The sequence below is a fragment of the Lycium ferocissimum genome, chromosome 4 (assembly GCF_029784015.1).
Source record: "Lycium ferocissimum isolate CSIRO_LF1 chromosome 4, AGI_CSIRO_Lferr_CH_V1, whole genome shotgun sequence".
Classification (NCBI taxonomy): domain Eukaryota; kingdom Viridiplantae; phylum Streptophyta; class Magnoliopsida; order Solanales; family Solanaceae; genus Lycium; species Lycium ferocissimum.
The window spans coordinates 41,885,343-41,950,241 of NC_081345.1; the positions used below are offsets into that span (position 1 = coordinate 41,885,343).

Consider the following 64,899-nt stretch of genomic DNA (forward strand, 5'->3'; position numbering starts at 1 on the left):
TTTATTATTATTATCATTCTTGTTCTAACAATTTGAAGATAGTTGTCTCTATGGCTACTACATCAACGTTAAATGGTGTTCCATCTCTGCCTAATCCTAATTTTGAAATATTCGATGGCAAAGACTTTCCCAGATGGCGTGGAAAGATGGAATTCTTTTAAGAAGATTGAAGTTGGTATATGTTCTTGAACAACCTTGTCCTAATGCTCCTGGTTCTGAGGTAGAAGAATCGACGAGGCTACTTTGATTAAAGAACAAATTGCCAAGTGGAAAGATGATGATTATTTATGTAAGAATTATATTCTTGGAGGAATGTCTAACAAATTTTATGATCAATATTATACCAAGTGCAAATTTGCTAAGGATATTTGGGACACTCTCCAAAATATCTATTTGGCGGAAGAGGCGAGTTCAAAGAAATTTCTTGTTTCAAACTATATGGAGTTCAAAATGGTTGATGATAAGTCAATCATCGAACAAGTGCAAGAATTCCAACTTATAGCTAATAAAATTGCTATCTCCGGAATTGTTCTTGATGAAAATTTTTCATGTTGGTGCTATTGTCTCAAACTTCCTTCCTCGGAAAGAATACGACAAACTCTTACACAAGAAAGAAGATTTGACTCGAAAGCAATTGTTAAACATTTGCAAATTGAACAAGAGACTCGATATCGTGAGACAATATTTTGAAGGAACCCGCTAAAAAGCTCATGTGGTTGAAGAAAAAATCAACCAAGAAGGAATCGTTAACAAGAAAATTTAGAAGGAAGCAAAAGAGAAGTACGAATTTAAGCGCACTAGTACCAATTCTAAGTCGAATGTGTTACCAATCGTCTACAAATTTGGTCACTATCATACACATTGTAAAATTCTTAAAGGAAAAGAAGAAAGAAAGGCAAATAACCAGAAAAGATGAATTTGTAGCAATGGTTATGAAGCCTTTAGAGCAGAAAATCAAGTGGAATGGTGGATAGACACGGGCGCAACTCGTCATCCATCAACATCGAAATACTTTCAAGACCTATGAATTAGTGACGATAAAGTTTTGTATATGGGAAACTCATCCTCTCGCTAAGGTTGTGGGAAAAGGAACCGTTGAATTGAAGTTTACTTCCGAAAGATATCACGATCGATGGATCGTATTGCATGTTCCAAATTGTGAAGAACTTAAGGTTGTGTACGCTTCTTTGAAGCATGGTTTTAGAATGATTTTTAGGCGATAAATTTATCTTTTGTCTAAAAATGGCATATTTGTTGGAAAAGGGCTATGCCACAAATGGAATGTTCAAACTCAATATTGATAATGAAAATATTTCTCGCTTATATCGCGGAGTCTCTAGATTTATGGTACGAACGTCTCGAAGGTGGAATTTTAGATCCATACAACTTATGGTGAAAAAATGGATTAATTAAGGATTTATGAAAAGATCATACTACTAAGTGTCTTACTTGTAAGAATGCAAGATAACAAAGAAACCTTTTAAGACGGTTGAAAGAACATCCACACTTTTGGAATTAATTCACACCGATATCCGAGATGGATTGTTTGTCACGTCATGGTAAGAGATATTTTATCACTTTCATCGACAATTACTCAAGATATACATATGTCTTTCCATTAAGAACAAAAGATGAGGCATTTGAGTCTTTCAAAACATATAAAGCAGAAGTTGAAAATAAATTGAGTTTGAAGATTAAATCAATTAGATCTGATAGAGGTGGAGAATATTTAAAATCAGATTTTATTGATTTTTGTGAAAAAGAAGGCATTGAAAAACAATTGACTACATCTTATACACCACAACAAAATGGTACAGGAAAGGAAAAAATAGGACTTTACACAGAAATGGTTAATTCTATGCTTTATGGATCCGGTATACCCGGAAATTTGTGGTACCGAAGCCTTATTTTCAGCCCTCGTCATATTTTGAATCGAATACCTTCCAAGAAACTCGAGGCATCCCCTTATGAACTTTGGAAATAACCGAAAGCCAAATATAAATTATTTTTAAAGTATGGGGTTGTTTGGCTCATGTTAGATTACCAGATCAACATTTGGCTAAGGTTGGCTATAGAGAGTAGATTGTGTGTTTATTGGTTATTCTCGAGACAAGAAGGCTTATAGATTCTTAAATCTTGAGACTTCAAGTCCTCACACAATTATTGAATCCTTACATGCTAACTTTTTAGAATATATTTCCTAAGCAAAAAGAATCTTTAGAACAAGATGCAAGTTCTTTTACATCTCATCTTAAAAGGAAAACGACAGTCCGTAAGAAAGCCATCCGAGAGAAGATAAGATCAGCCCAGCCAAAGAACTTTGGACCTCGATTTTCAAGTCTATTTGGTTGAAAAAGATCTAAAGTTATCTTTGACGATCTTCCCATGATGCTCCTTTCCGGCGTGAAGCATTGATGATGAAATGCATTATCATGTCAAATGATACATGGATTTTGTCGATCTTCCTCTGGGTGTAAACCTATTGGTTGTAGATGGATTTTTAGGAAGAAATTAAAATACGATGGTACTATAGATAAGTACAAAGCTCGCTTGGTAGCAAAAGGTTTTACTCAAATGAAAGATATTGATTATTTTGATACCTTTTGCACCGTAGCTCGGATGACATCTATTCGGCTCTTAATTGCTTTAGCAAATTCATAATATGATAATTCATCAAATGGATGTGAAGACCGCGTTTTGAATGGAGATCTAGATGAAGAAGTTTACATGAAACAACCGTAGGGTTCATCATTCCTATCGAACATAAAGTTTGTAAGCTTCGTAAATCTCTTTATGGATTAAAACAAGCTCCAAAGCAATGGCATGAGAAATTTAGAAAGGTCATGATTTCTAATGGCTACTCAATCAATGGTGGCGATATATGCATATTCGGAAATTTCAAGAAAACTCGAGTTATAATCATTTCTATGTGGATGACATGTTGATCTTTGGAACTCGATATTGAAAGAGTTAAAGAAACAAAATCATTTCTTGCTTCTCGGTTGAAATGAAGGATCTTGGAGAAGGCGATGTAATTTTGGGCATTAAAATTGTGAGATCGGCTAATGCTTTGACTCTTACTCAAGCAAGTTATATTGAGAAAGTTACGAAGGTTTGGTCATTTTGATGACAAAGCTCGTTCCACACCATTTGATCCCAAAGATCAAACTAGTGCGAAACTCTAGTGGACGTTCTTGATCAATTGACGTATTCTCGATTGTTGGGAGTCTTATGTATGCCACGTACGTTGTACCGGGCCGTATATCGTTATGCGGTAAAAGAGAACTTTGAGCAAGTTTACTAGTAACCTCTGAGTTGAACATTGGAATGCCTTAATTCGTGTTTTAAGGTATCTAAAGGGCACGATTAATAATGGCACATTATTCTACCTTTCCAGCGCTATTGAAGGCTATAGTGATGCTACTTGGAATTTCGATCCAAATGACTCTAAATTTATTCTCGCTGATTTTCACTTTGGCGAGCAAAGAATCTCTTGGAAATCAAAGAAGACATGTGTATTACTCACTCAACCATGGAGTCGAATTTATAGCTATGTCTTCATTGGAGAAGAAGGCCGATCGTTCGAAGTATCTTTGATAGATATTCTGCGGGAGTAAGCCAGTGCCACCTTTGACCATCTATTGTGATAATAATGGTGCTATATTCTAGGCTTCAAGTGATTGTTACAATGGCAAATCGAGACAAGTTAGTCTCAAGCACAATCATGTGAGAAGATTATTGGAGGATGGCATAATATCGCTTCAATATGTGAAGTCTAGATTTAATCTAGTTGTATCCTTTGTCTAAAGGATTAAAGAAGTTAGTAATGGAAACTTGTAAAGGGATGGGAATAAAGCACATTGTAAACTAATGGTACTTTATGGTAACCCTACCTAATGATGTAATCTTAGGTTCAAAGGGGAAAACAAGTAAAGTTACAATTGTGGAGCACATCAATAAAAATTCCATTTCTTGAAAGAGCCGAGTAAATGTGCATAGGTTGAGATTCTATTCTCTTAATAAATCTATAAGACCGATCTCGGTTGGAGTTAGTATGACGACTCTTGATAGATTTACCAATATTCCTATTGTAGAGGAGGATGAGATTATATTCTCTTAATAAGTCTATAAACCGGTATCGGTTGAGTGTGTAGGAACCCTCTTGATAGATTTACCGACACTTTGTCGTAAAGGAGGATGAGATTAAATTCTCTTAATGAATTCGCGACTATTTGGTCGGGAGTATGCAAAGTTACTCTTGATGAATTCACCGCGCTAAGTGCGAAGTGGAGGCCGCTTCAATAAGATTTTTAACGGGAAATCTTAAAGCACTTAGTTTAAAGGATTCGGGACACATGGCCGTAAGGTGTCGAAGGATTACGATTTTCACAGAACATAGTAATGTGCGTGGAAATTTTCTACTTCATTTAATGATCTACTCGCAAGATTCGTTTACTAAGTAGTCAATGATTTAGAATGTATTCACTAGCTGTAGGTTCAAGTCCAAAAGACACCATTATTGATGCATATTACTAGATTAATGTCTCAAAAATATTTTCAAAATTTCTTGAAACAAGTGGGGGATTGTTAAGTTAATGTTTTAATTAATTTTGAAACATTTCATATGACAAAAGTTTTTCAAACTAAATGAATGTGAATTTGAAGATACATTCTTCATTTAGTATTTTACGTTTTAGGTTCTTGAAAGTTACATGAAAGTTGCATGTATTTTAAGAAAAATTCATGAACCTATTTTAAATCCTATTTAAAGAAAACTTTTATGTTATGTAATTTTTTATCCTATAAATAGTGTTTCATTCTTTTGGAAAAGGCAAGCACTTGAAGAAAACAATTTCCTCTTAAAACTTTAGAGAGACATTGATCAAAAGGTGAAATCACCAATTCAAGAATAGAAGAGCAACTTTCTTGAATGCTACTTGTTGTTAGTTGAATCGAAATAGAGTTGTTATTTATTCTTCCGTTTGCTCGTGGGAGGGACTCCAACTATCTTCAAGAAACGTCTTAACGTGCCTCTAAGCCAAGCAAGTTTATTTTGGATTTCTTTTATTATTATCATTCTTGTTCTAACAATTCTTCCAACTCTGCTCTGGCCAGTGGCCAAATCTCAAAAAGCCAAAATGGTCACAAGTAATAAAAACAAAAGCCTATATATATAAGGAATATCAGAGATTGAAAACAAGATAGTGTATATATATAGATAAACTTATATTGATATCCATATGCATGATTTGATGGGGTTGTGTGTTATTTTATTATCCCGATTTTTCCCCACCAGCTTTGGCCAGCTTGTGAGCTGATGATCTAAGGGCCAGCTTACTGCTTTTAGGATTACAACTATTGTTTTACTTTTCCTAGAGAAGGTTTTGAAAACATTTGGCTGTTTATTTTTCTCCATCTATTTTTCAGTAGAAATTTCGGGTGGATCTAGCGAGTGCGTCTGCTTCCATATTTTAATTTAAACTGTATAAATGTAGTTCAGATACTTATAAGAAAGTACTAAGTATCTAGCTAGAATGCATCACACATATATGTGCACTTACGATAACAAGCACACATTGGAGCAGTGATGGAGCCAAAGATTCTAATAAAAAGAATCTAAAATGCAAGAATGAAACACTTGAAGTATTCAAAGTTATGATATAAAATAACTTTTGTCACCGTGCTATGCCGTTACGTACACTAGAGTTTCTTTTGTGAATTACATTCAATAGTTTATTTATATATACATAAATTTTATTTTTATCTATGTACAAATAGGACCCTGTGAAAGGGGAGAAATTAATGAGGTAAGTAATAAAGTTGCTGCCATATATGTGATCAGGAGGTCACGCATTCGAGCTATGAAAACACTGTTAGAAAAATAATATTTTCTATTTAATATCTCAAAAATAATATATTCTTTATTTTCTTAATATTTATTTTGTTTTAATGTCGACCAAATATTTTATTGTTCAAAACGTTTCTCGACTACATTTAATTAGCCTTAATAGCTTAGCTTTTATTATGAGAAATGTTTACATGTTGTCATATGTTAGTATTTTGACAAAGGCATATGATCATATTGAATAGGCCTTCAATGGCTTTTATTTTTTGATACGTTTTAAGTCTTCAAACGTTCAGATTTTTGCTATTCATTTGACCAATTGCCTTTATGATCTTTTATGGCATTTACTATTCTTAAATCTTTGTACAGTAGATGATTAGAAGTTAGCTATATAATAATATATAATATAACATTATGGGTTGATCTTTTGGAGCGGAAAAACGGAGAAAAATATACTCCTCATTTTGTAGTCTTGGGTTTTCTATGAGAGACATAAACATATTTTCCTTGTAGAAAAGAGATACATCAAGAAAAGTTCTTACTCCCATATTTTTGTGTCTTTGATTTTATTTTGAGATAAATCTTTGTTAGATTCCCGCTCCTAGTTTTGTACTAGAAGAGCTTGTTGAATCACGGGATACACCCATACCTGCGAAATATCCTTAAGGACGGTGTCTTAATTGACATGCCTCAAGCTATCAAGAGTTTCTCTCAAGGGTTCGCGACAGCATTTTCCCAAGCCAAAAGAAGTTCCCACAAGTGTTCGTGATGAAGAAAAGTCCCTACACATGTTCGTGATGAAGAAAAGTCCCTACACGTGTTCGTGATGAAGTATTTTCCGTAAGATTTCCAACAAACACTCTCTTGTAGAAATGCAGGGTAAGGCTGCGCACAATAGACCGGTCTTGTGTCCGGCCTTCCCCAAACCTGATGCATAACAGGAGCTTAATGCATCGGGCTACCCTTATGTTTTGACAAAAAAGATTCAATTAAACCCCTCCGAACCATATTGCTCCACACCATGCTTTTGAGGCTTTGACCATCGTTTGACCCCATAACTTTCTTTCTGTGGGCTGGCACTACGAATCAAATAGGATGAATATCTTTCGTGGAAATTGGTAACTAATAAAAAAACAATACTCCAATAAAAGGGACTAGTAATTATACAATGCAAAAGTTTGATTTGATAAATAATTCTATAATTGGTGATTTTCAAGCACGCGTAAAGTTGGAGAAAAAGATAAAACTCATGATTAGCATATCCCTGGCAAATTAAAGTAGCAAGCGACTGTTTGGCTTTTCTTTCTATATAGAGTATATTTTAGTGCACAACATGTACTTCTTGGAAGCTTAGCTGCTAACTTTCTTATTCTTCATTTTCGCAGAAAGTTGAATAAAATTCATTAACAAATTATTATACCTAAGAATCACAGATTTTTGCAGTCTGCCACTTGATTATAGTACTAATAAAGTAAAACCCTTTATAATTTAAAAAGCAGTAATTTGGAATTTTGCACAAAATAACATTCCCTCCCTAATTAACTACATATATTAATCATATAGCCTCTTGTATTTGAAGGTTCCACGTAAAAGCTACCACTCGGTATGTAGATAAGAATGCGGCTAAAGCTATTAGTTAGAAAAAGAAATTAATTAATGGTAGTTTGTACATCTGGCTTCTTTGTGTGTATAATGATACTTTCAGAAAGATATAATTAACAAGTTGGGTATTTTTGGTGTCATCATTGGTGCACTCCAGCGAGAGGTTAAATAAATAGTAAATTTAAATAATAACAATATTTTCGAAACAATACTTTCTACTTATGAACCACCAAAAAATAAGTTTGAAAGGCCACTTATTTTCGAAGTGGAAATTATATAAATGGAGCTGAATATGTATATTCTGTACGTGATTATCTCGGTTTAAGCCAGATTATATATTAATAAACTCTCTGTGATCCCCTTATTCCACCCTAATAATATCATTGTTTTAGCGAATGATTTATTATCCTACTTGATCATTGCAAAAATGATATTTCCAGAATAATTCAGCGCCGAACTTATCATAATATAGTTATGTCAACTACATTAGGTATTTCAATCATAAGGGAATAAAAAATACTGCTTTTTATGTGTATGAAGTGAATATATTTAGAAATTAAACCATCACGAATAGGGATGTACAAAAAACCGAGAAACCACACTAAACCCATAAGCTGATAAATCAAATCCGAAAAGTAAAATTGATCAGTAGTTTGGTTTGGTATTTGAAAAAAAAATCGATCATAATTGGTTTATTTGGTTTAGAGAGAGTGAACAAACTCTTATTTTTTGTTTTAACACAAATTAACTGAAGAATTGGTCGTTAATTTAACCAAAGCAATCGCATATGAAGCATCCACAACATGAAACCTTTTAATCGTCTCAAATTTCTATGCATATGCAAAAACTCAACTTAATATCAATATAAATAACCAAAGTTAGTATTCCCTCCATCCCATATTACTTGTCGACTTTCTCTTTTACACGCCCTTTAAGACCTTGCAAATAAAAGTATATTTTTACTACACAACCCTTAACTCACTCCAATTAATTGCACTCTAATCAATATTGGTTACTTTAAAAAATAATTAATGTTAAGGGCAAAGTAGGAAAAACTTAATTAATTCTATCTTGATTTTGTAAATGGACAAGTACATTTGAGACTGATATTTTATAGTAATGTGGACAACTAATACGACGAGGGAGTATAAGAGTAATATTGAAGAGACTATGTGAAATGCTGTTTAAAGAATTCGAATTAATTAAGTAAATCTGATAGGTAAATATAATTAATAGACATATGTTATACACTACTCCCTCCGGTCCGTATTATATGATGTTTTTAGTTTTTATATTTTGTTCAAAATAAATGATTTTTTACATATATATAATTAAGAAGGTATTAATATTTTTCTCCAAATTTACTCTTATTTAAATTAGTGTGGTTTTACATAACCAAGAAACCATATTAAATATGTACTATGTAATCAAACGATAATTAGTGAATGTACCTCTTACTTTAAACTTCAAGAGGTGAGTAAATTTCTTAAGAGTTGTGCTTAATATGGACCGTGAAAATATGCTACTCGGTCATTAATTAGTAAATATTTATTAGGTAGAAGAAATGGAATAGTTAGCGGAGAAGTGATCAAAGAATATTGAGATTCACTTCCTTCATTTAAAATTGTGTTCGTTTCCAAGGAAAAAGGTAGATCACATGGCCCCATAAGAATTGAGAACCTTTTGAAGAATAAGGGAAAATTAAAAAAACCCAATTGATAATAAAACAAAAGAGAAAAAAACAGAAAATAAAATTGAAGAAATCTGGAGAAAATCTAGATGGGCACATTATAGGTTTGAAAGATTCAGAGAATCCACATCTATAGAAACGTTTATTGTGGCATGATCTAGTTTGACTCACTAAATCCTTCATCAATGGTTTAATTAATATATTATGATGATGGAATATTTGCTTGCATGTGTGTTTGGATTTTTGAGAATATGACTTGTGAACACGATAAACATATATCTCAGTAACAATAATTACTCAGAATTTTTGGTTATCATCGTCTATTAATATAGCTGGCCACAATAGTTTTTCTACTGTTCTTGCACAGGCTTGTAGGTCTGCCCCTCTACAATATTGATTTTTCCTACTACGACTCTTCTTTTGTAATCATAGACCTTCAATTCTACATATCGCGCGTTCATGAAAAATACTTTGTGGATGTTTTTAAAATCTTTCTGTAAAGGAATATAGTTTACCTAAATATGAATGTATTTTCGTGTACTGATATATGATAATGATGACACTTTTGAAGATTTCAGTTGTTTGTGAAATCACATGTTAGAGAACGTGAACTAGTCCGCAAATTAGTGATTAATATGATATGAGGTGGGTAACTGACTAAGTGAGTACTATTTTCTTTTGGGTAGATCAATAAGTCGGTCAATTAATAAAATTAACGGAGGACAGTAGTATTAATTCATAGAAGTTAAATGTGGAGACCTCATTTAATTCCATTCTTCATTTCCATCGCTCCTCTTCAAATTATTTCGTCGTGGTTTTTTAGGAATAGTTGGCTTAATTTATTTTCATTTTAGAAATTAAAGACAAAATTATTTTCTTTCCCATTTCACCCTTAGTAGTTATTACTCCATCCGTTCACTTTTACTTGTCCACTATTTCAAAAACAGATTTTTACTTTTACTTATCCACTTTCGCATATGAAGAGAAAAATAATTCGTTTTTCCTGTTTTACCCTTAGCATTAATTACTCATTCTAAATCATTTTCCAAATCCAATACAATTATACACCAATTAATATGGGTATTACAGAAATATACATTTATTTATTATTTGTAAAGGAGAGAAAGTTCATGGTTTGTGCAAGAAAAGTCAGAGACATTTTGAAAACTACTCCCAATTGATGTTTTTCAAGGGTATATACAAGAGAATCACAATATATAATTTAAGAGGGAGGAGTACATAATAAGAACTTAACTTATATTTACCAATAGTGTAACAAAAATTGTAAATTACATATTATAGATAATTATCTATAATTACGTTTTAAATAATAATGTGACAGCAGAAAATATCTTACAATATTTGTGTATAGAAATAAAACTCGTAGAGTAATATTTCCGTTGTTGAAATGTGTAATACCGTTATAATGATGTCTATTTTATCGAGTTATATTTTCTTTAAGTTTGATTAACGAATAATTATTGTCGAGCCATGTCTCGAAGCAATATTGCACCATGGCAGAATCCAAGCCTTACATATATAGCACTAAACTACTCTTTAATCAATGTAATACTACTTGATGAATAATTAGGTGATCGATCATATCAACCAACTACCTCATTAATTTACCACGGATTCTTTAACCTAGGTGTCACTGTCACCCCTTTATCCACTCATTAAAAGTTTGTCGAAGACTTAATTAGTTGGATGCGAGACTATTTAATACTTCCTCGCCATAATAATGTTGCTTTTAACTCATGATACCTTTAAAATCGCTTTACAATTAAAAATTAAGAGTGTTTTTACTAACTTGCCCCTAATCAAATTTTACCTCTCTCTAAGTTGACATTGGGTATTGGATTAAATGCTTAGAAAAAGCAAAACTAAATAATTTTTGAAAATGTAAATAAGGGCAATTTTGGAAAAATAAGATCGCGGCTCTTCTCAAAATCCTAAAGCACCACTTATTTTTTTAGAAAAATGAAAAGGCTAAAACATCATTTATTTAAAAACCGAGGGAGTATATATCAATTGTTAAGTCGTACTTTAACTATTTCACATGGAGCTAAAGAAATCCTCCACTTCAATTGGTAATTTTTTTCACCAGAAGCATAGATATGAAACAAAAAATCCAGTATTTCACTAAGATTTCGAATATCCGGCAAATTTAAATTAATATTATTTTGACTCTTTCTCGTAGAAAGACGATCAAACAATTCCCATGAATCGCTATTCTAGCCTAGATCACGGATAAATTAAAATTTTATCTGTAAGACCTCTTCAATTGTAGCCGTATAAAAACTAGTTTTCATAAAGCAATTGTCGTTATTTATGTACCCGAACCATGGGAAGACGATCAAACAATTCCTTGTGAGTCAATTATTCGTGTCTGCTTCATCCTTTGATTTTTCATTTCTAAGTTAAACAACACAAAATCCCAAAATTTTAGGTTCGTGCTAGTGATTTACCAAGCAAATATAAATTCGTATAAGGGAGAATTAATGGGGTTTAGATCAAGTCAGATTACTTGCTGACCACATGGCATGCATTTGCCGGTCGCAACGTTACGTTGGTCATTTAATTAATTATTTCTAATTTAAATACAATTGATCATGTTCTTTTCTTGCTTAATTATGATTAATATTTGGACCGTCCGTAAGTTGTTATTTCAATTGATGGGTTTTAAAATTATTATTCTCATAATAAGTAAGCTCACTGTCCATGTGAATTAAGTGTGAAAGGTGATAACCCTTTTAAACTGGTCTTGCTCAGATATTCGTCTAGTTTCCATTTATAGAACTAGTAGTAACTCGATATAGTCAATCCACCAAGTAAATAAGTCAACCCCACGCTAAAAAATAGGGATTTATTTCACCCAAAAAAGAGAAAAAACACTAGATATCTCCGCCCCATTCATACGCATGTATATCATGCATTTTCTCCAGTCAGTCTTATTAACAGCACATAATCTCGGTCAATCATCAAAAGTATTTAAATTTTTTAAAATATTTATTTTACTCAAGTTGAAGTATTTGGATGTCAATTCGACTATTTAGCTGTAGGCTAATAAATTCAAGTTAAGCTGTAGGTATAATAGCATTTTTGGTCCCTATATTATAGATATACTATAATTTTGGTCCTTTTGTGATATCTGACCTTCCACTAATCGAAATGTGTGTTTTTAGTCCTTCTATGTAAGAAGTATGTAGCATTTGAACTACTATTGAAATTATCGTATTGTCAAAATTGATTAACATTACAAGCTTAATATGACATATAAGTAATTAAGTGGTGGAACGATTAATTGCTAAATTTGTGAATATTCACAAGCAAAGGGATCAAAAGTGCACTTTTCAATTAATAGGTTTAATTATGATTATCCAGATATTACAAGGATCAGAATTAAAATTTAATAATAATCGAGGGACCAAAAGTTCTATTAACCCTAATTATATCAACTTATCTAAAGGGGAAACTTGTTTCCTTCTTGAGGAATTGCTATAAACTTAAGTGAAACAATAAATTAAGCATGAGTAGAATAATTATATAGATATTTAAACCGACTACAAAGATCTTCATAGGTTCCAAAATCTTCATTTGATTTGACCATTTTTTTTTTTTAAGACAGGAGATTCCTAAATGTAGTATTAAAATTTGGCTCGATCCGTTATTGTGGATAAGAAGCAAGCTTTTATAATATATACTAATTAACTACCTCATAATCACGTTTGCTTACATGCATTATTCCACAATAAGTGGATTCAAAGTAGTTAAACACAGTCAAGCCTCCATTAATTAGCAACCCTAATTTGTTTTTGGCAGTTAGCAAATGGGATAACTGAACCTTCACTTGATAACAGTAAGTGATTCGGCTTATAATAGACATCGACATAAGTGAATCCATAAGATTTCTACATAGTAATTTATTTGAGTCTCGATAAATCATTTGCACAAATACGGTAGTTTACTAATGCAGGATTTTGGCCAAATTAAGTTATTGGGTTCAGTAAAACTGTTGCCAAAACTCTAGCTCCTCCTCTGTACACTATTAATGTAAATATTTTTAGAGTCATGCAAGTTAACATGTTGTAGCCCTTTTATTTCTCCTGTTGGATTTTATTTTTGGGTTGGGTCGTGGGTCGCCCATGTGAACCCGACTGCGGCCCATTTAAAAGAGATAACCCTTCGCAAGCTTACTGTGCTTAACCCACAATATAACTCCTACACTATCCGTACGTGTACGGGTTTGTTCAAGAAAACTTCCCGTAACTTCTTCTTTTAAAAGGAAAAGAACGCTTTTTCTCAAGAATCGTGTTCCGTAAAATATTCTCCTCTTCTAAAATTCTCCTAAAGAACACACAAAAAAGGATATCTAGTTTGTGGTAATTAAACATTGTTTTCTAGTGAATCAAAGTTCGACTTGGGGTAATTTTTTGGTGGCGATTTCAACAATTTCCGCTGCAATTGAAAGGTACACAATTCGTTGTTCTTGCCCCGTTATTATTTTCTTATAATGGTATCAGAGCCAAGATTGTGTATTCTAATCACTACAAAAAAAAAAAAAGGGTAATTCTTTGAGGCCGAAAGTTGCACCGCGAGGTTTTAGCTTCTGTTAGTTGCTAGAAGAGGCTAAAACCTCCGCGAATTGCAACTTTCAACCTCCACAAATTACCCCTTTTTTTGTAGTGAATTTGAGTACACGATTGTATCGGTTCTTTCCATTGTTTGTGTGTCAGCACTGCATCTTTGCTATATTTTTTGGAAGAATTTGAAATTCGTTTCGGTGTTGTTTGGAGTAAAATCCAGTTTGAAAACGAAGTCGTTTTCGAAAGTTGAATATCAAATAGCATATTACTGTAGGTAAATTGAGAAACACGATTCTCTAAATAAATTTTCTCCACTTGTGTTGAAGCACGTTGACAAGTGTATGGTACAATAATTATAGTAATATACTTTGAAAAGAATGGAGATAATTTCAATTTTGTCGGACTCCATTTTTTCTCCTTTTGTGTTGAAAACTTACAGAGAGACCAACAAAAAAAAAAATTTAAGGGAAAAGTATACATGATTTGACAGCAAGTCTCAATAGTAAAGGGAATTGGTTGTTTTTTGTCATGTTCCTTGTGTGTTTTTCTCATTATTATCATGATAAATTTTTTTTATGAGAATTGTGATAAACACAAACCTTTTACAAGAGAGGACAAAGGAATGTCAGTTCAAGAATCTGTACTTCAATTCTTTTAGAAGTGCCCCTTTCCAACGTGAGTTTGTATACTTTCCTTCCAACGTGAATTGGCTGGTGCTGCATCATTATTTTTTTTTTTGTTTGAACTCAAAATAAAATATGATCCAGTTTACTTAAATAAATTAGAAAATGTCCGTCAGATTTTTTTTTTTTGTCTTCTATGAGTAATTGTGGCATGTGTGGTCACATTGAATGGTATGTCCATTATTATTGTTTCCTTGTTCCCATTTCAGACATGATTAGACGGGGACATACTCGAAATGCTCAATGGGAATGGTGGTAAAAGTCGAGCAAAAGGACAACGTAGAAGAATCCATCGTCGAAGGGCAATTTTTAGTAATGATTCAGACTCTGAGCCTGAAGTCATCAAGAATGTCCCAAGGATGATACAAAATATCTTTAGGGATGATAGAGTTGTCCGAAGGGAAGGAGAAAGAAAATTTGTAGAATTTAAAAAAATCAAAATGGACCCATCTGCATCTATTCCAAGCTAACTTCGTCTTTTTGGGAGGAAATTGTCGGAAATAATTTTTCAACATTTTAAAATTGTTTCGAGTTGGGATGCCTTGGGAATTTGGAGTAATCTTTATTGGAGTATTGGAAGGATCAGTTGGCTAATATTTATCACAAATTTGGTCCAAATGAACCTCTTTGGGTATACACTATGGAACTTGAATCCAAGTGGGAGGAAAAGGAAATAGCAACTAAGATTAAGAAATCTTGGCTACTAAAGACTTGTTCTAGACCCAAATTGAGTCTGATAGTTCCTAAATCTCAGCTTTCTAGACTTTCTCCCATAGATAAATTGGCTAAATATGTGGCTGAAAGTGTTGTAGATCCTCGTCACTCACGTAATGAGATAGCCATAGACGAGTAGTATATGACTTGTAATTGTGTAAATTCCTTTTATGAACCTATGTTTGTTTATCTTTTCTGTTCATATATGCATATGAATATTTATTTATTTATTGTTAATTGATATGCATTAACAGAATATTGTAAAGGGATAAGACTAAAAGAATCTGTGTGATTCTAGTCACGAATATAATTAAATACACATTAAGAAATGATTTTAATTTTGGTTAAACATTTGGTTCTTAGATGATGACCTTTTGATTTTACACTAGATGTGAAACCTTTATGAAAATTGGTTTGCTTGAATGTGTATATCACATGCTTTTATTTTAAGGATAAATATTGATGAGTAAAAACTTGCTTAATTGTCTCAATCAACAGATATAGCATCTAAGAGTATCATTGTTGATTTAACCAAGGGTGAGAAACTAAACGGTGAGAATTACGACATATGGAGTCATAAAATATGGTATGTACTGGAAGAGCAAGATGCTCTGGAAGGTATTAACCATGTTTTGGTTCACCCAAAAGAGGGTAACACTGCCCAACACAGAAGAGATCTGGAAACTTACAATGCTTGGAAAAAGAAAGATTCTACTGCACGTGGAATTATTGTGAGTTCTGTTATTGATGATCTCATTCACGAATGTGAAGAATACCCTAGTGCTCATGCTATGTGGGCACACTTACGAGAGACTTATGGGGGTACCACTATGACTAGCCTTCGACAGCTGATTATCAAATTTGATACTTACAAGAAGCGTCATGATCATAATGTCAAACAACACATTAAGGTGATGTCTAACATGATTGCTCAACTCAAAAGTGTTGGTCACGTTCTCTCGATGAAGCGAGATGTTCGGGGCAAAGGATCCGGTCTCTTCCCAATAGTTGGGAACATTTGAAGGTTAACTTAACCTATAATGATAGCATCAAAACTATTTCTGATGTTGCCCGTCATGTCTAGCTTGAAGACGAGCGACTTGGTGCTGCTAAAACTATATCTAATGCCTATGTGGCAGAATCTAGTGGTACAAAGTCTTCAGGATTCAAATGCAAGAAGAATTGGAAAAATGACGGAAAGGGTAAGGAGACCGGAGAAGGACCCTCCAAGAAAAGGAACAAGCCAAATCCCAATAAGGGAAAACGATTTTTCAAGAAAAAAGACAAGAGTAAGATGAAATGCTACAACTATCATGTTCCAGGGCATTTTGCTCATAAGTGTCCCGAGCCGAAAAAGGTAGCATTTCAAAACGCATCTCTAAGTGCTACATATGTTTCTAGCACTGTTTAACTAACTGAATCTTATCCTGTGTGGATTGTAGACTCAGGGGCCACCAACCATGTGAGTCGTGATCGAGAAACGTTTGTGGAGTTTCGCCAAGGCTCACATGGATCAAGGTGGATATATGTAGGAAATAATGTAAAGCTTGAAGTCAAAGGGATAGGCATTTGCAAAATGGACTTGCGTGGTGGCTGAACTTTGATGTTGTATGACGTCCTATATGCTTCAGAGATCCAACATAGCTTAATATCTGTGTCTGCTCTTCTAGATCTAGGTTTCGATTTAAAGTTTAGTCGCAATGGTGTTAGAATTACTCAAGACAATGTTTTTATGGTTTTGAACTTTGTTATGATGGTTTTATCGTTTTAGATTGTAATCCTTCAACTTATGACTATTATCTTGACCGTTGTGTAATAACATGTTATTCTAGTAACAGTGAAGTTGATGTTATTACATGGCATGCAAGATTAAGTCATAGGGCAAGACCGAATGAATAGATTGGCAATGGAAAGGCATCTAGGTCCTTTCTTCAAAATTGAAATGCCAACTTGTGAAAATTATCTTGCTGGAAAGATTACGCGTAAACCATTTGGGAAGGCTAAGAGAGCAGATTTCGCATTGCAGTTAATCCATTCTGATATCTGTGGTCCAATGAATGTGGGGGCAAGGTCTGGTGCTTTGTATTTCATTACATTTATTGATGATTTCACGCACTTTGATTATGTCTATTTGATTTCTAATAAATCTAAAGCACTTGAATGCTTTAGAAGATATATGAATGAACTTGAGAATCAATTAGATAAAAGTATAAGGACTTTAAGAACCGATATAGGCCATGAATATTTATCAAGACAGTTTGAAGAATTATGTAATGAAAAAGGCATTACAAGACAGTTAACTACTCCTTACACACTTCAATAGAATGGTGTAGCAGAAAGGAGGAATAGAACATTATTGGACATGACAAGGTCAATGATGGCACTGGCAAATTTACCTATCTCTTTCTGGAGAGATGCGTTATTGACTGCGGCTTACATATTGAATAAAGTGCCTTCTAAATCAGTTACTTCCACTTCTTATGAGCTATGGACTGGTCATAAACCGAACTTGAATGATCTACGACCTTGGGGTTGTGCTGCATATGAAAAGATCATTTTGGTAAGTTTGGAAAACTGAGTCCCAAAAGGAAAAAAATGTATCTTTATAAGATACTCAGAACACTCCAAAGGGTATGTGTTCATTGGTGAATTAGAAGATGGAAGTATTACTGAAATTGAATCACGAGATGTCACTTTTCTAGAAAATGACTTTCCAAAAAAAGGCGAAATAAAGGAAGGAGAGCCTCTTAATGAAATGTTGAATTCAGATGACCAGACAATGTCTTCGGACATATTTGATAGTCAAATAGATCAAGGATCGGTTCCTGGTCCAAGTGGGAGTTTTGAATCCCAAAATCCTTTAGAGGAATCTAAATTTCAACAACGTAAGAGTACTAAAAAAAGTGTACCTAAACGGTCTTATGAGATTGAAGATTACGTTTTCCTGGTGTCTCCCACAGAATTGGATGAGCCTAGTCAGATCGAGGCTTTGACTAGTCCTGGAAAAGATGAATGGATGAAAGCAATGAAAGAAGAATTGGAGTCCATGAGAACCAACAAAGTCTGGGATTTGGTTGACCTTCCTTCCGGGCGTAGAGCTATTAGGAACAAATGGGTTCTCAAGGTTAAACGTAAAGCGGACGGGTCAATAGAAAGATACAAGGCACGATTGGTCGCAAAAGGTTTTACCCAACAAGCTGGAATAGATTATGAAGAAACCTTTTCACCAGTTGTGAAGTTTACCTCAATTCGGTTACTTTTGGCTATTGTTGCATGTTTGGATCTAGAATTACACCAAATGGACGTGAAGACAGCTTTTCTCAATGGAGAATTAAATGAGGAAATCTACATGGAACAACCTGTAGGTTTCAACGTTAAACGCTAAGAAAAGAAAGTTTGCAAATTAAAAAGATCTATTTATGGCATGAAGCAGTCTTCAAGGCAGTGGTATTTGAGATTTCACAAAGAGGTGATTTCATATGATTTCACTATGATCGATAAAGAACATTGCATCTATGTGAAGAAGTCCAATGAAATGTTTGTAATTCTTTCACTTTACGTGGGTGATATTTTATTAGCCGAAAATAATTTGGAGCATGTGAAAATTATCAAGTCATGGCTTTCAAAGTCATTCGACATGAAAGGTATGGGTGAAGCGGACTATATATTGGGTGTTAAGATCTAAAGAGATCGTTCCAAGAAGTCTTTGAGTCTATCTCAAGAAACTTATATAAAGAAAATTTTGGAACGCTTTCGAATGAATAGTTACAAACCCCATGGATATTCTTATAGCAAGAGGTGAGACTTTAAGCCTTGAAATGTGTCCAGAGACTGAAAAAGAAAAAGAAGATATGTCTCGAGTTCCATATTCTAGTGTTGTCGGGAGCTTGATGTACGCTATGATGTGTACTCATCCGGACATTTATGCCGTAGGTCTGGTTAGCAGGTATCAGTCCAATCCTGGAAGAGATCACTGGAAAGCTGTGAAGAGGATTTTTCGATACCTGAAAGGAACTGTTGATTATTCACTATGTTATAGTGGAAATGACTTACACTTGTGAGGGTATACAGATGCTGATTAGGGTGGTGACCGGACGATAGAAAATCGACATCCGGTTATGCTTTCTTACTTAATGGTGCTGCTATTTCATGGAAAAGTAAGAAACAAACTTGCACGGCTCTTTCAACTATGGAAGCTGAGTTTGTGGCTTGTGCATCTGCAGTACAAGAAGTTGTTTGGTTAAAAAGATTCTTTGAGCATTTGGGCGTAGCAAAGAATTCTCAAGGATTAATGATTTTACATTGTGATAGTCAAGTGGCTATTGCATACACAAAGGATCCTAAGTATCACAGCAAAACCAAACATATTGACATCAAGTATAATTTTATAAGAGACACAGTAGCAAGTGGAGAAGTAACTTTACAACACATACCTACGCGAGAAATGATAGCTGATCCTTTTACAAAGGCGATATCTAGAGACCTGTTTGAGAAACATGTTATGGCTCTAGGTTTGCGTAGGACATAATTATATTTCTGTATTGTAAAATGACTTGATTATTATAATATTTTCATCAATATTCGACTCTTGAATTTGTGTTCATATCTTATATGCATGTGATGATATAATTTTATTGATAAAGTGTGTCGAATAAGTCGCAAGATTGGCTCTCTCACATGAGCAATCGCCTCTTACGTTAAGTAACGTGAAGAGATGAGTTTCACCACCATGTTATGACTTATTTTGTAAGCCAGATATGAGTTTCTCTAAGAAGATGGATTCGAGGATCATTAAAGAGAGAAGCTCGGGTTAGACATTTTGGAGATGTCTAGATCAAGATCTGTACTATGTTCAATAAGTAAAAGAATGAGACACACGCGCCAATATAAGGTGAGAACACTGTAGCACGTGTTTCATACCACGTGTGTTAAGCGACCAATAGGTTAATGGATGAATGGATCCCTACTTCTTCATTGTGTGAGACCTCGAAAAGTTACATTAACTTTTCAATGGAATACCCTTTGACCTTTGACTGTTTCTTGAAGTTTCAATCAGTGTTGCTACTTTAGCATGTTACTAATAGCCATGAGTGTTGGTAATGCAGTGCATGTCTAGGAAAGCAGTTGATTTGGAACAGATAGATTCGAGTAGAAAGGGAAGACAATTAAAATTATTAATTTAACTTGTATTCAAAGGCCAGCCATTACACTTGTCATAAGGGTGTCAAGTGTAGTTGTGGATATAAAGTTAAAACATGAACTCGAGTTCACCTCTTAGGAGGATTAGGGATCGGATAAATAGCTACTGCTGTAGCGAATGATGTCTGGGGTATTACGAGTAATAAGATCCTTATAATTGATAGTGGATTCTTTCCGCATGTGATTGAATTCCTACATGGAGCTCATGTAAAACCTTAATAGGTATTAGCTCTTGATGCTCGCAGGTCGCACGAACTGTTTGTCTGTATGAATTATGTGTGTTGTTAACATGGTACCGATTTGGGTCTAGTCCACCATGTACGAAGTGGGAGATGTTGGATTTTATTTTTGGGTTGGGTCGTGGGTTGCCCATGTGAACCCGACTCGGCCCATTTAGAAGAGATAACCCTTCAGGAAGTTACTTAGAAGTTAACCTACAATATAACTCCTACACTATCTGTACGTGTATGTGGGTTTGTTCAAAAGAAAACTTCCTGTAACTTCTTCTCTTTTAAAAGGAAAAAGAACGCTTTTTTCTCGAAGAACTGCAAGTCTGCAAAATATTCTCCTCTTCTAAAATTCTCCCTAAAGAACACACATAAAAAAGGATATCTAGTTTGTGGTAATTAAACTTTGTTTCCTAGTGAATCAAAGTTCGACTTGGGGTAATTTTTTTGTGGCGAGTTCAACAATTTCCGCTGCAATTGAAAGGTACACAATTCGTTGTTCTTGCCCCGTTATTATTTTCTTATATCTCCGACTAACTAATTCACTTATTGTGGACAATTACCTGTAGTTATAGTTTCTAAGATGATTTGATTGTACAATTTATGAAGATTCACTTCTTAATTTCTATAAAGAGGACAAAAAACATTTGGAACATGAAGGGAAGTGTATGACCAAAGATTACATTTGAGAAGAAAAAACTAATAAAAAATTTAAGAATCAAAGAAAGACCACATGAGACCACATGGAGATGAATTTTAGAAGCAGAGAAGAGAATATCTAGACTTCACTAAGACCATTGGCATGAAATTAGTCAAAGTAATTAATGGTTTTTGATAAACCATGTAACATGTTATAGCTAGATATAATGATGTTATATGAATTAATCATCTAATTATTAATTATTCCATAACTAGTTGCTACTACTCTATTCAAACTTGTAAATCATGTTCTCTTGGCCAACCTCTTTATTTTTTCAAAAAAGTCTCCTTGAACATTAATTAATCATCATGGAATAATAGGGATCTTATAATTATCTATATTCTCTTCTTATAGTTAATTAAGTTGCTAATAAAAAAATTATTATATTAATTTGTTCATCCTGATTTTGACCAAAAAGTGCTGTTTGGACGGTTGCACCGAACGTGATGCTTATAACTATAATTCTAATTTATAATACTAATTATGCATTACTAGAACTAAATTCCCCCTTATAATTCCAATTTCTAGAATTGTTGGCAATCACACCTACTCATAATTAAGCACAAATCTGACGAACGTGAAAAAAAGGTTCTATAATCAAAAGGAATTAACAAGTTGGATCTCGTCATAATTTTATATGATCAGTTGTATTCTCAAATTAAATTCTGAACTACTAACTTAACTAATAAATAAATACACACCTCTGTACTAAACAGCATTTTCGAAATTGTGAAATACAGAACACCAACTTATTTTTCAAATAGAGTAGCTACTCATAGACTCCAATTCTCAATTTGTTCAACACTTATCAATTATTATGCAAGTATTTTTTACAGGGCGGAGCTAGTTATGACGGATGGGTTCGGCCGATGTATTTGTTTTAAGACATCCTTTAAATATGTATAAAAATTAAATTTATAACTCAATTACTAACACCTGATATCGCTATTCTAAAATTTAGAATTCATATATACAGTTTGCTCTGACCTCTTTGTTAATTTCAAGCGAGTTAGAACCTGTTTGGCCTAGCGGTTTTGAGGCCAAATTTTTTTTTTTCTGGAGAAAAAACACTTTTTTGGGTTATTTGAGGTGTTTGGCCAATTAGTAAAACTGCTTTTAAGTAGAAGCAAAAGCAGTTTTTCTGCGGTTGGAGAGAAGCAGAAAATTTCAGCTCCTTGAAAAAAGCAGAAGCAGAAAATCATTTTTTTCAAGACAAAAATATTCCTACCACAAATACACATTACCAAGTATATCCTTTATTAATCCATTACTTTTTAATAAATAATTCTTTTATTTTATTTTACGTAGTATAAAGTTAGCTTTCACCTATGTAATAGACTTTTATAATTTGTGGAATGATTTTGGATTTTTTTTTTATTGTAGATTTTGAGTATATTTAAATCATCATGTTGATATTTTATATATATATATATATATATATATATATATATATATATATATATATATGTATGTATGTATGTATTATATTAATTGAAAATTTTAATATGTACTTTTAAATTTAATTAAATAAAAGTAAAAAAATTAATTAAAATCTTTCATTATAGATATTTAAAATAATTTCTCTTTGTAGCATAGTCTTGATAGTAAACGTTCATTAAGAATTGTCCTTTTTCGTAATTTGACACTCAAAAGCATTTTTTTAAGATGATTAAGTGACATTGGATTTCACAAGGTAAGTTACGCAGCTATTTATGGTCATTTTATGAATCGTGACATTAATATCATCGGCATTAACTTCAAAATGTTTAGAATCGTCAAAACTACACATTGTATTCAATGGTGTGGTCATCATAAATGCTAATTAGACTGATAACGTGAATCGTTCCCGTGCGATGGTCCATCCCAAAGAGTTTTAAAGAAGAGGAAAAAATCACGACATAGTTCCACACGAGTGTGATCAATTTGTAGTTATGTGATGATGATAAAGGAATAGGGCGGTTTTGTTCATTTTCTACAACATTTTAGATCCTTTTAGCTATGAATTTGACTAACTTTGGCTTCTTGTATAGGAAGTCTTGAGTCATTTTCATCACTCAACCATCAATCAAAAATCTCATAATCATACATGGCGACAAAATTAAATCTAATTAATTGCCTACGAGCCCATTTTAATAAGTTTGGACTCCTGGAATACAACATCTTTTTTTTTTGCGCGGATTGCCCTTCATTTGGGGTGGTCTTTAAATTTTGCCCTTTAAATTGGTGGTTTTTAAGTATTCGCCCCTCGCCTAACACCGAGGTTGTGGGTTCAACCCCACCTCAAGAAAAAAAAAAAAAAAAAAAAAAATCGCAAGGCGTAATTTTGCAAATCTGTATGCGCAAATTCTCGCCTATTTGGGCCTTGGCGAGAATTTGCATGGGCACAGGCAGAAATTCTGCCTGAAGGGCAGAATTTAAAGACCATCATTTTGAGGGGTAAAAATTAAAGACCATCTCCAGCAAAGGGCAATCCTGCAAATTGCCCATACAATTTGTCAAGAAGCCCATTTTAACAGTTAACACCCAAGCCAGTCCAAATTATATTCCAAGCCCATAACAAGTTAAGTTACACTAATAATATAGAAAAAAAGTTATGTTGTCGGCGTAACTTAAACCCACTTCAAAGTTCAAACATCAATGTGGAATTTTTTTTTATCAACAATTCTGAAAGAGATGGGCAGTATTAAGTTGAAAAAAATCCATGGCGTGAGGACATTGACTAAATATTATCCACGTGAACATATGAATCATTTACTGTCATAGAGCTTAATTATGGAAGAAATTTATGGTTTGAATAGAAATGGAGAGTGAATAGAGTGGGGGACCTTTTTGGCTAATGAATAGCAGGACCAGTTAACAGGGTGTTTATATGCCATAGTCAGGTGAAATTCACAAGCCTAGCCTATTTCTTGCCCATGAACACATTCATATATGGTCCCTGTATTTATCCCATTTGGCACTACCTGTCTTAGCAAAATTATAATCCGTTTCTGGATTGAGACTAATATGTTCTATTTATTGTTTCTCCTTTGACTAGAGTTTGTATACATGATCTTGTTGACGACTTAAGAAATTTAAACTTTCAGATAAAAATGTTTCGTACAATTAACTTAACATAGTTTTAGAATTCCACCACATTATGCTTAGGGGGTGAAATTGTAAGATTAATACCTTATTTATGGGTTCGACGAAACTTGATTGTTTTGGTCCAAACCTTATATTTGTGTTTAAAAATCAGTTAATATGTATAAATAATTTATTCAGAACCCAATAAGCTATATTTTCTAGACCTTTGAGGAATCTATTGATCAAATAGGAAAGAATACTTTGATTTTAGAACTATGATGAGATATAAAAATCAGTTATTGTCTCCGTCCCATTTATATGAAGGTGTTTCACTAGGCACGGAGTTTAAGAAATAAAGGAAGACTTTTGAAACTTGTGGTCTAAAACAAATCATAGAAATTTGTGTGGCTAGAAATCATTTCATTATATGTAAAAGAGTAAATTTAAAGTTAAATTGTTTCACTAAATATAGAAAGGTGTTAATTTTTTTGGACTGACCAAAAAGGAAAGAGTGTCATATAAATTGCGCAAATGAAGTACTATTTATCGAATTTGGACCCTAGTGTACAATGTTGGACTTCCTGTATGAGATTTTTGAAAACCAAAGGTGTTGGAGTTTCATCTGTAAAATTCAAACTCCAATAGTCGCTCCTGAAATTTTTTCGAATTTTAGTTGTAGGTAATTTTGCTGATGATTGTTCTTGTTTTACTTGAGCCGAAAGGAAACAACCTCTCTACCCCAGACCCCACTTGTGAGATTAGACTGAATACGTTGCTATTATTGTTGTTGTAGGTATTTTTGGCTAAATATTTTTATGTGGAAAAAAGTGGCTAAATGTTGGCTAATATTTGATAGTGCCGGTGTAAATAATGGCTATTTCCCCAATTTTCCCGTTAAATTTGCATGGACTAGCCCAAAACCTTGTCTACAAGTTATAGTATTCATTGACACTGTTCAATAATGTTAGCCCAAGTCCAGAACGCGCTTAATGTGTCAAGTCTCTTCTGGACAATCTACATTTTTTTTTATCGGGGATTGTCCTCCTTTTGAGGTGGTCTTTAATTTTGTCCCTCAAATCGGCGGTCTTTAATTTTTGTCTTTCGCTTATCTCGAGGTTCTGAGTTCGAACTGCAGCTCAGTAAAAAAAAAAAAAAGGGAATTTTGTAAGGCAAAGGTTTAAATTCGCAAGACAGAGTTTTGAAGGTAGAGTTTGCTAAGGCATAGTTTGCCTGCAAAACTTTACCTTTAGGCATAATTTGGCTGCAAACTATTCCCGATGGGGCAGAGTTTATAGGCAACCTTTGCCTAGCGATTTTTTTTTTTTTTAAATTTTCGCCTGAGCAGGGGTTCGAACCTGGAACCCTAAGGTTTTAGGCGAAGGAAAAAATTAAATACTTTCATTTTGATGGGCAAAAATTAAAGACCACCCCAATATAAGAGCATTACTGTGAATTGCCGTACAATCTATCTTCGTCATTTAACGAGTTGGGCTTTTTCTCCTCTACTTCCCCCATTTTCCTCTTAATTTTTTTTCTTTTTGTAATACTCTCAGGCCAGCTAAAGATTCTCCTTTTCGTAAACTTTCTATTGACCTATTTTTATTCATATATCTATTATGTTTTTGTAACAACCCGATATTTTTCAAGTGTTTAGAATTACTCCCTTATTCATACTTTATTTAATTTTAGTGGGTCTTGTATCGAGACGGATAATTATGAAATATATTCATATAATATGTATGTATATATATTTAATTGAATATAATATATATGATATAATAAATGAGATGGGGAATCAGTTAAGTGAATAAGGGACCAGACCCACTACTTTAGTTGCTGGTAACGTAATATATCCAAATGGAAGAGTGAAAACAGAAGGTTTTAATTTATTTCTAACCTAAAGGGAGAAAGGGACGAGCAGAGAGCTTCTTCAATTGCTGTGTCTAAAATTAACACAGTGAAGTTCTTTTACACAAGTTAAAAATGCATACAGGTATATAGTGCTTTTAACTTTTGTATTCAAAAAATTATGTTGCAGAGATGTTTGGACTATAATAATAGTGGTGGCAAAATTTAATAGGGAGCTGATGACTACCCTAATGATTAGGGGAGCCACATCATGGTAGCAAATTAGCAATGATGAAGAATTGTGACATTTGAATATAAAATTGGTTTTCAACGTGCAAAAATTTGCTATTCTTTTTTTTTTTTTTTGCATAGTACGTGCACTGCATAGTATTTAAAATCTGGTACCAAAGCTAAATATTTCATAATTATCCGCTTTGATACAAGACCCGCTAAAATTAAATAAAGTATGAATAAGGGAGTAATTCTAAACACTTAAAAAATATCGAGTTGTTACAGTTTTGTTTTGTTCTGCCTTTTGTTTGATTATTTGGAATAGGGTTGTTTCAAGATTAATGCACAGATTTTACTTTGTATGTGTAGATTTATGATCATTTTGTGTATTTGTGTATGTTTTTTTTTTCTTACATGTTTTTAGGTTGTCTTTAGGGAAATAACCTTGATCATTTAATTGGCGTGAACATATGTAAAAGTGAGCAGCAAAAATGAATAAGAGTCAACATTAAGAAAGAATATATGAAATGCACAAACAGAATTTTTGGGTGTGGAATATATGGTGCAATGGATTAGTTAAATCAGCAGGAAATGTGAAGAGTAGTTCGAAAATGAAAAAGTAAATGTGAAAACTTTACATAATCGTTATGTTATGCGTTTTTATAGAGGTTTCTTGTACTTTCAGCGTGTCCATGTGAGACAATTCTATTCAAAAACGAGAATTGAGGTTGAAGAGAATATACTACATTGGTGACGAATGAGATTCCTGGGGTCGTTATAAGACTTGGTGAATCCTTCTCCCTTTGAGCTAGCTTTGGGGATTCCCTGCTTCTCTACCAACATCAACAATGTGGAACTGGAATTGCAACTTTCTCCGTAAACCTAGTTATCTGATCCTTTTTATAAAAATCGAATCACAATTTGGTGTTCCTTAGGTTTACTAGGTACTTGTTTAAGTTGATGGAAGTGAAATAAGAAGTATAGACGCAAGAACAGATAAATCGTACATTCTATCTTGGTGAATCAGAGTACTAAATTGATTCTTTGAACTGATAAATAGAAGTACACTAGTTTTGTTCTTTTGAATTTTATCTTATCTTTCTGTTAGTATCTTAAAAACGTTTTAAACCCCATAACTTGTCTCACATATTTTTCAATCACCCAATCATGACCTATCCTTATATGTAACCAAAAGTTGAAAACATATCTATATAGATTTTTTTTTTTTTTTTTTTTTTTTTTTGTTGTTGACATATAACGCATATGAAAAAGAATCATGACCTATCCTTATATTTAATCAAAAGTTGAAAACAGATCTATATAGATTTTTTTTTTTTTTGACATATAACGCATATGAAAAAGGATCTAAGTTATACATAATGAAGTGTAACTATCTTATAAGTAACAGTTTAGTTACTATTTTATCAAAGTTACCAATTATCGTTAATAAAACAAATACTTATAATTACCTTATAACTTAACCGACAAAATGGATACTTTTCATATGACTTATACTCTATAAGCACATTTTCAATATGCTACAATCATAATCTTCAAAAGGATATGACACTGATTACTTTTAGTGCGTCGAAACAAATACTATACTATTCTCTACAAAAGCCACAAATGTATGATGAAATTTCAAGGATGTGAAGTCTATGCAACTATCATTATTCTACCTGATTTTTACAGTTAGGAAAGTCTTTACGAGGAGTTCATCCAAACTCAATAATTATAATTTTGACTCAAATTTTGTGTATGTGTTAAAAATTGACTAGATAAGTGCTCTAATAGATTTCCAACCCAATAAATCAAAAGCATGGCCGTACTCAAAACTTGAACTTATAAAATTTAAGTTTTGAATTCGCCTGTTAGTACACTGTTTGATTTCCTAAATCAGTCTATTTTTGAAAAGTATCTCTTTTCACATATATCACAAATCTCCCCGCGTCATTCCTCATCCTCTTTACTGCAGCCAAAGCTTCAGAAATAGAACTATAATTTCCATAACCATCTTGAGCCACCAAAACATTGGCCTTTATCGAGGTTCCTTTCTATACGTAAAAACTTTTCAATTTAAGTATATATATCCGTAAATATATATATGTGTTCTTAATATAAATTGCTCCCTCCGCTCCAATTTAAGTATCTTAGTTTAACTGGGCACAAAGTTTAAAAAATAAAATGAGACTTTTGAATCTTGTGGTCCTAAATTAAAAATGCATGTAATATAGTAAAATGTACTCTGAATCAAGGAAGAAAGAAATATTATTGCGTGCTATAGGCATGAAAACATGTGAATAAGATGGTGCGATGATAATTGATGCATGCATGCATGCGAAAGGAACTAATTAATCATGGTGTGATGTATACACTTGTTCTTCCTTCTAATTCTCTAAAAAAAATCAATGTGATTAGCTTCCCAAAAGTTGCTTTACCAAAAGTGGTAAGAAATATTATTTCTATTTACATGAAAACAAGTGAATAAGATGGTGATGATATATAATAAAAGCATGCGAGAGAAACGTAACTAATTAATGAACATATATAGTAGTACTGCATAATAATTAAACTATATGTGCAAGTTGCGTTAATTAGGCACAGTGCAACTGTATATTCCTGTTCTTATTCTCCTTTCTTGTCTTTTCCATAAATAAATTAAACTGCTAAGTAATTATAAATAACACAACTTACCAAAAGTTGCTGAGCTAAAAGTGGAATAGCCAATATGATGATTACTTCTATTGCCGGTGATAATGGTAGCATCAATCCCATCTCCAACAAACATCAAGTTTTTCATAGTTTTCTTGATATCTATGAACTCTTGATAACTACCTCTTTTCACATATATCACAAATCTCCCCGTGTCATTCCTCATCCTCTTTACTACAGCCAAAGCTTCAGAAATAGAACTATAATTCCCATAACCATCTTGAGCCACCAAAGCATTGGCCTTTATCGAGGTTCCTTGTTGTACGTAAAAATTTCTTTTCAGATACAGAAAGCCATTCTGGAGCCAGTGGTGAAGTTGGGAACCCTAACAAGGGGAATTCAAAAATATGTTAGAACTCTCAACACTTGAAATTCAAACCTACATTTACGTACCATGCAATAATTTTCTTACCTATTTGTGCGGTATAATTTTCCGGCATATCATGAGATTCAATTGAAGCCCCATCAAACCATGCAACTCCACCCCTAACCACTTGGCTTGTCGTGGCTAATTTGTTTATGGCAAGAGAATTGCAATTTTTTTTGGAGAAATCATCTAACATGCCAAAGGGAAATTTCTCCAAATATGATGATAATTGGAAATCATGGAATCCATTTAAGCACGTCTAGCCATAGCTGCACTTAGCCACGTCTGAACATCATTTGTTTTATGGTCATTAATAGAGTTGATGACGGATCTGTTAAGTTGATAGAAGGTATCTTCATATAGCTTTAAGCAATCAGCCCAAGCCAACTTCCCCAACTCATTGAATGAATGTAGTACATTCATAGCCAATATGTGCTTATGAGAATTTTCAACTTGAGCTAGGGTTGCCATAATAACCACATTGAGAAAACTAGCCATATCATAATTTTCTTCTTTGGGAATATTGAGAGATTTGCATAGCTCAGGGTAAGGTGTTTGGATACATAATGAAGCTCCATGCACAACCTCTAGTATGAAACAAACATAGAGGCCAAAATAAAATACAAACTTAACAAACTAGCCACTTTATCCATGAGATGAGTGTAAACAAAAGTATATGTGTAAAATATGGTTCGAGTAATGATGAAATATTGGCTAAAGAGGGATTGACGGTTTCTTTATATAGACAAATTATAATGCCATGGCTTGATTCTGGTACCTATCAATGTAGTTTTACAAGCCATATTGATTCTGGTACCTATCAATGTAGTTTTACAAGTCATAGAAACGGGTACAAATTATAAGCGGGTATAATTACCATTTATAACATGTTAGCAATTAATGTTTATCAGATAAATTTACCTATAATTACCTTATAAGTGATCGAATTCGTCTTTGTATAAAAAAACCGCAACACATTAAACTTAACTAGTTATATGTGATATAATTTATGTATAGTTGCCATTTATAACATATAACCAGTTAATGTTTACTCTATAAAATTTACTTATAATTACCTTATAAGTGAATTGATTTTATAATTTATTTTTTCACCAGCTTTATGCCTTTGACGTTTCGTTACGCAGTGTAATATGTCTATGTTTATCCCAATTGACATTTCATTAATGCTTGGTACCTTACACCCTACTTTAACAAACCATATGATAATGAGGATGAGATTAAACAAAAAAGTATAATTTACAATTGATTTTTGTGAAAAAATGATAAAAACTTTGCAAGACTGAAGCTGCTCCATTGCATCTAAATTATTCCTCAATTTTTCATCAAAAAACTCATGACAATACATGCTTTGCATATTACTTGTAGCCTTGCGGGGTAGTAAATATGCGATTTGGATTGAATTTGAACAGGTTAAATTAATAAGTGGGCTATTGCCTAACATTACCCAAAATTTACTAAAACATGCATCTCATGCGTCATACGTGCATCGCATGTGCATCTCGTGTGATGCAGGTGCATCTCATGCATCATGTGCATCGAAGGTGCATCTCGTGCGTCGCACGTACGTCATACGTGCATCAACGTCTATTAATAAAAACCTTTTGAAAATCACATATTTTGTTGATCTTAGGTTTTGATTTTTATCAATTTTATTTTTTAAAAATTTCTTTCCTCATATACAACTGCTACAGGAATTGTTAAAATTATTCTATAAGTAATATAGAAATTTAGAAAAGAATAAATTATTTCATACGTTTCGAGTTGTTGAAATCTATTCTATTTTTTTTTTCTTTTTATTAAAAATTTATAACCTTTACTTGTAGTACTCTTTTTTTTTTTTTTTTTTGGAAAAAAAATCCATTTAGAAATTTAGTATTAGTGAAAATGGGGTCCTTAAAATTTTGGGGCCTAAAATCCTTGCCTTTTTGCCTTACTCAAGAGCCAACAGTGGTAAGAGTTACAAATTTAGCTAATATTTTCGTTCTTTTTTAGTTTTAGTTGTGTGCTCATATTTGTCGCAAGAAGCAGAAAATGAAAAAGGAGAAGGAGAAGTTCTAATGGAAGTCTATATTTGCGTTACTATTATAACATAGACAATAGTTAAATACCAATTATCAAATTGGACAATCGGTAAACATTTTTAACTATATAATAAGTGGGAGTCTTAGTACGACGAAGGGTATTATTGTAAATATCACTTGTTTATGGGTAATTCATTACTTTCTTTAGTGCGTGTACAATTCTTATAAAATCCACGCCACTTTATTTTCATTGCTCAAAAACACTGTCTCTCTCTCTCTCTCTCTCTCTCTCTCTCTCTCTATATATATATATATATATATATATATATATATATATATGTATGTATGTATATGTTGTTGCTTCTCCACACACACACATACACTCTCTCTTCGCGTTGCTGCTTTTGATTTTCTGGTATGTTCTTCTTCCTCATTTTTCTTTAATCTTCTTATGTTCATGTTTTTTGAGTTTGGTACTATTTATGGGGTTTCAACTTACCTAACTTTTCAATTTTCTTTCTACAAAGAAGCACGGAGATGGTCAGATGGATATTCTTTGTGCTTTCTCCAATCAATCTTTCATTATTGCACCTCTTTGTTGGAATTTTTTGCTAGATTTTTATATTCCTGCTAGATTTTTATCTGATATGTACATGCATGTTTAGAAATAGATACTCCAATGCAGGATCTTGGATAATTTCTTTTGATAAGTCTTTTGATTAATGTCTCTTTGTACTTTTTAATTTATTTCTTGAGATTCTCTTTTCACTAACAACCAACAAAAAAATAAGATCGAAAATTTATTTAGCTGAACTAGAAATGATTAAGAACACAAGTCAAAAAGTTTCAAGGTGACTTTCTTATATTAATGTTACATTGTTTTAGAATTTTTACTGATCATGAATCCGGCTAATCAGTTTTCGTCAATGATCGAAAATGATGAGAATCTTGGGTTTGTTCCTTCTTCATCCGAACTGCCGCTTGGCCAGGTAAGAGTTCTAAATACTTCTTCTTCTTTTTTTTGAACTTTTTTAGTTTTCTATGTGATTTTCTTTGATGTCCTCGATTCGACTATGTTACTGGCTGTACTACAGTAGCAATTCATGTTTGTTAGTCATTTGTCGAGGTGGAGTTTGTGGGCCATTCTTTAGTTTATCGGTCATCAATGATAAAATTTCTATTTATTTATCAACACACGAAATCTAACATATATCCTTTTCTAAAATAGTGTTTTCTTTTGGTTTTCTGATTGATTAATCTCGCTATTTTCTGATTGCTAGCTACAATACTGAAGTTAATTCTATTTTGATATGTTTATTATATTAAAACATTTTACGATTTGTATATGTCAGTCAAACAACTTCTTGGAGAGTGAGCTTCATTCACTGGACATAACGTCAAAAACTAATATCGGAAAATGACATAATGTTGCCGTAGGGAGACGATGAAATCGACAAAGAAATCCTGTGGCAATGACAATCAAGAAAGCAAATCCAGTAATGAAAAAAATGTGACTAATGATCAGCTTTCTAATAGGAGAAAGTGCCATCATCGCCACACACCGCAACAAATTCAAGAATTGGAAGCATAAAATATCTTACCCTGTAAACTAATTACAAAAGGACAAAAAGAAAATCACTTTTTTTTTCTTGTAATTTATTTATGATATTAATATGTTGTTATTTTTGTGATTAAGTTTTTGTAAGGAGCGTCCATATCCGAATGACAAGCAAAGGAAGGAGCTCGGTCATACGCTAGGGTTAGAGCCCTTGCAGGTCAAATTTTGATTCCAAAGGCGTACCCAAATGAAGGTATAATAGTACTATAAGTAAGGGTTTCAAATTTTTAATAAAAAGAAAAAAATTAGAATAGATTTGAACACATTGAAATAGGAAATAATTAATTCTTTTCTGAATGTCGATTTTGCTTATAGAATAAGGCCCTGTTTGGACATGGTTTCAAACCATGTTTGGACATACAATTTGAACATTTTAAGTTATATTTTTTCTTATAGACATAAAAATCCCACAAATTGTGAAAACTGTCAAAACATTCTCCATTCTTATATAATCTTACCAAATGAGCAAATCATAATTTATAACAAAATTAGTACACTACTAGAAGGCCTTTCTAAAAAATGTAACATCAATTAATCAAACTTTAGTTCAATAAAAACGAAAATTTAACATGAACAGTAATGTAACTACTCTTTAATATAATCTTTCCACATAAATTAAAGGTTGGTAGACATAAATAAAGGTTGGTGGAAGTTAATGAGATTGGTAAATGATTGATGGGAGTAATTGTTAAAAATATCTACCAACTTATGGGTCTTTTTTTTACAAAATATAAACTTATGGGTTAAGTTGAAACCATGGTTTCAAATCATGATCCCAAACGTATGTCCAAACGCTGGTTTGAAACCATGGGTTGGCCAAATGCCTACTAATTTTAACAATTCCTGTAACAGTTGGATATGCGGAAAGAATTTTTTTTAAATAAAAATCAAAACATAAGATCAACAAAATATGTGATTTTTAAAAGGTTTTTATTAATTGACGTTGATGCACGTATGACGCACGTGTGACGCACAAGATGCATGTTTGATCCACGAGAAATAGATACTGCAATGCATGATCTTGGATAACTGTTTTTGATAGGTCTTTTGATTAATTTCTCTTTGTACTTTTTAATTCGTTTCTTGAGATTCTCTTTTCACGAACAACCAACCAAAAAAATAAGATTAAAAAATTATATAGCTGAACTAGAAATGATTAAGAACACGAGTCAAAAAGTTTCTAGGTGACTTTCTTATACTAATGTTACATTATTTTAGAATTTTTGCTGATCATGAATCCGGCTAATTAGTTTTCGTCAATAATCGAAAATGATGAAAATCTTGGGTTTGTTCCTTCTTCATCTGAACTGCCGCTTACTTTTTTTTTTTTTTTTTTTTTTTTTTTTTTTTTTTTGAACTTTTTTAGTTTTCTATGTGACTTTCTATGATGTCCTCGATTCATGTTTGTTAGTCATTTGTCAAGTTGGAATTATTGGGCCATTCTTTAGTTTATCGGTCATCAATGATAAAAAAAAATTTATAATTTATTTATTTATCAACACACGAAATCTAATATATATATATATCCTTATCTAAAAGAGTGTTTTCTGATTGCTAGCTACAATACTGAAGTTAACTCTATTTTGATATGTTTATTACATTAAAACGTTTTACAATTTGTATATGTCAGTCAATCAGCTTCTTGGAGGGTGAGCTTCAATCACTGAACATAACGTCAAAGACAATATCAGAAAATGACATAATGTTGCCATTGGGAGACGATGAAATCGACAACAAATCCGGTGGAAATGACAATCAAGAAGGCAAATTCAGTAATGAAAAATGTGACTAATGATCAGCTTTCTAATAGGAAAAAGTGCCATCACCGCCACACTGCATCAGATCCAAGAATTGAAAGCGTAAAATATCTTACCCTGTAAACTAATTACAAAAAGACAAAAAGAAAATCATTTTTTTTCATTTTTTTCTTGTAATTTATTTATGATATTAATCTGTTGTTATTTTTGTGATTAAGTTTTTTTAAGGAGTGTCCTCACCCGAATGACAGGCAAAGGAAGGAGCTCAGTCATAGACTAACGTTAGAGCCCTTGTAGGTCAAATTTTGGTTCCAAAATAGGCGTACCCAAATGAAGGTATAATAGTACTATAAGTAAAGGTTTCAAATTGTTAATAAAAAAAAAATAGAATAGATTTGAACAACTCGAAACATAGGAAATAATTTAGTCTTTTCTAAATGTCTATATTGCTTATAGAATAATTTAACAATTCTTGTAACAGTTGCATATGCGGAAAGAATATTTTTAAAAATAAAATTGATAAAAATCAAAACTTAAGATCAACAAAATATGTGAGTTTTAAAAGGTTTTTATTAATTGAGCTAATTCACGTCCGACGCACGAGATGCACCTTCGATGCACGAGTTGCACGTGCGATGCTCAAAATGCACTTGTGACCCACGAGAAATAGATACTCCAATGCACGATCTTGAATAACTGTTTTTGATAGGTCTTTTGATTAATTTCTCTCTGTACTTTTTAATTCGTTTCTTGAGATTCTCTTTTCACAAACAACCAACAAAAAAATAAGATTAAAAAATTATATAGCTGAACTAGAAATGATTAAGAACACAAGTCAAAAAGTTTATAGGTGACTATCTTATACTAATGTCACATTGTTTTAGAATTTTTGCTGATCACGAATCCGGCTAATCAGTTTTCGTCGATGATAAAAAATGATGAAAATCTTGGGTTTGTTCCTTCTTCATCTGAACTGCCGCTTGGCCAGGTAAAAATTCTAAATACTTGTCGTGTTTACTTTTTATAGAGTCATTATGACTAACTTTCAAATCTAAGTTAGATTAGACTAGTTTAATATTTTAAAATAGAAATTTAGATACCGATAAAAATCTTAACCACATCCCGTATATTACACCAAACTACACTAATCCATGAATAATGATAAAATGTAAGCGAGAATAGTATTAATTAACCTCAGGAAAACGACGAATCAAGTGAGAACGCATTTATTAAAAGAGTGGAAAGTTTTCTAACTGCATGCCTCGAATATTTTGACCGACAAGAACTAAAAACTCTGCTAAGTTTAGGGATTATTATTCGAATGTGCATCTACAATGTAGATAATAAATTGAATATGTACATTCGAACAATAACCTCTAAACTTGGCATAGTTTCTATTTCTTTTATATAAGAGACTACCACTCTTTTCCTTAATTGATGTGGACATTGTGACATCTCTTCTCCCCACTCCCTAGAACACTTGGTGGTAATTTAATAGAAAATCCCTACATTAAGGTGTATTAATGATAGATAATCTTAATATTAATAATAGATAATCTGACTCTAATACTATATAAAGAAAGTTTAAACTAGAAAGTTTAATCTTAACTCAATCCAACAAATAGTTTATGAAACGAAAATATTCAAAACTAAATAACTGGAATAGGACTTTCTAACAATACTTAATACTCTAATAACATGACTTGTTATATGGAGGAAACAGAGCATTGATGAGTGGCCTTATTTGACGGAAATTTTAATACGTTGCACATATTATTTGTCACCCCCATTAATGAATATTTCTCGATGAATGTTCACCTTTTTTCTTTAAGTAACAATTGTTAGGTAAAATAAGAAGAATGGTCACAAAACAAATTACGAGGCGTAATTTCTTCAAAATTTCCAGCTTTTTACACACTTAAGAAACGTGGCAACACGACTCCAATAGCCACTAGATAGTCATCATAGCAATTTATTAATTATCGTGAAGTACACTTGTGCCCTTTTATAAATACAAAACACTAGTACTTCCTATGGGTTGTTTCGAGAACTTGAGTCTCTTTTTATAACTCATTTTGGACCGACTTCTTTTTAAAAGAGTGTTCACCTTTGGGTACTTTTTATGAAGGGGTGAATAAGATCGTTTTAGTAAAGGATCCGTGAGAGATATGAAGGGGTGAATAAGATCGTTTTATTCTTAATTAAAGTTTTCAAATTTTAACTTTGGATAAGAAATTTTTTACTTGATGGGCCTCACGTGCAATGGCGGAAGTATATTTATGCTTAGTGGTTTGGCAGAACTCGCTAACTTTGATTGTGACCCCATATTTGTATTAAAAATTCATTCAATATGTGTTGATAATTTTTTTAGAACTTAATAAATTGTCTTTTCTAGAATTTAGAGCCTATAAATTCAAAAATTTATTCCGTCTCTACTTATGTGGAACGAGTTCAAATTAATTAAAATCTGAGTAGAATTATCCGATCACACTTTGTGACCTGGTGTCTGGTTCAAGTAGTGGTCTTCTCACTTGCATAGGCTCAGTAAATAATTTGGTTTAGCCAGCTGGGTTTCATGCTTCATGGATGGAAATATTTAGAACATCGGCAGTAATTAGACACGCACTTTTTTTTTTTTTTTTGACATAATATAGTAGTATATAAATAAGAAAAACATACATACACAATAATTCCATTGGCGGAGTAAGAAATTTGAGTAAAGGAATTAGAAAAATATATTATTAGTAACATACCTAGGATATGAATCTATGTCAAGGAAATCCAATAGTTTATGTATATACAAATTTTTTTTAAATCTTTTTTAATAACAATAAACATACCCAGTGAAATTTCACAAAGTGGGAATTTTTTATCTTTTTTACACAATAATTTTTTACCTTTTTTTATCCGATATAATTTTTTAGGGTGGATCATTCATTTGAACCTCCTTCACCAAGGCATCAAAGGTAACTACACCCCTCAATACGCTCATAATATCAATCTCATCGAGATGAACAATCTCATACTAATTTCATCAATCGAATCACTTTTCGCGAAATACAAGACATCTATAAGTAGTTATTTATTTGATATCACTAGAGGGGCGGGAACTGTCATTCTTACTCGACTCGGGGGATTCCATCCACAAATATAAAATTTATGGTTGACTTATATTCTATCACCATTTAGCTAGTGCATTTATTTTTGTTGTTGTTAGTCATATGTAAAGAACCAATATCAAAACTGGGCTAAATATGAAAGATCTTTTAGATGCACATATTCCTCCGGGTGAGGATTGGGGCGTGGACATAAGGGTCTTTTGAATTCACACACTTTAACGCTTGAATCAGCTAACATTAACGTATTCAATAAACTGTATTTGATTTGGGCATCCAATATTAGTAGCTTTGAGCTTTATATCGATCACATCAGTAGTTGTTAAAGCTCAAATATGTGAGCTGCTCATGCAAATCCTTCATTTTCAATCTGCACTTAACCGGCCTTTCCATATTTAATTAAGTAAATTTATGTCATAAACAAATCAATGTCTTAATTAAATGGAGGGCCAGTTACATATTTTATGAAAAATATTTATTTTATTTATATCAAGTCAATAGATGCATCATATGCATTTGTACATAGATCTTTAACATTTAATCATAATTATTAAATCGTCATAGTTAAAGAGCTAAGAAAAAAACATGTATTCTCACCCCATTAAACTCTTAACTATAGTAAATTAAAATAGTTTGACATAAACATTCGGTAAAGTAAGTATTTACCTTTATGCAATAACAATCTCAACGACTTACCTTTATGCAATGCTAAACGATCTCAATTGGTCATTTAACAATATTAACAATCTCATTCGGTATTTTAGACAAAAAAAAAATCATTCGGTATTATTTTGTGCTTCGTTCAGTTGCTTTTTATTTTAAAGCAGCCGATTAAAACAGGTTCGAGATACTGGGTAATACCTTCAACAAAGAAAATAGTGAAAATGACAAAAATGGCCCCTATATTTGGGGTAGGTTCAAAATAGTTTCTGAAATATGCTCTGAACAGTTTTGATCCCCGTCTAGGTCAAATATTTAACAAATTCTGTCTATTAGATTTAACGGGAACTCGGAAAAAAAAAAAAAAAGCGGAAACTTACATTTGGAGGTATCATTTTTCTTGTTTTAAATATTTTTGGTCTATTTATAGAGTATGTGTACAACTTGTTGAAGATTGAAAAAAATACCACATAGATGGTTAATCAGATGGGTCATCTCCTTATATGGACTTGGATAATCCTGCCCTCATGAGCTAGCTTTTGGAATTGAGTTAGGCCCAAGTTTCATGTCTTTACACAACTTTTTTATGAGCATTTTCTACTATGTTAATCTATTTATTAGTATCTAGCACAATCTCTTGTATCAGATTCTAGGATTTGATGAGAGTTTTCTAATTTTTATGATTTAATCATTTCTCTTTTCACAGTTCTCTTCAAATCTAACCGACAGAATTTGTTAAATCTCTGATGGAGATAAAAAATATCCACTTTTAATAAATTTAATGGACCAAACTTTTTAGAGCATACCTTATGAATTATTTTGAACACACACCAAATATAAGGATCATTTTCGTCATTTCTTCAAAATAATACCATGTGATAAAATTTTAAGCGGAAGTTACTCTCCAAAAAATTTACCATGATAAAAATTTGTGGTCCGGAATTGTAAACAGTATGAATAATAACGATAGTGACCTTCAAAATGAGAAACAATGTTCATTTTGCATGCTCCCCTCCACCGCTATTCTCAGCAACTTTCTCTCCTCCGTTCTCCGGCACCAGCGACAACCGTCCTTCGACCCACACCGGCACAATGCGGATAATCTGCCCATCCTAAAATAAGTGTCGCTTTAGGAATTCAAGATCAAAGTTGACAAGTGTTTTCAATTATGCCCTTAACATTATAAAAGTAATCCTCTTTAATATTGTTAAATTCTCAAAAAACCTCTAATAAATAGGAATAATTTAGTAAACTATATCTCGTAGTATTTTTTTTTTTTTTTTTAAATGATCATGAAAAGAGATAAAGTCACACTTCGGACGGAGTGACTATATGACAGGAGATAAAAAATGCTCCCCTTTGATAAATTTAAAGGACAAAACTGTTCAATACATACCTTATCTTTTTTCTTTTTTTTGATTTTCATTCGGTGTTCGGTACCCGCATTTGAGTCCGATTATATCGGAATTCGCGCCGCGTAGGCTCCAATTTGGGAGAGGCTCTCTATCAAATTTGTTTTCATATTCAGAACTTAAACTCGAAACCTCTAATTAAGGGAGAAGCAGCCCGCATCGCATCCCTCGATGCTTGAAAACATACCTTATCAATTATTTCGAACCTACCCCAAATATAAGGATGATTTTCGTCATTTCACAAAAATAATACCACGTGATAAAAATTTAAAAATTTACCATGGTAAAAATTTGTGGTCAGGAATTGTAAACAGTATGAATAATAACGGTGATCTTCAAAAATGAGAAAACAATGTCATAATTCTGCATGCTGCCCTCCACCGCTATTGTCGCCAACTTTCTCCCTTATCCACCGTTCTCCGGCGCCGGAAACCACCGTGATCCGCTGCACACCGCCACGACACAGATAATAACCACATCGTACAAATGCAAAAACCAACCATGATCAAATTTCTTCTTTATGGGTAATTAAAAATAATCACATATTTTTATTTTATTTTCTATTTCTTTTCCGACATGTTTTGTAGAACCCAAGATTCTTGCACTAAATCATAATGATTTAGCCCTTTTCAACGTACTTTGGTTTCTTTTTTCTTTTTATTATTTTTCATACTCGGTCGCCTTTTTTTTTTTTTTTTTTTTTTTTTTTTTTCCCACATTGTATTTAATTTGGGTGTTTCTCAGATTTTTTATTTGATTGAGTGGCTGTTTTTTCTTTTTTCTTTTTGTGAAAAAAAAGAATGATTTTTTCTGCAGCAATTTGGAGTTTAAATTACATGTACATTTGATTATGAATTTCTTCTCTTTATTCTGTATATCAGGATGCTCCACAGTTTGCTTAAAGTTTCAAGAACCAGTTTTTTAGTCAAATGGTAATGTTTAGTGAATAAAGATTCAAAATTTATTCAAATTGAGGAAGGATTTTTTATGGGTTGACTATCATTTTCAAGTATATGCATCTGGAAAAGGGCATTATTATCATGGTCTTGAATAATAATGGACAAAAATGAGATGTAAAATTGATGCAAATTGTTGAGTTGTTGTTATAAAGGAGAATATGAAAGAAGGAAACGGGCAAGAGGAATTGCCATCATCACCATATAGGGTATTACAACAAATCTCTGAAGAAGCAGTGAGAGTTGCTGGCGAAGCGTTACAAAATGTTTATTCTAGTAGTAGTTCAAAATTTGCTTCAAGTGGTGTTGTTGGACATAGAAGAAGTCGTAGCGAAATAGTGACTTCTTCTGTTCATAGAAGTGGTAGTAATTTCAATAAATGGAAGTCTCAAATGCAAAGGGCTTTGAAGAATTGGGGTTCTACTTCGCAGGAAGACAGCTCGTTTTTATCATTTAATCCTGAGGTTTTGGCTAATCAAAAGCGACAGTGGTATCAGCTTCACTCCAAAACCTCGGTATGCTAATGCTGCCTTCATATTGGAATCTTTACTGCTTGTAATTTTGTTTATGGCGTTTTTCGACATGAATATTCTAAAATAAATTGTATTTCCTGCTCTATTTTCTTGCTTGTGATTTAGCTTTTGGGCGTTTCCTTAACTTATTTTGGAAATTTAAGATGCTTTTTCATTGGACAACTTTTTTGGGGCAAGATGGAGAATAATGTGTTGAATCTTGACATAGAAAGTTCTATGTTCCTTTTTTTTGCCCTGCAGTTCCTTTTTCGGTTATAAAATTCATAATTCTCTAAATTGACGTGTTTGTTCAAGAAAAAATTACAAGATGATTTGAGTATATTTAAACTCACATATTTGAGACTTCATTTCTTAGCTTTAGGTGGAAAAGCTTGAGAGGGTAATATATAAATTAGTCTTGCTTTGACCTGTAGTGTTTAACATAGGAAGAGACTCCTGCGATTTTATTAAAGACGATTCTGAAAATTTTAGACAAGAAATAGTGGGATAAAGAAGAGATGCGCCATTTTGATAAATCAACTCAAATCACGAGGATAACTTTACTAATCTCCATATATTAGAGCAAGACAAAAACTTTAGCTTCACTTGTGAAAGTAGGCTCATAGAAATAAAAGATGCCATGTAGAATATTCCGGTTAATAAAGCCTGTGGCCTATAGAAGTTTGGAAGTACTGTACCTGGGAGGGGTTGGAATAGTATTGTCTTACAAGCTACTCAATGTTTATTAAGGAGTGGAAAAGTACCAAGCAAGTGGAGACGGATTACTTTAGATGCGATATATAAGAGCATAAGAGATACTCAAAGTAATGTGTACTCTCATACATTAAAAATTGAGAATCGTATGAAGGAATTTTGGAAAAGAATTGTAGTTTGTAGATCTAGAGACATTACAATAGTGATAGAGGCTCTGTTTGGATTTATGCCTCTTAGATTTACAAAAAAAATAAAAATAAATAAATAAATAAATAAAGCTCAACACATGATATTAATTACCTAGAGAAAGCGTATGATAAAGTGTTAAAAAATGTCCTTTGTTAGGTGGCTGGGGAGGAAAGAAACGCATACCAAATGTATAAATGATATGTTGGTAGGAGATAATGAGTTTCCAATAACCATGGTTATATTAGGGATCGTCCTTGTACCTGTACTTGTTTACTCTAGTTATAGATGATCTAAACAATAGTACATGATAAGGTGTATTGTATTTGCAAACGGTATTGTGCTAATTGACGAAACTGCTGAGGGATTCACTAAAAAACTTGAACTATGGAGAAGCACTTCATTGAGTAAGGGTATTAGGATAAACAAAAGTTAAAATGAGATTAGATGCGATTTCAATGCCTAAATAAAAATAATTCAGATATGAATGCTCAATGTTTTAGGAGAATAGTTTGATAAGATTGACTTAAAATAAGATAGTTGTAATAGGAGAGTTATACAGGAATATTACAATATGATAAGAAGATACCAAGAAGAATTCAAATTCCAGTCGAGGCAATAAGGTAGGTGATCTCTTCCCATTTGCAGCTCAACCTCAGCCTTGGTGCAGGTATTGAGCAGAATAGTCAAGGTGCGCAAGTTGACTCAGACATTGCCGTTATTGGAATGAAGTTCCATACAATGGTTGTAAGATCAACATTGTTATATGAGAGTGTGTCTTGGGCCTTTTTAGGTCAACATATCCACAAGATGAGTGTCATAGAAATGCGAATATCCTAATAGATGTATAATCTTATAAGATTAGACAAGATCAGAAATTATTAAGCTGACAGAAAGTGAAGTAGCACATATAGAGGATTAAATAAGAGAAGGTTGTTTGGGATGGTTTTCTTATGTTGGTGCACTGACACTAGGCCAACTATTTGTTAGGACTCCAGTTTATTTAGACGTTCTGTAGACCATCAGAAATTTTTAAAAACTTGAGGTGTTAGAGAACCTTAAATTATGAAGTAGTGGAATGAAATGGGCCCAAATAAAGTGAGATGGATATTGAGGTATTGGACCCCAACTACCTGACCTAAGTAGCTTGGGATTGAAGCGTATCTGTTATAGTTGGATCTGTATTTTTAAGGATTTTTTTTCCCCTCATTTGAAATGGGTTTTCTTAATTTTCCACTTTTATTAACTTAATCTGTTGGGACTTTGGGCAGTCATTTAAATTAGGAGTAAGCTTGTATACTTTGCACATATCATTTATGAACATTCCCCTCTAGGGAGTAGTAATAGTTATTGTGTGTGTGTGTGTGTATTTATATTCAGTAATTCTACCTAACTGTTTTGGGTTGAAACTAGCCTTCATCTCTGACATATTAGATTGCTCGTGAAATTCGGAGGATCATATTTTACAAACAAACAAAACTTATGTGCAGGATTATAAGAAATATAAGGAGCCCGACGCGCTTTTTGAGCACTTTGTTATCGTTGGTCTTCATCCAGATGCTAATCTTGAGGATGTCGAGGATGCATTTGCCAGGAGAAAGAAATGGGAAGTACAGTTAGAAACATCTGACATGGTGGATTTCAGAATGCTTTCAAATTGTGGTCCTTCAGTTCCATCTCTAGAACCTCAGGTTTGTCTACTTGCATAAATTTGCATATTTATGGTTTAGAAGTCAAATTCTGGTTATTAAACATGGGGCAGTTAACCAAGCAGAAATGTTCACACTTCTTGATTACCCTTTTGTTGAGCTTCTAGTTATGAGTTTCAATTCATACATATTGCTATAAGTTGGTGTTATGTTTAACAGTTTTTCATCATGGGCTTGACCATTAATATTCCAGTTATATTTTTTATTTCCTCAAAAATTATATTGAAGATCAGATTCTGTTCCTCTTTTTAAATTGAGAAAATGCTCTTTTTTTCTTTTATTACTATCAGGTTAAGAGTTGATGCTGTTTCTCTGATAAAAAAAGGCACATTTTCCTAATGTGATTAAGTGCACTGTCTTCTTATATCTGTAAAGTGTCCATTGCTTTTCTTCTTCTTATCATTTTCTTCCTCTTAGTTACGGTATCTTACTCTAAGTAACTCTCAAGCTGTTGTATGTTCTTGATCAAGACCGCAGTTCCATCATGATGAATGATGGGTGATCTTGATTAGTCGTAATTCTCGCTGCGTGTATGTATGTAAATATCCATTTTTGGCTCCAATAATTTACTTATATCTCAGTTATATGGTATGATTTGTTTTCTTGCTTTGGCATTATCCTCTTTTTTCTTTCCTCTCTTTCAGGTACTCTTCAAGTATCCTCCTGGAAAGAAGCTAGCCATGCGTTTGAAGGATTTGGCAGCATTTTGCTTTCCTGGAGGTGTTAAGGTGTAGTTTTTGCTGGTTTAATACTTTTCATCATCAGCGTATAACTTTTGAGGCATTCTACTTCTCAAAATTATCCGATACAATCGAATTAGTTTTCTCTCTTGCATACATTCTCTTGTTTTCTCACATCCGCAAAGAAAACGGGTTCTCTCTCATTTATATGTTTTCTTTGTAAACCAGGCACATGTGATGGAAAGGACACCATCATTTAGTGAATTAAATGAACTGGTCTATGGGCAGGTACAGTACAATAATTTTTTTAGATCCCGGTTGAAATTATAATGCTTGTTTGCACCATATCATATAATTATGCAGTAAGCATACAATTCTCTTCTTTATAGAAATAACTTATTTTTTCTTTATCTTCAGGAGCATTTAGGCAGAGATGACTCATCGTTCATATTTTCTCTTAAGGTAAGCCCAAAGAAATTTCTGAATACTTGACCTTTGATTTGGGATTAACACTTAGTTGATTGACTGGGGACTCTGGTGTTGTGCTCTTTTGTGCTTTATCAGTTGATAGATTGCCATATAGGTTGATACATCGGGCTCCTCATAGAGGAATCTTAGGCTATGCACAAATATAACTAGGTAAGTGATTATCTTACAAAGGAATACAGAATATACTACAGTATCCGATGGAATATTACAGTACTATGATTTGCTCACATAGTAACAGATGGTAAGGTTGCTAATTTTTCTATAGCTTGAGCCCAAGATCATTGCCACAGCTGGGGCCTTTTAAATAGAGTTTAGCAGATATTTGGATCAGAACAAAAAGGTAATAATGTAATTGAGGACCTCGGAGTGGTGCAGGGAGAAGTACTTTTTTGAAGACATCCTTATGTGTAAAGGGACTGTAAAACTAGCCACTGTTTGACCTGGTTTCCTTTGCTGTTTGTATTTCTTGCACAATATTTTTGATTTGGAGTTTTGTCGGAGATGACTTTCTCTATTTGCTGTATGTGGTGTACCTAATGTTATTTGTTAGCTTTTGATTTTTGCCTCTTTTTTTCCCCTTGTGTTTTATGTTTGGTTATCTGTCTGCCTGTTAGTTTATATTAGTTACTGCAAAATGTTGAAGTTACCCTATGTGCTTTTCATTAGGTGGCAGACAATGCTACCCTGTATGGTGTATGTTTACATGTACCAGAAATTGTTCAGAGACCACCTGCTATCTATGTTTCTTCATCACCCCTTTCGCAATCATCAATTGGTCGCAGTCGGTTTTTGGTTTCTGCACCTCGCTGTTATTGTCTTTTAACAAGAGTTCCTTTATTTGAATTGCACTACGAGATGTTGAACAGGTTAGCCCTAAATTTCTTTTCATCAGCTGGTATGGATAAATCTGGACATTGAATATTCTATGCCATTTACTATATTATATTCATTTGAATGCAGTGTAATTGCACAAGAGCGCCTGAATAGGATAACACATTTTGTTAGTGAAATAAATCTCACTGATTTTATCCCTGCTGCATCGAAAATGAACGATGCATCAAATGCAAGCGTCGATTCCTCTTACAGGGATGATGAAGCAGATTGGACAGCTTCTGCAATACCAGTTGACAGTGCAATTGCTCTTACTGCTGCTGCAGCTGGGATAATCGATGACGATGAGGTTCCCTCATCATCATCAAAGTGGGAAGTTTCTTCGCCTGTAAGTCTCACTGCCAGTGAGGCATCAGATCATAGTCAAACAAGAGGATTTGGTAAGGATGGGGGAAGGAACATCCACTATGTTGATGATTGTGTATCTGAAGCCTCAGAAGTTCGATCTGATAGTACTGAAAGGGTTTATGGAATTCAAGACAATTACCGAACCCCTGAGAGTGGGCCTTCTGTCTTCTCAAAAGTCCGTTCATTGGAGCGTCTTGGAAGCTTTGAATCCTTATTTAGGTGGTTTTTAATTTTCGTATTCTTTCTTCTATTACAAGGATAGTAGAGTTCATTAAATTTCTGGTACAAGGGGTGTATTCGGTAGGAAGGAGAATGTTTTCCATGGAAAATGCTTTTAAGAAAAATGTTTTCGAGGAAAATAACTGGGTTCCTTATATATTTTCTTGTGTTCAGTACTTAAGCAAAAAATATTACCCTAAAAGCATTTGTGAATACTATGGGAGGTGCAGGTGAGTCCTGGAGGTAGGGTGTGGGGTGATGGGGATAGGGGCTACAGGGGTGGGGGTGAAGATGTGGTGTGTTAGAGGGTGGGGAGGACACAATCAATGAAGAATGCCACTTGTGGACTTGTTTTCCCTACTTCCACTGGGGAAGTCATTGTCCTCAGTTTTAAGGTACTTGTTTTCCTAGAGAAATGTTTTCCAAAAATTTTGACCAACCGAACTTGAGAAAATTGGAAAACCATACCAAACACTCCTTAGGTGTCACTTATTTCTTGCCTGAATCGAGTCAGATCTTTTATTCGGTTTCCTTTCTTGTTGAATGGACCATTATTGTAGTCTTCTTGTTTCATCTTTGTTCATTATCCAGCTTATGCGAACCATAAACATTTCTCCTCATATTTTACCACTCAATCTAAATTAGTCAATAAGTTGTTTTCTTTTGGCAGTTCAGCAAGAAGTATGGCATCCGAGGAAGAGGATGATGACTTATTTTTCAGCAATGAAAAGGATGCCGGGTGTGAGATGATAATGGAGTGGGCTAGAGTCTGTATTCTCCTTCTCCACAGAGAGAAATTCATGTTAGTGTTTGACTCACCTATGAGTTCCCACCTCGTCTAATTGCTTTATTGGTCTCTTTTGTAGGAGAATAAGAATGATTTGCTGCAAATAGTTTGTAGTTATCATTCCTTGCCCCTTCCACCACGAGGAAGTAAGATCATTTTTCAGCCACTCGAACATCTGCAGGCTATTGAATACGAGAGAATTTCAGTTTCTGAGCTCGGAATTAGTGAGAAACATATGGGTACAAGAATGAATGATCCAGATGATGCTGCAAAGGTTAGATCATTTCTAATTCATTTTTTTGGAATTGAAATTCTTTTCTTGCTAAATGTGATCGAAGTTATTATTTTCTTAGGTAAATTTCCATTTAGCCGCTGCTGAGGAAGCTGTTGGACTATCTATATGGACAACCGCAACAATATGTCGTTCACTTTCAATTGAGACCGTAAGATTTTCCTGGCTCAATAGTTCTTAACTGTAAGATTTGTGTACTATGCTATGTTCACATGGCTCCCCATCTTTAATGTATGCAAAAGCGTACACAAGCACGTTTCCTGTTTCTTACGGGAAAAATCACAAACAGGAAAAGAGAATGGCATTTGTCTCTTTTAACATCTCCATCTTTTTAAATAAGTTCCGTGTTATATAGATAGTTGGGCTAATGAGATGGAGGAATGTGGTTGAGCCATTTTGATGCTTTCTACATGTTTTTGGATGCCATCTTGGTGTAATATCAATAAAAAACTTTATATTCTGGTCACATTTAATCTTTCTGCACTTCTTAAATTTCACTGCAAATGATTGTGAACTTCAAATGATATTCATTATTCAGTTTGAAAAGTAATTCTTCTTTCAGGTATTGGCCTTAATCACTGGTGTGCTTCTCGAAAAACAAGTGGTTATTATGTGCCCCAATTTGGTAATTTGTGTTTTATCTTGCAATCCATATGCTTTTGGTATTTCTTGAGTTTCCTGAACATTGCAAAATCTATGATACCTCAGAGCCTTATTCATTTTCTTAATTTGCAACAAGTACAGGGTGTTCTATCTGCTGTGGTGCTGTCTCTGATCCCCATTATTCGTCCATTTCAATGGCAGAGTTTATTCTTACCTGTACGTTCTGTAACATAACTATTACTTCTCAGCCTCGTAATTTAATGTCTATAATCTTTGTTGATATTTACTTTGCTGTTAAATCATTAATGATCATGGAAGGAAAGAGTTGTCTACGACTGTCATAAAGTTGATTATTTTCACATGCTTTTTTTTCCTTTCATGTATGACGCCTTTTGTGTACGTTTTTCCCATCTCTATGCTTTCACAAAAAGATTTTACTATCTTAAATCTGAAGAAAAAAATATCAAATCCAAAATCTTATTGTATGAAACAAGGGACAAGTTTCCAAATACTATTATGATAGTTAGATTCAGCCTTCCATATGTTTGATTGTACAGTGTAAATTTACTAAAATTTTATTCAAATATCAGCATTCAAAAGAAAATCTCTTAAAGTCTGTTATTATCAGGTACGATAATTACTAATATTGGAATTGTAAAGACTTTACTGCTATTATTGTTCGTGGGTGAAAAATTATATATACATGTCTCTGTGTGTGTGTGTGTGTGTCTTTACAAATCTGTACTCACATTCGTACATCCTATTTTTCTTCTTCTCCTCAAGTGACAATCATCAATTGACTTTGTTCTTTAATTTCAGATTTTGCCTGGGAAGATGCTTGATTTCCTTGATGCTCCCGTACCTTTCATTGTGAGTTTTTTTTTTGTCCTCATCCTTTTACTTCGTGAAGTTCTGCTACAGTTTCATTGCAATCTTTAGATTGTCTAGCTATAACTTATGCTATATATTTGGTTGGTGAATTGTACCTTCTATCGTCCTAGATGAGTCAATTAAGTGCCTGAAGCAGTCAAATGAATATGTGTTCTCTTTTCTCTTCTTATTTTAGTATCTGTTTGACATCCGCATCGATGTTCAATCATACATACGTGTTCACAGAGCACTGGATGCTAATTGACAGTTCCAGTGGGACTGCGTAAAGTGAGAAGTCTGAGAGTAGTTCTGTGGCGTGCCTACTGTCCATGTAAGATAATGTGAGATCCTTTAATTTTTAGGTGGACTAGCTGATATCTCCTTCCAAATAATGTGGTTTAAAAAAGGGAAAAGTTGGTTAGGCATCCCTCTATTATTTATCAGTGGGATTAGGAACTATTATTTCTTAGAGTTGCCCAAGAGGGGCTGAGGAAAGAACTGAAGGGCTAGAAGATGGGAAATGGTAATTTAGTTTCAAGACCTACAAATACTTGCATGCATGAGTGTGACAATGGAAGATGAAGTCAACCTTATTTGATGCATGGAACGTGTCAAGCCAGTCAAGACTAGTGAAACCGCTGCACCGTGGAAGAATTATAGTTTTCACATTGTTAAGAAAGCAGACCTTGAGCATAACTCAAGCCTAATACAGCTCACCCTCAACCATAATGGGACACATTAACACGCATAACTGCACGAACTCATTGTATTCTCCTAGCAGTAGCTAGTTTGATATGGTTTGCCTTGGCTTCTTCAAAACTGAGCTATTCAGCAAGTTAAATAGCCTTGAAGCGGCAGCTAGTCCAGGACACCAACAAGGTTGAAAGCCAACCGTTGAGTTTTGTGGTATCTGAGAGTGCCATCTTTTAGTCGTCTTCTTTTTGTTTCCGTTATCTATTTTTGTAAGTAATATATTGGTGTCAATAAATTCGGCCTACCTTAGGATTTCTGTTTTGTACTCGGAGGAAAAACTGCAAATCATATTCTCAATTTCACTGTCTTCTTTTTGACCAATGATTGGCAGGTTGGCCTGCAGCACAAACCAACTGATTTGAAGATGAAAAGCGCTAATCTTGTCCGTGTTAATGTAACCAAAGATCAGGTTAGTTGATTGTAGTTATATTTCATGATAGTATTCAGTTTATCTGAAGTGGTGGTCCCCGTAGAACTATCTCACTGAATGCTGCATATTTTCTCTCTAGAACTCTGTCCCCCACGAAATATTTTCTTCTTTCTCCTTTTTATAAGTCTAGACCCGTGCTACTATTTTTCGTCTTTAGTAACAATTTCTAAATAATTATATTGACAGAAGTTCATCGGTTGATAAAATCCATAGTATTGGCGTCGGATATGAAGATGCTTTGTATTTTTCTTAGCTTGTGCTTTCCTAGAGCATATATTTTCTTCTCAATATTTCTGGATGCTGTTTAACGTATTGATACTGATATCATGGGATTTATGCTAGGAGATGGGTCTGTGTATTGCTGGAACTTGGTTGTCTTAGCTTTCAAAATTTTCATCTTGTTATTGTTTTGTTGGAGCTGCAGATAAAATCTTGTTACTTGCCTCTACTTCCTCAACGTAAGGAGCTTCTATCAGAACTACGGCCAATCCATGCCAAATTGTCACGTGAAGACTCTGTTGCTCAACGACGCCCTATATACAGATGCAGTGAAGTGCAGGTATCTATCATTATTTAACTTCTTTTAATTTAGTGCTTAGCCTGAGGTTTGAATGCCCTGGAAAATTATCCTGTAATGTCACTGTCGAGCCATTAACTTTTTTTTTTTAAGTGTTCCAAATTTTAGTATACTTTATAGCATATCACTTTTTGCTGTAATTTGAAGTAGATTGTTTTCGCGTCCTGGATGATCATTTTAGAAAGCGGTTTGACCTGCTTACTCCTTTTTTTATTAATAAAAAGAAGCACAAAGTTAGTACTGGAATTTTCTGTACAGTGAGCAAAAACCAGTGGCGGACCCAGGATTTTGAGTTCGGGGGTGCTCTATCCCAAGATTTTGAGTTCGGGGGTGCTCTATTAACTATTTATATCTGTTTCCTTTATATTTTTTATCTGTTTCCTTTATATTTTTTATCTGTTTCCTTTATATTTTCTATACAGTTATACACTCCGTGACTGAGTTTAATGGGTGCTGGAGCACCCAATTTTTGTTAATGGGTCCGCCCCTGGCAAAAACGCCCAAAATATGATACTCTTCTAATCCTAGAGAGCCTCATTTACATGATCCTTATTACACCAAAAGCAAAATAACATAATACACTTTAACCTGCTTGTTAGAATCCTTGTGAATATTCTAGAATTAATGTACAATCTAAGGCTCTAGCCAAACGACTGATTTACAGAAGGCTAAAGGGCAACCAGGGACAACAAGAACATTATTCCAGAATTAAGGAAGGTAAAGTATTGGCTTGACCGACTCATTGTGGTAGGAAGCGCCTGATTCCATGACCCAGGGGCCAAGTGTGGTGGAATGAATTATTCAAAAATTTAGTCTATGAAACACGGGCTCTTGGACCCGTAATAGATATTTACTTATGGTTCCTGGTAGTTCTTCTTCAAGTTCAAAATATTTTGCAGAAAGGCCAATGACCTTTTGAAAAGCTGATGCAGTTGCAAAGAAATGTTACTCCAACATTATTAGAATTCTTATTTTTGAATAAATGGATCTTAACCAGCCAGCCACACATTTAGCTTTATCTTCCATCTTCACTTGCACCTTTACAAGCAACAACAGCATCATACCCAGTGTAATCCCACAAGTGGGGTTTGGGGGGGGGGGGTAAGATGTACACAGACCCACCTCAACCTTCATGGGGTAGAGAGGTTGTTTCCGATAGACCCTGCACCTTTACAAGCCTTAGTATGAATTAAGATGTTGTATATCATGATGATAGCAATCCTTTCACTATGTACAGCCCACGTTTTTTTTTTACCTTTTCTTTGGTCACGTAAACTAAAAAGGTTCTTTATACAGCCTCAAAAAATGTTTTACGATCAGGTAAAAATTTAATGAAAAAAGGTTTTATGTAAGCCTAGTTTAGATATTGTACAAATGGTGCTTGTGGCATAGCTGCCTTTTCTAAATTGTTTTAATTCTTCGGCTTTTCTCCTTTTATGTTTTTTGGTGTTAAATTATGACTAATCCGCAGACTGAAGCTGCAGCACAATTCTTGACTGTTATGCGGCGCTATTTGGAGTCTCTTTGTTCGGATTTGAGGTCTCATACAATAACTAGTGTGCAATCAAACAGTGACCGGGTATGACGGGTTTCCAATTGACCCCACATATCTTTTGGTAGGTTGATCTGGAAACGAGTAGTCTGAGTCCATTAAGTTTCTCCTATTATTTTTCAGGTTTCGATACTGCTAAAGGATAGCTTTATTGATTCTTTTCCTGGTAGGGATCAACCTTTTGTGAAGGTAAATCAATTTCTCTGTTATCTGTAAGTGGTAGTTATTTAATTGGCTTTTCATTTACACTTCGCCTGCTCAACCTTTTCTCATTTGTAGTGAAGTGGACTTCCCTAGGCTTAACTTTTTTCAAGAATGACCAACATCACTTCCGTTGGGTATATATTCTAAGTTAGTTCTATACTGTAATTGGTTCTAATCTGTAATTGAACCAAGTTCAGAGAGATAAAAAAATTATTGTTCGAGAGAAAAACATCTTGGATAAGATGCCAGCAAACTTGGTGTAAGAACAAGGACATTTTTTTTCCATGCCATGCATATTACATTCCATACACAAGGAGGAGTGACCTAAGCTAATTTCAATTTGGTCCATATGTATTATGCTTTTTGATCGTAACTCGTAAGGCCATTGTTGGGTTAGTGTTCAATAATCCTCTTCTTCCCCAGCAAGTCTTCCTTGAGTCAGATTATTAGTTCATCAATGCAATGTCGCTGATGGGCAGGGTCGGAGCTAGGTTGGGGTGAGGGGGTTACCCCTTCGCCGGAAAATTACACTGTATATGTCAGGTCTAATTTGGGTTTCGGGAATATATACTCTGTAATGAACCTCCTTGACACAGTTGAGAAACTTGGCTCGGTGGTTAAGGGGGTTCAATATTGCCTCAACGTTGCAGGGTCGAATCTCACCCGCTGCGCTTGCTGCATGCTTTCCCCTATTTTTAGCTTTGTACACTTTCAACCTTTCAGGTATACTGTTATCTAGGGAAAGACCCAAAATAGTCCTTTATATTTGGACTCTCACTCCAAACGGTCCCTATTATTTGAGGTGGAGTACTAATAATCCTTCATCTTTCAAATAATGGAGCACATTTAGTCCTAACTAACTGATTATATCTATATTCTCCGGAACAAAAAACTAATTGCTACCACACACCATGGGGACACTTGGATATTTTGAAGGGGTGACTGCAAAAAGCCTCTAGTATTTTTTGCCTTACTCTAATCAGATATGGTTTTGGCATTGTAATTTATTTGTGTTTTTGTTAAATCTGATTAGCATTGCATCTCGCCATTATTCAGTCATCTCAATTCTTTTATCATGCGAATATGCCCCAAAACCAAATGATCAATAAAAAACGGAGTTCTCCCCGAGTACAGACTTTGGGGTTGTAGGAGACCTAAGTTAGAGAATTAAGTAATTCGTATAAGCATTCAGATATATTACTCCCCCTTTTGAATTTACTTGAGTCGAGGGTTTATCTGAAACCTCTCCACTGAGTATGTATTATAATATTAGTAATTCAATGCTTACACCTTTTTTAAGAACCTTGACTACTTTCAAAGTAATATATGATTGAAGGGGGACACTTTCATAAGGAAAAAAAAAAAAAAAACTTTAAAGTAAAGTAAAGTAAAACACTACAAAGTGAAAGGGAAAAAAACACAAATTTTTTAAAGAAGTGGTCGATGAGCAGGGCATAAGTACGAAGAAATGTTAAACAGAGCATGAGAAGGCGGGTTAAAATTTAGTGGGTTGAAGTTAGTTTTGCCTTCGCCGCTCCGCTTCATTTTTCCATCTTGTAATTTTCGCGTGTCTACTTTATCACATTTTGAACCCCCTTGATAAAAATCCTGCCTCCGACACTGCTGATGGGTCCGTGTTTTTCGTGGGGTGCGGGTGGGGGGTGTTGCACTAGTCACATTAACAGATCTATCACTCGGGGCACAAAATCAGACTTCAATATGTAGAATAATTTCTAATAATCATCTGTTTCACATTCTTGTGATAATCTCTAGCCTTTTCCATGATACGTAGTTCATCTTTTTTCGTTTAGGCTCATGTATGATCTCATTGATATATTCTCTTCTTTGTTATGCAGCTTTTTGTGGATACACAACTTTTTACCGTTTTGTCAGATGCTCGTCTTTCAAGCTACGAGAACGAGTAGTATATTAGCAAAAAACACGTTCTTGAGGACATGGGCACATTATTGAACTAACTTTTTGCCGTTGTATGTTATGGTATACAAATGCTGTAGCATAGGAAGGCACTGTGCACGGGCTGAAAGGAGCAACTTTATTCAGGCATGATTATGATAACATTGACAGTTCTTTCCTCCAAATTTTGAATGTACCGATAGATACTATCATAGGAAAAGAACTTGTGATCTGAATAGATCGATGAAAGTGGATTTTTTAATGGAATGATCGGAAAAGTGAGAAAAATAGCCTAGAAGAAGATCATCCCCACCTTTTTTGTGGGATTGATAGTATTAAGGCTGGTAACTTAAAATGACTTGAAAATGTGTAATTGTAATTAGTTGTCATCATTTAGCAAGAGCTGCCACTTTATACAGAATTCCTATGTTATATTCTTGAACTTGGTTATTTATTCATCTCCACGTTTTGGTCCTCCTATATGTGATCGTTTTTTACTTCTATTGTGTAGATGTACAGTAGATCACGTATTTTAACTTTGATTTCCTCCTAGCAAATACTAGCATAGCTCAGAGCAAACGACCTGAAGGCTATAAAAGGATTACACAGTACAGTCATGATAGTTAAAATAATTTTATACATTATTTGAATTTACCAATTATAACATATTATTATTATTCTATTTTCTAGGTTAGTATTATGCTTGTTATGAATTGTTACCTATTATGGTCAACTTACCAATTTGTATAAAATAATCATTTACCAATAACTGATAGTCCAAAAGTGTTGTAAACTTAAATTCAAAAGGAAATTAAATACACACTCGCAATTTTGCTGACGTTATCAGTATATTGTAACCTGATATAGTATGTTACCCTCTTTCATTGTTCAGGTTACATTATTAATATTTAGGTAATTTCAATAATTTACATTCCAGCATAAAATTTTGCATTCACGTAGTCATAATTTTAATTTACATCTGCATAGTCAATTTTTTTTTTTTTTTTTTGCAACAATGATTATACACACGATATACAACATTATACACTTACTGTAGCATAAATGTATCAACCTTGTATAAAAGTATATAATAATGTATAAAATGGCCATTTCGGGTAAATACTTTCTCCAAATAGACATAGAGTGTTATTTTCATAATGAATATCTCTTTTTTTTGGTTAAATTAATTAGTTACATGTGATTACATATCGTGACTACATATCGTGTATCATAGCAAACACGTAGACAAAAGGAGCCTCAAAAAGCCAATTCCAATAATAGGAAGAAGCAGGGCGTGGCGTGACTCAATTCAATGCTGAAATGCACTAACAGCTTATAAGAAGCAATGACGAAGAGGAGCGTGTGCCTATAAAAAATTCACTAGTATTTAATTTTGTAAACATATGAACGTATTAAATTAACAGACATCTTCACGTTCTAAAAATTCTTTCTACTATATTTCAAAGTAAACCAAATAAAAAAAGAAAAATCCTAAAACCGGATGTTTGTAGCAAGAACAAATTCAAAGAGCTTGAGAATGGTACTGGACTTTTTGAAATCTTGATCAACACCTCGTGAAGAGGAGCTCTTAAATTTCACGAGTTTCTTCTTTTGTTTCACAAACATGTCTCTAAATTCCAATTTTGAATTATCTTTAACCCCTTTAAATACCCCTTCAAATTTTCCAACAAACATGCATTATTCCACTCCAGTTATAACTTACCATAATTCAATGGAACTCAATTTCCAATTCTATTTTCTTTGTTTCCTACTATGTTTTATTCCTCTGCTACAAGCTCAAAATTTGCAAACTTATATAGTACAATTACATCCACATGCATCAACAAGAACCCCTTTTAGTTCTAAACTTCAATGGCACCTTTCATTTCTTGAAAATTTCATTTCCTCAGGCGAAGACTCGAGTTCTCGCCTTTTGTACTCTTACCATTCTGCATTTGAAGGTTTTGCAGCTCTTTTATCTGAAAATGAGTTGAAGGCACTGAAGAAATCGAGTAATGTGTTATCCGTATTTCCAGAGAGGAAGCTTGAGATTCAGACAACTTACTCTTACAAGTTCTTAGGGCTTAGTCCTACAAGGGAAGGTATGTTAGATAGTTTGTATTACCTACATCTCATTTTATGTGAAGGTGGAGTCATCTCATTTTATGTGAAGGTGGAGTCAATGTGTTACTATATGGAGAGTCAAACAATTTTTTCTTTGATTACAATTTATTTAAGCTTTTTTTTAAAAAAAAAAATATTTTGAATCGTTAGCTATGTTGACTTGTAGTACTTTTAACGTATTTTCCAAATATGTTAAAAAAAAATGAAGAATATATACTCGGTTCGTAGTCCAAATTAAATGCTTTGACGCTCGTACTTGAAATCCTTTACATAAATTGGGACCGGGGGGTAATATATATAAAGCCGGATTGTTCCACACTTGAAGGAAAAAATGAGTGTGAAGGCTTTATTCGTTAAATGCTTGATATTTTCTATTTTATTTAAAACTTGAAATTTTAAGTTTCAAATTTAAAGGGACATGCTCGAAATAAGACGACTATACTGAATAGCCTTCTGTCAACTCTATTACTTCATGCATATGAGAGGTGTCTATGGATACGTTGTTGTATCCTGAATAGACTTGTGTGTGTTTCTCCAAACAGTATACAAATAATCTCTCTTTAAGGAAAGTTGTTTTTACGCTTCATAGCCTTTCTTTAATTCTGTCTTTATATTTTTTTTTCCAAACAAGGTACTTGGTTAAAGTCCGGATTTGGTCGAGGAGCGATCATTGGAGTTCTCGATACTGGAATTTGGCCGGAAAGTCCAAGTTTTGTTGATTATGGGATGCCTTCTATTCCAAAGAAATGGAAAGGTACCTGCCAAGAAGGACAAGAATTCAATTCTTCAAGTTGCAATCGCAAGCTTATTGGTGCTAGATATTTCCACATTGGGCACATGGTGGCAACAATGTCATCAATTTCACAAGATTTTATGGATGAATATATATCGCCTCGAGATTCTCAAGGCCATGGCACACATACAGCATCTACTGCAGGGGGGGCTCCGGTTCCAATGGCGAGTGTGCTTGGAAATGGAGCAGGGGAGGCTCGAGGGATGGCCCCCGGGTCCCACATCGCGATATACAAAGTTTGTTGGTCAAGTGGTTGTTATAGTTCTGATATTCTTGCAGCGATGGATGTAGCTATTAGAGATGGAGTAGACATATTGTCGCTTTCACTTGGTGGTTTCCCTGTTCCACTTTATGAGGATACTATTGCTATTGGCAGTTTTCGAGCTATGGAGCGTGGAATTTCAGTTATATGTGCTGCAGGAAATAATGGTCCGGTTCAAAGTTCAGTAGCAAATGAAGCTCCTTGGATATCCACTATTGGTGCTAGCTCGCTTGACAGGAAATTTCCAGCAATAATTCAGCTAGGTGATGTTACATTTTGTTTCTATATATAAATAAAGTATTGTTTAATGAGAAGTTGTTCTTTAAAATGATAATCTCTTTTAGGAAAGCGTTATTTAACATTTTTCAAGCCTAAATTAGTGGGATAACTACATTTATTGGGCATTCCAAAACATAATAGCTGGTAAATGTCTATGTTTTGTATATTAAGTATAAATGTACATACAATCTACATAAATATACATATAATATGCATACATATACATATAATATACATAATCCTTACATAGGTTTTGTATATTTTGGCTAGCACCCTAAGCTATTTGTGTCACTCATTCATATTTCTCAACAGGTAATGGCAAATATGTGTATGGAGAATCCTTGTACCCCGGGAAGCAAGTTCATAATTCTCGGAAAATTATTGAGCTTGTTTATCTCAAAGATGGAGATAATGGAAGTGAATTTTGCTTGAGAGGGTCTCTTCCGAGAGCCAAAGTCCAAGGAAAAATAGTTGTATGTGATCGTGCAGTTAATGGTAGAGCAGAGAAAGGACAAGTTGTTAAAGAATCAGGTGGTGTTGCCATGATCCTAGCAAATACAGCAGTAAATTTGGAGGAAGATTCCGTCGATGTCCACGTCCTTCCAGCAACATTGATTGGTTTCGACGAATCAATCCAGTTGCAAAGTTATATGAACTCAACGCGAAAACCAACAGCTCGAATCATATTTGGAGGAACAGTTATAGGAAAATCTAGTGCACCTGCTGTAGCACAATTTTCTTCAAGGGGTCCAAGTTTTACTGATCCTTCAATTCTCAAACCTGATCTGATTGCTCCTGGTCAGTTTTGTCTAACCCACAATTCTTTATTTAGATCATAGATATATATGTGAAAAGGAAGGGGAGCCTGCCCTTGAGCAACGATAAAGTTGACTCTGTGTCACAGGTTTGAGTTGTGGAATCAGACTCCTTAGGGTGCGACCCTTCTCCGGACCCTGCGTGAAATGGGATGCTCTGTGCACCACGCTACCCTTTTTATATATATATTGTGAAAAACTCTACTCCCTCCATCCAATGTTTGACTGGCACGGAACTTAAGAGAGAAGGGAAAGACTTTTGAAACTTATATCTAAAGTAAGCCATAAAATTTTCTAAGGTTATAAATCATCTCATTAAGGGTAAAATGGGCTAAAGTTACATTGTTACTTACTAATTATAGAAAGACATGATTCTTTTTTTGACTGAAAAAATGAAAGAGTGTCACATAAATTGAGACAGAGTAATAATTAGTGTAATGTTATGCTTTGAACCTATATCTTCAAAAAACTCAAAATCTTGGATTCGTCTCTACTCCAGGTGTCAACATTATCGCTGCTTGGCCGCAAAATTTAGGCCCTAGTGGCCTGCCTGAGGATTCAAGAAGAGTAAACTTCACTGTCTTATCAGGAACTTCAATGGCTTGTCCTCATGTTAGTGGAATTGCAGCACTACTCCATTCAATTCATCCTAAATGGTCACCAGCTGCAATCAAATCCGCGCTAATGACGACTGCAGATACAACGAACCACCGAGGAAAACCAATCATGGATGGCGACACACCAGCTGGACTTTTTGCAATCGGAGCAGGACATGTAAATCCTGGAAGATCCGATGATCCTGGATTGATATATGACATTACTGCAAATGACTATATTACTCACCTTTGCACTCTTGGTTACAAATACTCAGAAATCTTTAGTATTACTCACAAGAACGTTAGCTGCCACGACGTTTTGCAGAAAAACAGGGGTTTTAGCCTTAATTACCCCTCTATTTCAGTAATCTTTAAGTCAGGAAAAACAAGAAATATGATCACAAGAAGAGTGACAAATGTAGGGGTTCCTAATTCGGTTTATTCAGCTGAAATTGTGGCACCAGAAGGAGTTAAAGTGAGAGTTAAACCGCGACGTCTGATATTTAAGCGTGCAAATCAAAGTTTAAGTTACAGAGTTTGGTTTATATCAAGGAAGAGTATTGGGACTCAAAGGAGAGGCATTGCAGAAGGGCAATTGATGTGGATCAACTCAAGAAATAAAGACCAGAAAGTTAGAAGTCCTATTTCAGTTGCATGGGCATCAAAGTAGTGAAGGCTGTGGGCCTGTGGCTATTTTTATAAACATGGAAAATAGGCAAGTTATCTATGTTAACATACACTGATAGTATAAAAGTTCTTTATATTGTCAGAGTATGTAAGTTAATTCTATTACTATATTGTAGTAGTACCATAGTTTCATTGTCTTAGTTCTAAACATTAAATTAGGATTCTATTACTATATTGTAATAGCACCAATGTTTCATTGTCTTAGTTCGAAACATTTAATTAGGATTTACAAATCATAAACTTAGCATGAAACTGATTTACCCAGTAGATTGTTTCTTTAAACTGCGAAAGGTTGTGCTTGGTGGTAAGTACTCTTCTACTCTTAGCTAAAGGTCTCAAACTCGAGCCCTGAGAATAGAGTATCTTTAATAGGGAGCGTTTTATCCCAAAGCAGGATTTTCCCATGCGGATCCAAATTAGTGGGACCCGAAAGCGAGTACCAGGTACCAGGTGAAAAATAAAAAAGAAGATAATTAAAATGTTTTATATACTCACCAACTTCTCATATAAGCTTTCAAGTCACTTGTGAGAATCTCTCTTTCAGTTTTAATCAAGTTTTTAGAATTTTGCGTAGCGTTAATCATCTGGAACAAAGGGCATAAAAGCAGGTTAATCATCGGACCACAAGGGGCTATTGTACGCAACCTTAAATTGATACGGAGGAGTAACTATTTTTTGTTAGCCTAAGCTAAATCTTATATTTTTTATTGTATTAGAAATTGATTATAATTAATTTTTTGTGAAGAAAGTTAGACACTTAAAATGATTTTATTTTTTATTGTCTTAAAAAAAAATTTATACACAAATTTTTATTATGCAGGAAAAAAATTTTAGTAGTATAAATAAAATAATAAATTGAAAAAACTCGTTTTAAAATATTTGTTAGTAAAAGACCTTCTCAAGGCAACCGTCCCAGTCCATGCAACAAGAAGTAAGGGTAAGGGTAATACTTTGTTTAATACTACCAAATTCTCACGCTGCATAGCGCAGATAATACTTTGGTCACTTTCCTTTTTCTTTTAGGGTCGGACTTAAAATATCACACCCTATAAAAAGGTGCCTTCAACAGATACGTAGTCATTACTCTTTACTTGCTCTCAGCGTTATGGCGTTGCTGTGCAATCATACTTGCGATATTGAGTTGGCGAAAGATAACAAAAGTCTTCGAGCTGCAATGCTGAAGACACGCTACGCGGACGTGATCTTGAAATCGCAACAACAAGTCCTTCGTGAAGTGTTCGATCAGAATGAGACGAAGAAGAAGATGGACTTATGGGAAAAACAGTTGCGCGCCGAGTCGCTGCGTCAGAGGCAAAGGGAACGAGAGGCGGCTCGGATCGCCACTGCTAGTATCAAACGGACGGTACATTTTGGTGACGACTTGGAAGCTGAACGAGAATTTCTGAAGATTGTCGGCGCAACAGGTTCTTCACAAATGTTTTATCGTTCGTAATATGTTGTTTTTTCTTGTTCTTTCTTCGTGTGTTTATGTGTTGTTGTTCCTTGTGTAGTACTACTCTTAAGTATAGTTCGTTTCTTGTGTTTTCATCTAGTTCGTTATTTGTTGCGTTTTTCTTGTTCGTGTTTTTTTTTTTTTTTTCTGTGTTCGCTGTGTGTGTAGTACTATCCTAAGTATAGTTTGTTTCTTGTTTTTTCTTTTAGTTCGTTTTTTTTTTTTTTTTTTTTTCTGTGTTCGTTGTGTAGTATAAGTATACTTTGATTGTTGTTTTTTCTGGTAGTTCGTTAATTGTTGCGTTTTTTCTTCCTTCGTTTTTTCCCTGTGTTTCTAGTTGTTATTCTTTATGTGTTTTATACATAAGTAGGTGTCTCTATCAAAAAAAAAATGTAGGCCGTTTTTTTTTTGCATATTTTCTATAGTTCGTCATTAGTTGCTTTTTTTCTTGTTCTTTCTTTGTGTTTTTAGTTGTTTTCGTTTCTTTGTGTTTTTAGTTGTTTTTTCTAGTCTGGTCTTTATGTGTTTTTAAGTAGTTCGACATATAAAAAAATAAAAATAAAAATGTAGGCCCTTTTTTTTGTGTTTTTAGTTGTTTTCGTTTCGTTTCGGTTCTTTGTGTTTTTAGTTGTTTTTTCTAGTCTGGTCTTTATGTGTTTTTAAATAGTTCGATATACAAAAAAAAAAAGTAGGCCCTTTTTTTTTTGCATATTTTCTATAGTTCGTCATTGGTTGCTTTTTTTTCTTGTTCTTTCTTTGTGTTTTTAGTTGTTTTCGTTTCGTTTCGTTTCTTGTTTTTTACTAGTCCGTAAGTCGTTGCGATTTTCTAGTTTGGTGTTAATGTGTTTTTAAAGTAGTTCGATATACAAAAAAAAAAATCGGTTTTTGCATTTTTTTCTAGTGCGCAATTCATTGTGTTTGTTTTCTTGTCTTTCTTGATGTGTTTTTAGTTGTTCTTTATTATTTTAACTAGTTCGTTTCTTGTTTTTTCTAGTCCGTAATTCTTCTAGTCTGGTCTTTATGTGTTTTTAAGTAGTTCGACAAAAAAAAAAAAAAAAAAAAAAAAAAAAAACCTTTTTCCTAGTGCGTAATTCATTGTGTTTTTTTCTTGTTCGTTCTTTCCGTGGCTTAGAAGGGTCTCTTTTTTAATGGTTTTGTGATATAATTAGTCTGGAGATGATTAGGATATAGTATGAGAAATATGAACGTATTGATTAGTATGAAATTGGTAAAAAAGATCTGTGTTACGTCTTCTTGGAGTGTTTCGGATTGTTCGGCTATTTTTTGTAATTCGATGCTACATTCCTATAGCCTATATGCTTATAATATAAAGAATCTAAAGTGCTTCTTGCTCTTTTAGGCTTTGACATGTTAAGACTATAGACGTGTTTAGACCAATTTTTGTTATAGGGTGTCGTGGAGTTACATTAGAATAAGTGTTTTTAGGACATAAGTAATGGTTTGATGGATTTATAATGCTTCTTGATTTTTTAGACTGAAGATATGGCGTGGAGTTACTTTGAGGCTAAATATGTCAATTGGGTTAAAGGATCTGTGTTGTTCTTGATGTTTGGTAGTATATTTTAGGCTGAAATTTGAAACAATGAGAAAAGAGAAATGACGGAGGTTTAGTTATTCTAGGCTTTGATACAGAGAAATTGTGCTTTGAGGCAGCAACTAAGGGCTTAAAAGGTTTTTTTTTTTTTTTAGGCTTTTGATATAGGTATATGATATATATACATATATATCAATGCTATATTGTTCTGGGGTTAAAACGGCCTTTTGGGCTTCGACATGTTAAGATTAGATGTGTTGAGAGTTTAGACCGGTAGTTTTTCGTATTGATCGACAAAGATTATAGGGTGTCATGGAGTTTATATTAGAATAATTGTGATTTTAGGACATAATTTAGGGCTAGATGGATTTATAATGCTTCTTGGTTTTTTAGACTATGATGTGATAAGACTAAAGAATCTAGTGGGGAAAAAAAGATAGGAAATTTTGAATCTTTATTGGGCTGCTTTCAGTTATGTACCTTGAGGCTAAAAAGGATCTGTTTTGTTCTTGATGTTTAGTAGTATATTTTAGGCTGAAACTTGAGACAATGAGCTTTTCGAAGAGTAGCAAAGAGATGATGGAATTTTAGTTATTGTAGCTTTTGATACAATGAAATTGTGCTTTGAGGCAGCTACTAAGGGCTTAAAAGTTAGGCTTTTGATATATGTGGATGTTATGATATATACATATAATATAGGTTCATGGGTGATTTGAAGGGACTGCACTTTGCAAATATGAGAAATTTGGTGTCATAGTAAAGACAAACTCGGTTTGGTTCGAAAACCCAGACAAATGGCATCTAGATTAAGAGAATGATTTTAGTTTTTCCAAAATCAAACCAAAATGTTATTTGAAATAAAAAAAGAAGAGCCTATGGTTGGTTTGATTAAACTAGCTTATTCAACGCAGGGTGTTTATCATTGATGAGCTGGCTTTTTAGTTATTAAGGACCTATGTTTGTTGTGCTTTGATGTTATAGTAACATTATAAGATTAAAACGATCTTTTTTGCTTCTCTAGTTCTTCGGGCTATGATATAGTAGGCTGAAATTTGGGTTGAATGGCTTAGCTATTAGGTTTCTAATACAGAGAGAGCTCTGGGCTCGTAAGGAAAAACAAGAGAGTTCCAAACTTTGGCTTTAGTACTCTTAATAGGAAAATCTACTGTTTAAATGATTAACTGATAACTTCTTTAGTTGGGTGCCTTTGTATGTATATGTAAGAAGCATGTCTGATATACAAGAGTTTGTCATATAGCTGCAGATATGCATCCCACTGCCTGAATTTGTTCCTACACGATATTTGAAAGAACGTCTAAATGCAGTTACATTTATCAAATAGATATGAGGTTTTAGCCACACGTTGCTCTTGAATGGTTGAATTAACAGAAGGGATACGAGTCGAGCCTTCTTTTTTTTCGATTTTGGGCCAAAATATAAGAGACCCCCTTATATTTTATTTTTTAAAATCTCAGTTGATTTTATACGATTGTGCAATGGACTCAGACCGGAACTCCTTTTTTTGTGTATGCCGGCTTTTCTGTTGGAGGATCTTGCACACACTTTGCACTTTC

The 64,899-nt window shown here is 33.7% G+C and overlaps 2 protein-coding genes across 5 annotated transcripts; both read left to right on the plus strand.

Moving 5' to 3' along the window:
• The first annotated feature begins 40,216 nt into the window (after positions 1–40,216).
• LOC132053034 (uncharacterized) lies at positions 40,217–55,241 on the plus strand. 4 transcript variants are annotated; one of them, XM_059444832.1, is made up of 19 exons: positions 40,219–40,599; positions 40,957–41,546; positions 43,934–44,134; positions 44,797–44,880; positions 45,061–45,120; positions 45,250–45,294; positions 45,988–46,187; positions 46,282–46,779; positions 47,450–47,546; positions 47,646–47,840; positions 47,920–48,009; positions 48,421–48,483; positions 48,603–48,677; positions 49,281–49,331; positions 50,416–50,493; positions 50,939–51,073; positions 52,563–52,670; positions 52,767–52,832; positions 52,923–54,697. In XM_059444832.1, the coding sequence occupies exons 2-19, from the start codon at positions 41,193–41,195 to the stop codon at positions 52,923–52,925; spliced, it is 2,403 nt and encodes an 800-aa protein (XP_059300815.1). In that variant the 5' UTR covers positions 40,219–40,599; positions 40,957–41,192; the 3' UTR covers positions 52,926–54,697. The 4 variants fall into 4 exon arrangements, 3 of the variants coding, with proteins under 3 accessions (XP_059300815.1, XP_059300813.1, XP_059300814.1); XM_059444830.1 differs by lacking the exon at positions 52,923–54,697 and adding an exon at positions 54,704–55,241 and having other exon boundaries at positions 40,222–40,599; XR_009414058.1 differs by lacking the exon at positions 52,923–54,697 and having other exon boundaries at positions 40,217–40,599; positions 52,576–52,670.
• A 1,224-nt stretch (positions 55,242–56,465) lies between these two features.
• LOC132053035 (subtilisin-like protease SBT1.2) lies at positions 56,466–60,557 on the plus strand. The gene is made up of 4 exons (XM_059444834.1): positions 56,466–56,863; positions 57,517–58,203; positions 58,532–59,017; positions 59,534–60,557. The coding sequence occupies exons 1-4, from the start codon at positions 56,494–56,496 to the stop codon at positions 60,298–60,300; spliced, it is 2,310 nt and encodes a 769-aa protein (XP_059300817.1). The 5' UTR covers positions 56,466–56,493; the 3' UTR covers positions 60,301–60,557.
• The last annotated feature ends 4,342 nt before the right edge of the window (positions 60,558–64,899 follow it).

Excerpts from the sequence above, each read along its gene's own strand:
- LOC132053034 (XM_059444831.1), top strand. The coding sequence starts at position 41,193 with ATGAAAGAAGGAAACGGGCAAGAGGAATTGCCATCATCACCATATAGG. Across the intron at positions 44,135-44,796 it reads TTCCATCTCTAGAACCTCAG|GTACTCTTCAAGTATCCTCC; the intron begins GTTTGTCTACTT and ends CCTCTCTTTCAG. Across the intron at positions 52,671-52,766 it reads TGCAATCAAACAGTGACCGG|GTTTCGATACTGCTAAAGGA; the intron begins GTATGACGGGTT and ends ATTATTTTTCAG.
- LOC132053035 (XM_059444834.1), top strand. The coding sequence starts at position 56,494 with ATGGAACTCAATTTCCAATTCTATTTTCTTTGTTTCCTACTATGTTTT. Across the intron at positions 56,864-57,516 it reads GCTTAGTCCTACAAGGGAAG|GTACTTGGTTAAAGTCCGGA; the intron begins GTATGTTAGATA and ends TTTCCAAACAAG. Across the intron at positions 58,204-58,531 it reads TCCAGCAATAATTCAGCTAG|GTAATGGCAAATATGTGTAT; the intron begins GTGATGTTACAT and ends ATTTCTCAACAG.